Here is a 72,089-nt window from a genome sequence, read left to right on the forward strand (position 1 = left end):
ATCTTTTGCCCGACGCCCACCTACAGGCCAACTATTTGCCGAAACGCAGCTGGAATCACGACTGGCGCTCACCGCTTAGTCCGAACCAATACAGTTTGTTCATCCTCCGTGGCGCTCCCGTGATCTCTACTGAAAGTAATCGTGCACACACACACAACCATGGATAAACGAAAACGATATCCAGTAAAGAAAATTATAAACGTTGGGTAAGTTTGTTTTAATTTTTGTAATTATTCATTTAATGTAATTCTTTATTTTTATGTTTTAGAAAATATAAAGGGGACACTTGGTTTTTGGTAGAGTGGGAGGGTTACAAAGAAAAAGACTGGGTGTATGATGGTGATTGCGATGGCCGTCCCGATCTAATCAAGGAATTTTTGGATGGGTAAGTCAGCTCTAAAATAATGTATAAATTCGTTATTTTAATTTATAGTCTAATTTAACAGGTTTAAAGGGAAACCAGTGCCCCTTAAAGTAACGAAGCCATTTTCCGTGGAACAGAAACGAAGGGTGGAAAGGATAAGACGTGAACTGGGACTGGGAGGACATGAACTAGAAGTAGCACTTGAAGTAGTTCCAGTTCCCCCTCCCGAGGTAGAACCATCACGCGTTATTCCCCGTTCCTTGGGGAAACGACAACTGTAAATCGGCCGAATCAACCACCAAAAAAGCAGAAAACGAATGGCGACGGACTTCCCTATCACCATCCAAGAGAACGGCCTGGAAAAAAGCAGAAGCCATAAAAAAAGAGCGATCATCAAAAAAAAAAAAAACGTGGTCCTCCTTCATCAGCAGCCAGGACCCTAAAGACGGACAACAGACCACCTCGTCCTTCAAGAGAGCCATGATCGGTAATGGCACCCTTAACCCTTCCCTTTACCTCAAAATTTTCCACTTCAAAATTTGTAATGCCTCTGGTGCCCTCTGGTGCCCTCTGGTGGCGAAAGTGCAATTTTGTAGTAAAAAGTACAAATTTTGAAGTTGAAAACTTTGAGGTATAGGTAAGGGTTCTCTGAGTTGGTTTTATTGTAAACCATTCTTTAAATTCGTAAAAATTGAAGAATTCTGCATCTTTTGGCACTAAGAAAAAGATTTTAGCTTTATTTTTAGTATTTTTTGTATATTTTTGAAAACCCGTATTTAACACGGCGCATAAGAGGGAAAACGGGTGTACCTAATAAAGTGAACTATACTGTAGCACCATGGGGGTTAATCCTACAACAACTTTGTGTGTGTAAAAAATGTAGATCATCATTAGATCAACTCAGGAGAAAAAGGAAAAAATCTAGTCCAAGCCGTTCAGGTAGTATTTGCACTTTTTATAAGACGCGCAGAATGCACTGAAAAAAGGGGGGTGTACCTAATAGCTTGGTGGGTACTGTATGTATCTGCGAAAATAAAGATATATCTTTTGAACACTTGGCAACGCAGCAGCCAATGTCACATGAGACGCGAATCCACTCCCGCCTAACGGGTGTCTTTTGCCACTCTATCTGTCCCGCACTTTCAATCACCTTCATTGGCAGGCAGCTGCCAACTCAAGCTTTCGCGCTGTGAAATCGGTAGCTGCGTTTCCAAATGTCCAGAAAATGAAAAGACAAACTGCAAAGAAATATATCACTATCACTAGTCGAAGCCACCGCACCATGTTCAGGGTTGCAATCAGGGCAACAGGGATTACCTCAACTTTAGCTGCTTCCAATAGAGGCAACTTTGAAGCTAGAGCATTTGGTCCTCGATCAGACCTACCATTAAAATAGGTTGTTTGTGGTTCCGTTCCCTGGAAGTCGACTATATATCCCTGCAAAGGCCGATGTTTGAACCTTACGTCGCTAGACGTAAATGCAACTCCATCTGAAAATATGGAAATAAAAAAAAATTATTAGCTGTAATTATAAGGTTAAAATAAACACTTGCCAGCTGTAATTGGTTGTTTGTTGACGAGTCTGACGTTCAGATTTCCGTTGACAACAGAAGTGACGATTCTGTCGGGACTTAATGTAGTACTCTTGCATTTCAATTTAGTTGAAATCCTGGAGGTTCTTAATGGTAGAGTCTAACACAAAGATTGACTCTTGATTGGAGGCATTATCCGTTTCTAAATCTTTCATTCGCTCCAATAAAATCATCATCTTATTTTCCAAAGGTTCTGGGTCACCTTTATTTCGTTTCAAACCTCCCATGTCTAGGGCTCGCTTAGCTGTTAATAAAATTCAAAGAAAATAATTATGTTATGTACTAATCCTAATCTACAAAAAAACAACCTTGAGTTGATGCGACGGGAAGCCCAGACACCAGCGTAGAGATATGACCACCCAACCCTGTTGATTCCGTGGGACGTGAAATACAACTTTCGTTCTGGTGTCTCGTCAAATTTTTTTTGTTGAGAAATCTCGCCCCACATTCACACTTTTCATTAAATTTCAAATACAGATATATAAAGATATTAAAAAAAAAACTAAAATAGATATACGGATTGTGATTCTTCTGGTGTTCAGTAGCATCATATCTGCAAGATGACTCATGGCCACAGCCTTTTCCATCACAGAGGATTTTTTCTTCGTAATGGAGTTTCAAGTGCTCATCTAAATCACCTTTTCTATTAGATGCATAGCTACATTTTGGGCACTTGAATTGTTTAGGTGTTGTGCCGATAGCAGTTGTCATCTTTCGAAAAAGTAATTAAAAAAAAAAAATCTAAACAACAAACCAAAGATGTCAAATGAATGCTTTTGACTGACAAAGGAATTCAGCTTACAGGGTTTGTGTGTTTGCACTTTTGGAAACTAGAAACAGTAGGGCGATGAATTGGATGAATTTCGATGAATTGGAACGCATCTTCTTTTCCTGCGTTGAAAAGATTTTTGTAGATTGCCATGTAGGCAGCAGTCTTCGCTGCAGTCTTGTTCCGCTCCACAGCGGTAACTCTAAATTATTTTAGAAAAAAGGTAGGTAAGTAAGGTAAGTATATTTTTTTAAAAATTATCTCACTGATTTGTACAACGTTCACCGTCAGCTCTACTCCGTAGTCCTTCCCTAATTGAAACAAATTGGTTTCCTTATCCCATCTTTCTTTGTGGATTTTGGCATCCAGGAGTGGTTGTACGACGTGGGGGTGTACCCCATCCCCAGGAAGTAAGGCTTTTTTGACGTAACTTTGGTACCCTCCCAAATTGCGGCCAGGAAAAAAATCCTAACGTAAAAAAAAAATTAAATTAACTTAAAATAACTTATAATATTAATAATAAAAAAACTAATAAATTAATAAAATAATAAAAAAAAAATTAAGTAAAAGAAATAATAAAAATTGAAAAATTTAATTACCGTAGATATGGAGTTGAACACGAACTTTATCATATTCGTATGTACAGTAGTTTAACACATATATAAATACATATCTATATTTAGTCTATTTGATGCATTTATGCTATATATAGATGCAATAGAGAAAGTGTACCCCGATACGTATGGTGGGAGAGGAAAAAACGATCGCCGGAAAAGCATCGAAGATTTTCTCACCCAAAAATTCAACCACTGTGCAGAATCTAATAAAATTTGGCTTCGAAAATACAAGTTACTGAAATATAAGTTGGCACGTGCAACGGCCAAGGTATAAATATTCCTTGTCAAATTAGATAGATTAACTAAACCAAAGAATAACCCCAGTCTTTGCCAACATGATGTGCATTTTCAACTCTTATGGAGCGACCTAGTGGTAAGGTAATGGTAATAACACGGTGGTAATCACACCGGCCTCTTCATCAATAGCATTACTCTTCAAAAATTATCTAAAATTCTTCGAAGCAATAAATGGATTGAAAAACAAATTGAACATCAAAACAGCGTGCTGTCACTTGAAAACTATAAATCGATTTAAAGCGCCAAACTCAAAAACATCCGATCTTTTACTTCTCACTGCTCAATGGGATATCGGATATGAAACAGTTTCAAGAAATGGATCTGCAATTTCCGTTTAAAGAGTTCATCCCGATTTTTAAGAAGAATGGACTGTTGACAATGTCGAAGAGTAATGAATGTGACGTGTAAATTCAATTGAATTTATTGTATTAATTTAAAGTTCAGTATGCAAATATTGTGTGATAAAGAAAGAAGGTAAATTATTAGAGCGAGAGAAACATTGACGTTCTGACGTTTTGGAAGAAAGATAAAAAGGCAACCTGAACATGATGGACGTACAAATAGAAGAGCCCTTTTTACATAAAAAATAAAACCTCAGTAAAGCATTGAAGTAAGTTCAGAATCTGGATTCATGTTTACAAACTTATTGCTATTTCCTACATTTCTGCTTTTTTCCAGATTTTGGTTAGATAATTTTATTTCCTCTTTGTTCTTGTCAGGTTCTTGTAATCTCAAAAGATTTATATTTTACAGTTATGCAGCATGTCTAGTTTTTTAATGCAAAATAATACTTTAAGGTTTTTCAAGCAAATTTATATCTAACAGGTTGCTGCCCATGTTGTGTCCCCGTCCAATTTTTATTTTTGTTTACTTTCTATTTTCTACAGAGTGCTTTCGTGGTTTGTGGCTTCGTGATTTCTACAGTCGAGCTGGTTAAAAAAAGTGCAAACACTGCTTCCCAGTTCACAGTGGAAGTTTGTCTCCAGTACACATTGCTATTTTGTTATGTGTGCGGCACTCCTTGACTTTGTGAAAAGCTGGAAGTCTAAGCTTTTAAGGTTAAGATTGTTTGAAATTTTTTATTAGTTGTTTTTTGTTAGAGATGGGTGCACTGCTACCCAATTTAAAGTTACCCTTGCTTGTGAAAAATTGAGGGATGTTGGACAATGAAGTGAAATCAAACATTAGTGACAGCAAAACCTACTTATGTGAACTACCAGACACAATGTTTGTCTGATATAGGAAGAATTCCAATCTCCAATCTACACTTATTGAAGACTGGTACTGGCTTACTTGCTGAAGATTCAACGGAGAAAAAAAGTTGAGAAAACTTTTATCTTTATCATCTTTTACTAACAATCTCTTACAACTTAAACAACAAGATTATTATTAAGTAAGGCTTTGGCAACTAATTATTGTTTTTTTTAAGTTAAGAACAACTCTTCATGTGATGTGGGTGCTGCTGGCATGAAAAATTTAAGTGGCAATTAACACCGAGATCCACACAATAGCTTTCTATTGATGATGGAGTTTATCTAAACATTTCTATCACTTTGCTTGACGAGAGTTCTTTCATTCCTGTGTGAATCAGCTGCTCTGCTTTTGGTTTTCTTTTTAGGGCGAGGTCTACTTGTGTAAGGCCTGGTTCTGTTTCGCTCTTCTCTAGTTTGATTCATTAATTTATTCATTCATTGAATTCGCCCGAACAGATCAAGATTGCGTTTCGCTTGGCGTGGAGAATGTGCTTGCGCATGGTGCGCGGCCAAATTCAAGTTGTCCAAAAGCGTCCAGCGATTTGGTGCCGCTGTAAGTGGTGGAGATGTTTGCCATCGTCTTTTTTTATCCATGAGCTTTACGTTTAGTACAATGTTTGTTTTCCGTCATCAAAAATTTATTCCACGTAGTATTTGCTTTGTAGGCTAATGCAGGGTTAAAAATAGAAAAAGCTCTAGAAATGAAGGAACTGTTGGTTTGTCATCACACCTGCTGCTCATACGAATAATACCAAAAAACCTCTAAAAAAAGAAATATTTACCACTATACAGTTCTGGTTTAATTTTACAGATAAGACGTACTTGTAACCAGAGTTCAGTAAAAAATTTACTAAATCAATATGGTACTTTCAATCCATTCATCATTTTTGAGGAAAAAATGGTTCACACACTCCAGGAGATATCTAATTACGTTTAATCTGATGTTTCGGGTGGTCCTTTCAGGACCGGTCGAAATAGGCCCCGATAAAATAGGCCCGGCAAATAGAACCCTACGAAACAGGCCTACTTAATTTTTTTTAAGCGGTCCTATTACTCCGTCAAAGTGGGCTAAAATAAATTCTCAAAATTTCTAAAATAAATTCTGCGATACTTCCGCCGCCATTTATGTTTTTTGCCGTAGCTCAAACCGTGATGAGTGAAATTCACACATTGCCGTTTCGTTTTTCACATTTTAGGTAGCTGATTCCCGTCTTTATTTTTTCATGAACATATTCCACTTGATCGTAACTGTAAAATTCATTTGATGCTCTCATTAATGAGATTTTAGGTTATTCTCATGTATTTCTTTATGATTTTTAATGATACTTTTCTGTAAGGGATGGTTCTGGGCCAACCTCTCCAATCACGCCAGTGTACCCAGGTGCACTGGGTTCGCTTTCAGGTCCAACGGGGCCTTGACCGCCAGGGTAACCAGGAGTTCCGGCAGGGACAGGAAGATCATCTTTGCCCGGTCTGCCTTGTTCGGACAACGTTGCGGACAGAATTTTCTCCGTTTGTTAGTCAAACTTTTTCTTTTCTTCACTTTTCCAAACACGAAAATTGTCTTCCCCATCCAGTCTGCACTGGTATGCAAGTGGAGGCAGCTTCACGAATTCCTCTTCTATGATCTTGATTTATTCGACCTAGTAAAGTTGATTGTTTCGATAGTCGAAAAATTTAACGGGGGCAGCAGTAGAATTACCGATATGCCCGACTTCACCGCGGTACCAATTATCATCATCTAGATATTGAAAAACGCGAGCCCACCTTCGGGTCTACAATTTAAGGATTGTTGTCATCTCCTATTACAAAAAGAAATATTACTTTTAAATATAATTGTTGTTTGCCTTGTAAAATTGTAAAATTAATTTTTTACTTCAATATACTGTGCCGAGTTTTGATCTTAGTTGGAACAGCTTTTCGGTCCACAGTGAGAAGGTAGAAATGCGACGGATTGTCTACATACACAACTTCTACATCTTGATTTACCAGAATATCAATTTGTTTCGGATAACGCAACTGCTGTATGTTGGAGAAAAAAACTGACATTGAGTACTCTGGTACAACATTAACTTGCTCGCGTTTTGGAATGGATTATTGCAGACTCTCGGCCGTAAAGGATGTTACAATATAGCCTTGGAAGTCTTTGTTTCTCAAACGAACATCGGTATACGAGAAAACGGGTTCGTGGGCGTTTACTTTCTTTTGTTCTGGCGTGAAACGGTAGAGTTCAACTACTCCCGCGGCAAATAACTTCCTGTACATCAGCATACAGCACTCTAGCATAGCAATCGATTTCCGCTCGCTGGTCTCAAAGGCGTAAAACTCTATTAAATAAAAAAGGAATTAGCATTTAGAGTTCTGAATACTAATTTTTTTTGGTTACCTATATTGTCTACATTGACCTAAAGCACGTAGTAGTAATGCTTGCCAAGACGTAGCTTGCCTGATGGTCCTTTTCGGTGTATCATGTTTTTCAATTTGAGGTTCTCGTCCATTAGTTGCTTTACAACGTGTGGATAACGCCACCACCGAAGAAAAGCGCACAGCGGATTTTTTTCCTTATAAATGTGAAAATATCTACAGCATTCAAAATCACTAAATGAAAAAAAATATTGAAATTAAAATTTTATAATTTCAATAACTTAAAAATAAATATAAAGTATTTAACATGTGATGTACTCTGCCTCAACCAAATATAAGATTTAACGTTTGAAACAATTCTCTTTTGCTATTTCTATCTTATCTGCTTCTGAACTCATTACATGTTTTCCATCGCTTGTAATTTAAAAAAAAAATTACTATAACATTGTAATGATAGTAATAACACAATTACCGTATACATAAAGTCTTGCCACATAAATCTCCCCAAACTTGTGAGTCTTCATGATGTGGGATGAACCAACCTTGGAGGTGAGTAGACCTTGAAGTATCGTGTACGCATCACCGTGTTCCCCTTCAAATTACCCTAATTTGCATGAAGCTCTATAGAGTGTTTCCAAACTTAGGGATCAAGTTTGGATTTCGCGCTGTATAATTCCGGTTTTCTGCAAATTTCGAATTGCACTGGAAAGATTTGTTAGGCACACGCCAACCATCCATATCCGAGAACGACAACAAGCTTTGTCGCCGAAAAGAGTGAGTTTACTTACTGCTAATCCTATCACACCCATAAAGATTATATCTATTCCCTTTTTCAGAAATCTAACAAAACCCAGCGTGCCATTAGTTTGAAAAACATTTAAGTATCGTTGCTGGGTCGTTTTTTTTAAATTCTGCGTTTCTATTCTTGCCCATCTAACGGTAAAAAATGTAATTTTTTAATAATCAACGAGTTAAGAACATGTATGTTGGGAAACCCAATCAGTTGGGAACATCATTTCCATTTTATTTTATAACAGAACACTCGTAAGAACAGCCACGCTACGGAATCTTCTTGAAGCAATTGAAGACAAGTTTTCTGCGCCAACTCCAGTTGGAGCCTTTTTGGCAGTTTTGTACGACTGCTTTAAGAGAGTAATATTTTCCAGACGTCGACCTGATCCTGAAAAGCAATATACGATTGCAAATACTGTGAACGCTCCGCTTGCTCTTTTCTTGAAATTAAATAGCTTAAAATCTTTTTTTTCCTTGTTTGAATAATTAAACTTTTTTTATTAGCATTAACTACCCAAATACAAACAAAAATTGAATCTGAGATCCAAGGATCAATTCAAAAAGCAATGTAAGGATTTAGAGAAAGACAAAGTGGAATTGCAAAAGGAATTCAAATCATCAAGTGATTCCTTGGACGCCCCCCCCCCCCAAAAAAAAAAAATTAAACCAACAACTGCAACCGGATAACCCAGCATTTTGGTAAATTTGCTCAACTTTCGTAAAGCTTGTATAAAAATGAGATCAATCTCATTTTTTTATACGCTCAGTTTTGGACTCTCTTTTGACTGCGTTTTGTTCTTACGTATTACATAATACGTAGAGAGTTAAGTTTGAACACTTTCCCAGCTACATTACTCGTAGCGTAAAAACGTTATATGTAGTACTTAAAACGCTAAAAAACAGTGTTGTCTGAACGTACCTTAAAGCGCTAATTCTAATTTTAAATTTTATTAATTTTAGGAATCACATTGCTCTTTACAACAATGATTTTGCCAGTTCTTGGAGAGAATGTGTTCCAGAACTTCGGTCGCAAGCGGAGATTTTGACTCCTAACAACCTCCACATCAAAATTGAAGTATTGGAACACATAAAATTGGTCTCTCAGATGGTAAAAGACCATTTTTTTTAAATTTCGGCACGTTTTTTCGTCTTTTGTCTAAACGAAAAGCCTCTAGTGTTAACGTAACATACAATATACTACATTTCAAATTTGTCAATATTTTGGGTGCCGAGGTGAGCTTGTCCAATGTAGACGTTACATCTGACATGTCAGTCGATGAAGAGGAGTGCTCCTTCGATTTCGTTGTTAACAGCATCCACATCGACAATACCAGAAAAAGAAGAAGTTGCAATAAAAGTAAGGCTCGAAATTATTTTGGAAAATTTGAATTATTGCAATTTTCATTACTTCTCTGAAATAAATGGGGAAAGAAAATAAAGTGAAACACGTCTGGAAATGTCAAAGCCTCTGCCAAACGGTCACTGTCAGTCGCCAGGAAAATCAAAAGCAGCGGAACGTCTATTATCGCGTGGCGGAGCATCCGTCTTGGTGTTATCGTTTTTTCAGCCGAACCCGATGTAGTTTTTTTCACGAGTCGATACTACATTCCTGTCGAGTCGTCACAACATTCGTTAACGCAGGCCATATCCACTTCCCTAGCCACTAATAGCGAATCCGCTTCTGTGTTCCACAACGCTCCAGACGCTCCAGCCGTGTTCACACAATCCGACAATGACTTTTCAGCCATGTCAGATGCGTTTTCCGTCGTCACTAATGAGTTCACCCTCACGTCGAGTTAAACATTTGATGATCGAGTCCCGCGAAAAATGTCTCCTAAGTGAAGAGTAGTTGTCGGCGTCTTTGTAAATCATTAATTTTACACACAAATATGCAAATATGCACAAAATTTTGAATTTAATCTAGCGAGGATTAAACAAAATCATGATAAAGTCTCGATTATGTAACAGACAGTGACATCAATGTTTTGTTTTGTTGTTCTGCACATCAATCCATAGCCATCTATGGGTAGGGAACTGTACTTTGACAAATTATTGATCGACGGAAATATAAAAAGACGGTTGAATTGAATAATAATTGAGAAATGCATTACACTGAGTGTGAAAAAGATACAAATTTTATCAGGGGAATTTAACTTGTTTTGTTTCATGCAGCTGCTAGTCTTTGATGGTCCGCTTGGTGTCAAGTTGTTTTTCGTTAGGTTTTGGTTAGCATGATGAGTTGATGGCTGTATTAAATTGTGTAATCAGAATTTAAGATATTTTAAAATATTGAAAATGAATTGAAAATATTAAAAATGAATTTGAAAATTCATCTTTAATATTTTAAAATAGAATAAACACGTTTGATTTGTTTTTTTTGTGTGATTTCAAACAAATTTGAATTTCAATCACGAATTTAACATTTTAAAAATTGCCTAATCTAGATGAATTAGGTATTTAAGGATAGGAAATTAAATAAAGCTTAAACTAAATCAATTTATGGACACATTGATTCGTAATTTTATAGATTATGAACCAAAAAACCCTATTTTTACTATACCCCCGAGAGGCGATCAGCCCCCAACCCTGGCGAACCTGGCGGGGAATCTTGGGACCCTTCACTGAACACCCGCCGGTCTTGGGGAAAGCGCAAGAGTGTACCTTTCCCATTATATCGTGATAAAACCATCAATTTCAGACAGCAAAAATCCCAGATGTTAAGACGCCAATTTTTTAAGCGTGAGCGGCGCTTAAACTTCGTCGCTTATTTCTCCGCTAATTTCAGTGCGACACCTAGTGGTAAAAATAATTACTTTCTTATACGTTTGCTTTTTTTCATTCTAATTTTCAAACGTCAACTTAAACAAAATCAAATGTTCTGTCTGTTTTTTTTCTGTTTAAAAAGTTTAACAAGAATAGCATCATACTGTCATATTTTCAATAATCAATAGAATAGCGTATAATTGAAATGGTTTGTACGTTGAATGAACTGTAAATTATTAAGAAATAAAGTTTAAATTTAGAACTTGAATGTTCAGTTTAAGACATTTTGTTTTTATTTTTCAAGTTAATCAAGAGAAGAGGTAATCATAAGACAAATAGACAAAAGTGAAAAACAATTATGATTACTTAATTTTTCAGGGTGTCATTCATTGAATCACATTCTCACCAGTCTATTACCATCTTGTCACTTTCCACTTTTAAGAACAGTAACATCTCGAAGTGTATGTCAGTAAAATTCAAACGTCTTGGAGAGAAAATCAGACCTCCTTGGTTGAAAAGTCTTTCAACTGATGTAACATTGTAACGATGATGAATTCTAATAAAAATTCAAAATATATAAAAGATATTGAAAACATAAATGTTGTAGTTTATATATTTTTTTACCAATAGAAACGCAGTTATCAAAGTCTGAAAGTCTGAGGATTGTTTGAGAATATGCTGAACAGTTGGAGCACGCTGAATAATTCCAATGTTATCTTTACTAGTCATCTTGCTAACAGCAAATTTCCACTTCTCTTCATGTTTGAGTTCATTGTTGGGATCATGTACCTAGTGAAACAAAAACCAATATAATATTCACATGCTAAAATTTAAGTAACAATAGTTTACCAGATAATTACGCTTTCCATTGCCTCTTTAATCATTCTTGATTTTCAGATATTTTGGAGTCCAATCTTTGTTGGTTTTTTGCTTACAACCTTTGAAGAGGCATTTGTACAAACTAGCTTTTTTTTCGTTGATTCACCCATGTACTAAAAAAACTCTGGTGGAAGTCCAACTTTCCTCTCAGTCAGACTACGCGTTGATAGTTTCAATGTGCATAGTTGTCTAGCCACTGCCACTGTATACTAGAAATATTAAGAAATTCTTCACATTTTATAACAATGGTGCTTATCAGTAATTGTGGTAATTGTGTGTTTCACAAATCTAAAAGTTGACGCTCACTTCAACCTGAGCAGGAAACTGGAAACATATCCCGATTTTACACTTAAAATTGCGGATTACGTTTCCCAGCCTTCTCTTTTAGGTTTTTTGATTGCCGATATTCAGTTCTGTACTTAAATTGAAAAGAAACTCTCTAAATATATGTTTATACTAAGAAAGGTGAAGTGGCTAGATAACTGTAGTGCCTACTGTAGTTATATAGGTGCACCTGTGGAAATATGATAACTTTATTGCACCTTTATGGAAAACTCCGTTGTAGACACTGTTCATTTTTCTATATTTTTATCTATAGAATAAGTTAATAGCAGCAACAGTAAAAATGCAAATTATGTCAGTATATTTGCATTATTTATTTTGGCTACAGTGATGCTTTTCGCTAAATAATAAAGTTAGGCCATTTAACTGCACAACAATCAATCTCTATCTCAATTTGCTCATCCAGGCGGGAATAGGATTCGCTTCTGCACACGTCCATCTCTTCTCAAGCGCCGGTAGAATGCTTTGGTAAATGATAACCAAATTTTACTTGGGCGACGCTTGTTTGTCGCTTGTTTTAAAGATTCAAAATCTTCGAATCTTTCGAATCTTTCTTAGCCTACTTATCTCAATGCTTCCTTTATTCGTTCCAAGTCAATACATCAATTAATCTTTGTCCGAATCATCCGAATCATACAAATTACTACAACAGATTCGTAGAATATTTCAAGAAAGAGCACACTGTTTGGAAAGGGTAAAGAAACTAGAAAACTAAAGAAAACTGGAGAAAATGATACGACTGGAGCGAGTTCAGCCATATGACTAGTATATAAACGGCATGTTCGTGGATCGTGGATTCATTCCTCCCCCCTTCTTTTGGTTATTTTTTGGTCTCCCTCCCTCCCAACCGAGCAGCAGTAGTGGGATGAGTGAGAGAAGCTCGCAACACGGGAAAGTTGGCATATGTGATTTTGAAATGTTGTTTTAGACAATTCCGACTGGTGGCACCGTAAAAGAATCTTGTGTCATTGTCATTGTCATTTAGAAATGATACAAAAATGAACGGAAATCAAATTATTGGCGAGATACAATGGCTTTGACATTAAACACATATTCCCCTTCGATTCATCACCGTAAGAGCAAGGCAAGGAGCAACGATTCTCAGTACCGTGGTAAAATAAATGAATGGCCGAAATTAAATGGCGTTCTGTTACGTTCACTGGCGAGAAAAAAGTTGGAGGGTAGCCTACTTGTCGTCTGTTCCCACTTCCCTGCGAGGTTCTTTCACAGGGGGTGCAGCTTACAACTTTTAATGGTGGAGATTTTAGCATGAGGCAAGACTTTTTATGAGAACGCGTCTCACATTGCAGTGAATTAACGTAAATGGCAGAGCTTAATAATAAATCTCTACCAGAAAATATTATTAATAGAATGAATTCTCCCATAATAACACCATTTGGCGTATATCTTCGATGTAAAAAGTCTAAATTTGAGCGGGATACCGGGCAAAAATTTGAAAATTACATTACTAAAGATGTTGAGAAGTTAAGGTAATTTTCTTTCTTAGTTTAGTATCATTTTATATTCTATATTTTACAACAATGCAGGAACTTTCCGAAAAAGAACAAGAAGAATATATTGAGATCTCTAAAATGGCATCCGAAGTAGTTAAAAATGGATCGCATGGAAATAGATGAAACGGTCGTCGAACTTCGCCCGGGAAATCGATCATATAACGGCCATGTCATCGAGGTCGAGTTAACAGAAAACGAAAAGGACCAATTGGAGGAAATTTCCTTTAACCCAATATACTGGTAAGTGTCGCTCCCACAAACGTTTTTCGTTTAAAAGCCAATGAGAATCACTATGCGAGGCGATTTAGGAAAAGTTAGCGCGGACTGAAGCAAAAAAAAAGTTTCATTGATCAAGCTTGGAATCACTTCATGAACCAATCTTTTTCTAAAGTACGGTTGATCTGATAAAAATGAATATTTCACAACATAATTGCTATATGCGGCCAGTAGGGGAGACTGGGGCTAGTTGGTCCTAGGGGTAAGTCGCTCTTTTTCCTTTAAATTGGCGCCACTTGCAATCCATAAATTTTCAAAATAGTCAAATTGTTCAGTTTTATCAATAGATGGTGTGTACCAAATTTTTTTTCGTCTGCACTTAAACCGTGACGTTTTAATGCCCATAAACGTTTTTCGTAACCCGAATAATTTAATTAATTCCTTTTCATCAATTAGGTATTGAGGGTGCAAGCAAAAGTTTTGCTTTGTCAGAAAGGTAATTCATTAAGCCAACTGGTAATCAAATAGTTTTTTTTCAATTTATTGTTCATTTATTATCGGTGAATGCTCAATAAGCATTCATCCCCCCGTTTTCGTTATCTCTCTTTTTTCTCGGAATTGTCGAAATGTGCTGCCTTACTGTAAAAGGAGTCATAAACATAATGGATGCAAATGGTTTGTTTTATGGATTCTTTACATTCTGGATAGCCACACTGTTCCAGATCGGAATTTCGTATTTTTTTTGGCCGTGGATTCTGTGTACGTCAATAATAGAAGAGTATTTAAATGACAATGTCTTCTGACCACGTTTGCGTCGGCACTTTTTCTCTGTTTTGGAGCCGGGGTCAATAAATTGACACAGGATGGAAATTTTTATCCGAATTCTACTCGAGTTGGGCCAAATTGAGTGTCACTCCGCCGCCATCCGCAGCTGCCTGATCTGTCTGATCTCTGTCTGATCTGACGGGAGATTGTAAGGTAGCTTACAGCGTCTGTCCAGTTTTACTTGAATTCAACGTTGTGGACGTGAAATAAAGTAATCGCAAATAAAAAATATAAATAAATAAATAAAATCAATATCGTTAAATTTGATGTCGTATTGTCTCCCGACATATGGATGGAACAGAAGATAAAATTTTAATCCAAAAGAAAACATCTGTGGATAATCTTAGGGAAATTGTCATATTTTTAACCATTAATTCGCTGCATAAAAATTTATTATGTAGAAATATTTAGTTACACCTGTGAATATCCCCTCTAATGTTAAAAAATTCTTATTTTTTCATTATTCCTTCATAACTAACTATTGAGTGAGCTATCTACTGACGACGCTGTAGCCGCATCAAATGAGACGCAGGCTTAAAATACAGCAATGCCATCGCAAAATATAAATCTCAAAACATAACATTGATTATATTACCATTAGGCAACGTTGCCTATTTAAAATAAGACCTTTTTTAAGTTGCTAATAGACTACTCTACTAGACCATGGATATAGAGAGATGGTTCAATGGTTGGAATCAAATTCAATTGTGATGTCTAAATAATGATTGCTTACACTTTCAGCACTGGGGTTGAATTTTGTCACATTTGGCACTATATACAACCTATTCAGTACTGTCAACAGTTTCGAAGGACATACCGAAATGTACTGGGTATGCACATTCGGCACTGATGTCACACACTACAAATTCGGCACTGAAACTGGGTGTTAATAAAAGAAAAAAAGAGTCTGAGAACTCAAATTTTAATCAAAAGAAGTAGAATTCTATTTTAAAAATGAATGTAAATATTAATTATCAAGTTGACAGCAGCGATCATCATCAGGGAGGGCTCAAGAGTTCAATTTTGCAAGTGAGAACCTCAGACGAAATTTATTTTCTGATGATCATTCCACAATTCAAAAAGCTTCGCCAACTAATACGGTATACGTCTTGCGCACATTTCAAAAACCGATGCAAATTCCCAATTATTGGCTCTGTAGAATTGTAGAATTTTTAAAGGGTATACAGGCAACGTTGCCGGATTAGAAAATATAAAGTCGAATGTTTTGAGATTTATAGTTGGCATTGGCATTGCTGTGTATTCTGTCTACATCTCAGTTATGAGGCGACAGCGTCGTCGTCAGTAGTTAGCTCTGCCAATAAAAAATATGACATCTATTTAATGTACATAACAGTCTTAATATACTGATAGCTTTAATTTTTAAAAATACCAGCCACATGAGGCGGTCTGTTCTTGGCTACCTCAGACGGATGGACCGGCTTGAGTAGGATACGTGAATTTACATTACTAAAAGTTGTCGCGATGGAATTTGCTTGTGAAACCTTGGAAGATCATTGAGAGCTCTGTCAACAAAAAATATGACATCTAAAAGAGGCTGACTGGAAAATAAGTTACTTGTGATTTTCCTGAAACCTATTTGTAATAGAATTTTGGCTTTCTTCTGTTGGTGTGGGTAATGATGTAAAAACAAGCGGTTGGAGCAAAAAGGTTGGGGGGACGAGACTATACGATGCAGGTGTTGTTGAGATTTTGAAGACTTCAATAAAATTCTCAACGAGTCAACATGACATCCACAACCTCTAGAGAATAAGAGAATCTGCGAAAAGCAGCAGCATTGTCGTTCAGGTCAATGTTGACACATGCTATTATAAAGGAAACAATGATCTAGAGCGCCAAGCACACGGCGAAAGAAATGTTCACGTCGTAGGCTATATCCGTTAGTTCTGAGGCTACAAGGTCTTGAATCACCTTGATGAGCGCACCGTGATGACGTAAGCACAACTTGAGGAATTCTTTAAACACGGGTCGCATTTGCACGTAGAATATAAAACGAACCCTGCCTTATCATGCCTCCAGTTACGCAGGCAAAGAAAACGTCAACACAGGTAAAAAATGACAGAACGATGGAGATTGGTAAAAAGGGTTGGTAGTCCGAGGTAGTCTGCAGTAAATTTCCACCCGCCAGGAAGTTTACTTGTGTATTGTAGGCGACCGTATCTTGAATTACCGTATCTCGAATTATCCCGAATTAGAATAATTAAAGACACTGCTTTAATATAAATTTTTTTTGTAATTAAAGTTACCTGAATTATTGAACTTGGGAAATTTTTTTTACAAGATGTCCTCTTTTGTGGCAGTTATAGCAACCCCTTTAACCAGGCCTAATAGTTGTAGGGATTACGTCAGGCCAAGCGTGAAAGAAAAAGCGATCTCTTTGGACCTCTCAATCCAGTCCGATCCGTCTTCTGCAAGATTCTGCTTGTCGGGATGATAGTGCTGCAACGCTTTTTTGATTCAAGAATACATTAAAGGCTCAGTCGACTTGGTTGGGTTGGTTCCTCGCTTCGGCGGATTTTTTGTCGTAGATGATATTTAACAAATCCTGGGCCGATTTCTTGGATGCTTCTCTCAGTTCAGCTGAAGCCTTCACATAACATGGAGTTATATGTTGTTTATAATTAGATATACTCCCGTAACTAATCACCAAGTCTGCCGGACAATGTTTACACTTTGCTTTCTAGAATTAAAAATAAAGATACAGAAAAAGTAAGTAAGTAAAAAAAAGGAAGGAAAAATTATATTCAATACAAAAACTTACGACTTTCGATTTTCCTCCTGGCACTGACATATTCATGAAATATATATATAATGCAATTTAAATTATGAACATCTTACCATTCCAAGGATGAATCCTTCCTGATGCATCCATGATCCATCGCTTGACGGACCCCTAAACACTGCAGTTTTTAAAACTTGAAATAATAAGAATTTACTCTATTTTGAATTTTGAAAGATTTTTATTGAAAAAGAAAAAAAAAAGAAAACTGACGAAACCAGCAAAATAAACCGTAAACGAAGTGCCATCAGCCAACTCCAATTAAGGAGGTGACTGACTTTGCACCTTGTCAATTGCTTGAGACAAAAGCGTCATCCAAAGCCTCCGGTTAAGGCAACTTTAAACAATTCAATTGATCGGGCAATCGCCGTTTTTCCAGTTTCGTCCCGTCAGTTAAGTTAGGGTGAGTCTTGAGGTTGGATGTCTTTTAGTATATTTCTTTTCCCATAATTTCTGCATACGCCGATTGACTTCTGCTCAATCTTCCTGTTAGTGTAATGTTCCCGTTGTTATCGGAGGGTCGTTTATCCTTACAAAATACTTTCTGCCGATCTCGTCAAGCCTAAAGTTCTTGATCCGCTTGAGCAGCTTCGAGTTGGGAAACTCTGACGTCACCGTCAGTCCTCGCACGATGTCTTCCGTGGTAGCCTGTCTCACTTCTTCCGTATATCCGGTGATCAAGAAAGAAAAATTCCCATCGGGTGATGTGTTTAGCCGTGCAACTATTTGATATTGCGTTTCAATGCGGCGAATGTTGGAGCCACCACCACCGATGATTCTTCGTAGTCTCCACCAGGAACGTTCTTCAACATTAACCTGTTGCCGGTGAGTGAAATTCTTTCAATGGGGGTGGAAAAGACGATGAGGTCGTCGGTCTTGACCGGACCGTTATTGGTGGTGGGTTTTGGTTTCGGTTGTTCCAAGACGGGCGGCCCTGCAGCTTCCGTGTTGTTAGTTGGAATATATGTAGCTTTTCGGGTCAATGGGACCGCACCGCCATAAGTCACCTGCGTCCCCTCCAGATTTACCACATACCCGCTCATGGGCTTATTTTTATAACGTACGTCTCCGACGGGGAAGTGAACTTGTTGCGCTTTGGGAATTTTCAAGATTGAGTTGAGGTTTGGTTGAATAGTTTGCTTGTGAAAACTTTCGTGATTCCATGGGCTGAATAATTTTCTGTCCGCAATCAACTTTTGCCATTTTCAATTTGGGTTTTAATATTAATTTTACCTCAAAAAGTATTGAAATCTTTTTTAATTTCGAAGATATTATTTTAAAGAATGATGTTCAGTTACATTCAACTTAATTACATAAATTTTTAATTGATTAATTTGTACTAAAAGGAGCGGAGGATGATGCTCGTGATAAAGACGTGTTGCGCAATACAGAATTGCGCAATTTCGTTTCTTTCAAATTATCATGCCCGTTTAAGAATCTACCGCTAGATGGAATTGAAAAATTGTCTACGCACTGCATTTGAGTTATTCAGTTTTTTCTCTTGTTTTGTTTTTCGAAATGACTTAACAAATAAATTGAAGAAACATCGTCCTTCGTAGAACAAATTTTACACCCTCTCCCCCCCCCCGAAAGGGTATATTGGATTTGGTTCGCGATATTTAGTTTGCGATATCCGAGATTTTGGCTCATGAAAAATAGTAATATAGCAAAGCAAGCTTTTTCGTTCGCCGAATGGATATTCATAAGCTAGTTGAAAACTGTTGTAAATGACAAATCCATGGCCTATTATTAAGTCGGACTTTTTGCTAAATGCGTTCTTTGAGCAATCAGTCTTGAACATGAAAAACAATTTTTCTGTAACGTTGTTTCTGCTTAGGAGGTTACACTCGTTGGAGACAGAATTAACGCCAGTCTTCAATGTCAATAAAAAAATTGCACTCTTGTCTATTACCTACCTTGACAAATAGTGTCACTCTGTATGTACAGTATCTTTCAAAAAAATCCGAAAACGATTTTTTTCAAATAGCTTAATTTAATGTTAATAATTTTTTTTAACTTCCAAAATTTTACATAATAAGTAGAATGGATTACTTTACAAAGTTCATGTTTTAAAATTAAGCAAAAATTACCAAAATATTTTTAAAAATAAAAAAAGTGACGGAAGCATTCGGAATTTTATGAAAGATACTACACGGATCACGGTCCCCCCGCGGGGGCCAAGGCACAACGTTTCCGCCCTTTTTTCACCTGCATTGAGCTAGCACTGTTGGGGGTAAAAAAATACAATCTAGCTTGGCAAAGTTGCCTATGCTGCGTGGGCTCCGCTCTTTAGCCAACGTACTATGTTACAAAATTGATAATCAATAACGCAAGTACACAACCCAATAGATGGGAGAATAGAGAAACATTTTCCCTACCTTTCAGACTGGGGAATACAGCCAGGCATCCACAAGTGCTCCATCCACAGAAGTTGAATCCAGCAGGCGAGAAAGGGAAAAGGACCTCAGACTCGTGAACACACTCACACTCACATGGGCGTACACGAGATTTACAGAAAGAGGGGAGAAGAGATCCGTAGCTCGTCTGATATCGGTAGTTTCTCCAAGCAAACAGAGATGCTGTTTATCTAAATAAAAAATAAACAAATTTGGTTACGAAAAATATTCATATAGAAACAACAAATGAGGAAAAGTGAAGCAATGAATCTCTTGAGAATGAATCATACCCAAATTTTAACAAAAAGGAGAATTTAAGGTTTCCGTGTTATACACTGCATTTATGCAAGCAATGCTTCATTAAAATATCAAGTAGGTCACAGGTTAATAAAGTAATGAAAATCATTACCCAAGAGATGATACTGGGTGATGACAGTTCAATATCAGCAAAATCAAAAATAGCATATATTGGGGTTACTATGGGTGAAACTGCTGGCCTCTAATCTGCAGAAAAAATCTATAATCCATCTAAAAATCTAAGTGCAAAACCAACTACCATGCATTGGCAGGGGACTTACATGATAAAAGCTAACCAGGAACTAACATTTCGCTAATTTGGAGCAAGTTTAACTCTTTTATTTCAGCTCCCATAATCATTACATTTGCATTCTTAGTTTTTTTACCTGCTATAAACAGCAATTAGTATGTATTAGGCGATTCTTTAAAGAGACGCGACCAAATGAATGAAATTACTTTTGTCGACCAAATTTAAGAAATAAAAACAAATGTTATTTAGTAACTCGTAGGATGTCTCATTCGAGGAGAAGTCTCAAGTTTAATTGTTTCACACACACACCTAGGCACATATAAACTGACCAGAAAATGGCCAAGCCCAGGGTAGGGTGAAATGTTTAGGCTATAAACAATTCCTTGCACAATAACCATACAACTTGTTGGCATAATAGTTTAAACGTGCCACTATTCGGAATAGCAAACCGGAGAGCTCGAACCGGCGAATTATCGGATCTCGAAATCTTCCTGATTGAAAAGTGAAGAACACGATCTCATATTGAAGGTTAGTGACTTTAAAATGGAACTATCAGCAAGCAAAATGTTGCATTCCAGCGTGATTTTCGAAGGTGACTCGCTGTGTTGGTGATATCACCGGACTTGAGATGTCAACAGCTGAAGTCCTCCAAGTTGGCAATTACGGCATTGGTCGGCATTACGAACCTCATTTTGATTACGCCAGAGTAAGTGCTTTTATTATAACTATAATTATAATTCTTTAACACGGAAGCAGCAAATAAAATTGTATTGGTGTGTTTTAACTGTGTGACGATTTGTCTGCTGAATTCCTTGGAAAGCATTTCAATTCAATGACTCAGTACTGGCAATCGTATTTTGACAGACCTAATAGCTATTTCTTGAAGTGTAAGTTTTTATCAGTTGTTCTTAATTATTGATTGAATTTGTTTTATATGTTCCGTGCCCTTTTCCTCTCTGTCAATAGACAGAGACAACCGAAGCATTTAAAGAACTCGAATCGTATCGCTACTTGGTTGTTCTACGTGAGTAATTATTGAAAACATTTTTCTGCTTTGCACTGGTTTATACATCACATCAGCGCAGTTTATAAGAAATTTTTGAAATGTTATCGACAGATGAGTGATGTTGAGGCCGGTAGTGCGACTGTTTTCCCTACAACTGGCGCAGCTGTATGGCATAGGAAAGGAAGCGCTGCCTTTTGCTACAACTTGTATCCAAATGATAAAGGTAACGAGTTTACTCGTCATGCCACTTTTCCAGTAATTTTTTCATCTAAATGGGGTAAGAACTTTTTTAACTTACAAAATACAAATCCAAAACTAATTTTTACTTTTGTTATTCATTCATTTCAGTATCCAACAGATGGATTCATGAACATAGGAGGGAATTCCGTCGCCCTTGTGGTTTAACATTTGACGCCGAAATGTAAAATTGTCGTTGGTCATTAAATCTTTTCTTTCGCTAATCTAATAACATTTTATTGACTTTTGAAATGTTCTCTTCAATATTGAATTGACTAAAATTTTGCTTAATTTCTCTTGCCTCAAGTGCAATACAAATTGTTTATATTTGAACTACACTACGGTTCACACGTGTTGTTATTTTAACAGAAAATATTTTTATCGATCTAACCATCAGGAAAGTTACGGACATACCGCAGGTGCTGTCTATTGTTCACCTGACTTTAAAAATCTATAAACTAACCGCCGTTTCTACATCCGTTCCCTCCATTCTTCTACGCATATTTTATTCCATACAATCAATCTCGGCATATTTCATCAAGTGGTTGGAAGCAATCAACTTAGATAGGTCTTCTAAGGTCTGCGACCTTTCTTTGTTGGGTCAACTTGCCCAAGAAGAAACAACTTGATGAAAGCCAGAGATGCAAGACCACACATGACATCAAATTCGTTGATTGGCTCAGGTTAAATGGTTGGCCAATTAACCGGATTGAGCATGAAGAATTTCATTTTGTTGAGGAGGCCTGATGTTGTTTGAAATGACGAAAGCGATATTAGGAAGTTGTGGCTGGTCAAGAATGTCTTCTGGGGGAAAATTCCTTGTCATGGCTCCTTCGTCAGTGACAACCGAGTTATCGTGGTCGCTGTCCATCGTCGGAATATTTAACAAAATTACATCTTTGGGCAGCAAATCATGGCTAAAAGTGATGCGATGTGAAGCAAAGCCTGGATGGTGCTGAATGAGAAATCGGCCAACTTCTTCAACGCGTTTTTGGCAGACTTTGAATTCGGCACAGGTGTTGTCCATACCTCTCCTTCTAATGACGAGGCACGGAAGTTGCGCTGCTGTGAGAGCAATCTCTCTGATGAATCTGGCTACATCTTGCTTGAAATGTGCCACGTAGCCACGATAAACATTTCCACCACTTGGTAGCCGGAAGACCGACATGATGGAAATTACTGCATTTCTTCAATATTAGTAAGTTTCTAAATGAGCTGCTGAATTACTAGTGGAATAGATGAAAAATCGCGCACCATATGATTTTGAATGCCAAAAGAGTTGAATTCCGTTAGTTTCTTGCAAAAGCCGCAAATGTATGGATCGACTATTGTATCTCTCGTGGGCCACAATTCTCGACAGTGGAGGCAATGCTGCTGATGTAATTGCAATGATTCAAAGTGGAATGTCTGCATATGCTTGGCGACAAAACGTTGCGCATGAAGCGGTCCACGAAATAGTCTGCTTTGGAGATTTGACGGGTTTCCCTAGATCGTCGCTGACCACTTGCATTACTTTGTCGTCATCAGTAGCTTGATCTTGGGTATCGTTGGATATAGTGGCCGCAAATCGAGCAGCGGAAGCAGCAATTCTAGCAACAGTTTGTTGAGGACACTCGGCTTCTCTGGCGACTGCATGCCTTGTCGCATCAACAGCACGTCTAGCGGAAGCTTGAAGTTCTGATTCAACTTTTCTGGCAGATGCATGCCTCAGAGCATCTTCTACATGACGAGTGGCAGACTGTTTTTCAGACTCGGCTGCTCTTGCTGCAGCATGCCTAGCAGCATCTGCTACCAATCGAGTACTCCGCCGTACTTCAGATTCCGTTGCTCTGCGTTGGGCTTGGCGGGATGCCAGTTCATCGTTTGGTTTTCTTTTAGAAGTCATTCGTCCAATTCTAATCTTGGAACAGAAGAAAAATGTTGAAATTATTTATGATCTCTCTCATTTTTTTTAAATACTTACAATTTTTTAGTCTTGAATCTCCTACAAGGGTCCTGATGTTGGCTCCTGTGTGAGTCACAAAAACTTCCACAACTCTTCAGTGTGGTCAGTAGAATCAGATGGCTGCAACAAACTCAAATACCGTTCCAGTCACGAAGAAATAAACAGACCTGAAAGTAGATCTAATTGAAATGTTACGACATTTTGGGGCATTTACTCCAACTAGAATGAAGAATTGTTAGCAGGGACTTGTAATCTGATGTTGACCAAAATTATAAAGTTAACATTGATGAATACAATTGGTTACCGTTCTAAAATGTCGAACAAATGTTGGCAAGAAGTTGGCACAATGTGTGATACACAGTAATTTTCATAGCTCGTGGTCTTCAGCGTGGGCATTTAACATTGCATGACTCCATGCATGACACCGGCTAAGAATTCTTGAATTGCAATGAGGTTGCTGCAACAAAATTCAAACCCGTTCCAACCACAAAGTTATAAACACACCGGAAAGCAAATGAAATTGAAATGTTATAACATTTCAGGGCAATTACTGCAACTAATACGAATCATTGCTAGCAGGGGTCGAACGACAATCAATTGTTACCTTTCTAAAATTGTTAAACAAGTGTTGGGAAGAAATTGGCTCAATGTGTGAGTCACAATAATTTTCACTGTTCGTAGTCTTCAACTTCGACATTTAACATGGCATGACCTCATACATTGTTAAAGCTATAGGTTTCCGCAACTCAATGGTGACGGTTGCCAAAGCAAATTGGGAATCTGGATATCGTCTGCTGGTCAGTTCTTGAAGCTTTTGATTACTGATCTTACTTCGAAACTATCTCTGGTACGGTAACTATTATCTCCCGTCTTATATTCTATTGTCTATTCTATTGTCTCGTCTATTATAGTATGTTACTGTCTATCTATTGTAACTCACTCTAGTTACTCAACGTAATCCCTATGTTATATTATGCCGCTGTATATAACGTTTCAACATACATGACACCGGCTAGGAAGTCTTGAATTAGAATGAGGTTCCTACAAAAACAAATTCAAACCCGTTCCAACCATGAAATAATAAAAACACCTAAAAGTAAATGAAATGGAAATGTTATAACATTTAAGGGCAATTAATGCAACTACTGTGAATCATTGTTAGCAGGTGTTGAATGACAATTTTGTTACCTTTCTAAAATGTCGAACTATTGTTGGCAAGAAGTTGACTCTAATTGCAAGTCACCAAAATTTTCACACAAAATGTCCTCAGTGTGGGCATTAAACATGGCATGACTCCATACATGACCGGCAATGAAGTTTTGAATAAGATTGAGGCGTCTGCCACAAAATTAAATCAATAAATAAATGTCTGTTCTTTAATGTTCATGAGTATACGGGTACAGAAAAACGGAATTCCATATTTATTGCAGACATGATGGTTCTATAGCAGTTATTCATGTGAATAATTCTTCAAGTGATCATAAGATCAATGTCCTTAGTTTCGAGTACGGCGAGCACTTTTCAGACCTTTGAATAATCGAGATGTAAACGACGACTGAAATATTTTGTTTTTATTTTCCACCATAAATCTTCCCTCCACTGAGAAAATCAGAGAAATTGTAATAAAGTCATATGGTGATGCAGAAATGGACTTAAACTGATTCGGGGAAGCTGTGGACGATGATAAGTTTTTCTATTTGACAGCAAGCTAGTGAGAATAATTGTAGAAAGCAAGGAAGAAGAAATTGTTGGCGACTGTGAGGAATACAAGCCTTCACCCAATGAAAATGAAAATGAAGATGAGACTGACCAACGGAGACCCCCATGGTACACAATTTTGTGAATTTTCTAGGTTGCTATCAACATTATCAGAAGCTAGGAAATCTGACACTGCCTTTTAACCAACTGCTTTTTTTACCAATACCTTACTCTTCAGGTTAAATTCAGATTGTAAAAAGAAAAGTTCAATTGTGTGGTTTTTAGAGGAAGGGGTTCGCCACTTAAGAAATATCAAAATTTTCAAGTTCGAAAAAGTGTTTTATCATATTTTAAGCGAGCGTGGATGTAGTAATGCAAAAGCAATAAACAAAACCGTAATGTTTCAAAATTGAAATGATAAATGAGTGAAATATAATAAAACCTCCCTAACAATTACTTCAACTTACGTACACATTAAACATTACGTACATATAAAAAAATGTTCTTTAGTTGCCAAGTCTTATGGAAATAGGTGGTATAAAAACAGTTTGAGGAAAAATGAACGCATTGAAAACCGATAAAGAAACGCAGCTGATCATTACATTTACATCTGGATCATCGCACCTCATGATTATTTTCTAATAACAGAATTACAGAATTTTAAAAAATTGTATATTTTTTAGAATTTACACAGTGAATTCATCTTACTGTTGACGTTTCTCAATAAGTTACAATACCATTGCCCTCCAAATAGGACCTGGAGCACATGCATCCTATTTTTGTGCACATCTTGAGTCAAGCAGATAAACCGTGTTAATAGGGTACACACGTCAATTTTCTTTCGGTTTAGATTAATTTTGTCAGGATATAAGAAAACCGTAATTCAGCTCAACGATGTGAATGCACTTTGGCGAATAGATTTCAATTCAAATTCTTTAACTATCTGAAGAGCAACGACAGAAGATAATCGTGTAATGGATTTTTCATGATCCAAGTTCTTTAATTGACTTGGATTATCCAATTATATCTGGATTCGTAATTGAATCAATGCAAACCATGTAGGTCAGTGCGCTAAGAAGAAGACCCTGTACTTCGTCAAACATAAACAGGAAGGAAAAATAAGTACACTGGTCAAAGAGGAAAGAAGGGGTTCTAATCAGAAAACCAATGGATGAAAAACACTTACACCTGATAACAGGTAATAAACTATAATAGAAAATAACGGTTATAAATAACATAATAACAATTAACAAGGTCCTTGGGTATACGCCTTCGGGTTATTGTGGCTATTGGGATAACTATGTATTCGTTTTTTGTCATCCCCCCCCCCCCAAGATGGCAGTACAATAGCTGGAAATAATGGCAAATGTTGAGGTGAAAGAGGTGGCAGTAAAATCGGGGCAATATATAAACCATAATCGTTCATTTTGTAATGATGGGTGTGGTCGCTAGGGGAACCATATGTATAGGGTAGTGAGGGAATGGTATCGTTAAATTCGTTATGTGCAATCTTTATGCATGGCTGTGTTCTTAATAGAGTTTTTTATATCGGTGCATCATGTCGCACATTGCAGGTCCGTCGCCCAAAAAATTTAGGTCGTCTTTGGCGACTTCATTGAATGTTCCTGTGTCCAGCAATAACCAAATTTCCCATACAGCGATTAAAGATCTGTCTTTAGAGACACAATCGTAAGCACAACCGTGATGTATTTTCTATGTATATTTTTAAATAATCATTTGCGATTTAACGTAACCGTATGTCTGCGCTACAAAGGTCTAAAAATGTTTAGTGGATGTCATGTGATTTCTTATCGGCTTCCCATTGGTTTAAACGTTGTGTGAACGGTTTCCCATTGGTTCGGTAGTTTAGTCATGTTTAGGGAACAGTTGGCGTTCACACTTTGCGCTTTTCGGCATTATTTTCTTTATCAGCTGAATCTGCGTGAAAAACTACAGGGAAAGATGTAGTTTACATCGTGATTAGTTTAACATTTAAATTAGATATTTGTAATTTCAGAAACGCCACAGTCCTGGTATTGTGAGCAGCGTTCGTCATTTGTTTTATGTTTTGATTGTCATTTCTAAGGGATTCATTTATGTAGTTTACATGAAATTACAGGGAATAATATAGTTGAGTTTCGTTAGGCACTTCTAACGATTTCTTTTTATCGAAATAATTGTTTGAGCCCCAAAACACGGCTATTTTTTAAATGAATAATTAGGAGGTTGTCATTTTATTTCAAATTTAACGAATTATTTTGACGTGGATCGCAACACGTCGGGACCATCAAATCACAAATGTTGTTACTCGCCAGCAAATACTTTGTTTCCATGATCATGGAAAATGGAAAAACAATGGAAAAAATCTCGTAGACGGCATGCATCAAATGGCCATTTTTATATTTCTATTATTATTATTTATTTGTCAAAAGAGTGTCCATCAAGTGTCTCATTTATTAGAAAATGGAGTATTTCACTGATGATGTTTGGTTTACGGCACTTTAGCCAAACACCAGACACTTGATGGACACCCTATTGACAAATAAATAATAATAATAGAAATATAAAAATGGCCATTTGGTGCATGCCGCCTACGAGATTTTTTCCATTGATTTTCCATTTTCCATGATCATGAAAATGGAAAAACAATGGAAAAAATTTGGCATGATCATAGAAAATGGAAAATCAATGGAAAAAATCTCGTAGTCGGCATGCACCAAATGGCCATTTTTATATTTCTATTATTATTATTTATTTGTCAATAGGGTGTCCATCAAGTGTCTGGTGTTTGGCAAAAGTGCCGTAAACCAAACATCATCAGTGAAATACACCATTTTACTGAGTGATGGATCGGGAACAATAAAGGCTGAAGGCTGGGGTCAACCTGGTTTGGCCTTCTTCGAATCTGTTATTGTAAGTAATTAATTTTCATCAATCGTTTCCCGTTAATTTATTGTTATTTTATAAAAAAACTAGGTCGGCTTATGTTATAGCTTATCTAGCTTTGCCATTAGGGATCTCAAGGAGAGATTTTTTAAATTTTCCTGGTTAAAGAATCCCCTTTATATATCCGTGGGATCCTATTCCAAAGCCATTCCGGATGCGGATATTGATATAGAAGACTTCAACTGGGATTTCATTTCACTTAGGGCGTTAAGTAGAAATTTGTAGTATTGTACCATTATGGTATGCAATTTTCAACATGAAAAAATAAAAAGAATTAAAAAAAAAACCAACGCCATCTAGCGATCAACCTTTGATCTACATATGGTAAAAACGCCACTGCCATCTAGTGGTCAATTTTGGAACTACTTCCAATAACTTTTCTCCTTTTGATTTACAACTTTTAGTCTCGATTTAAGTCTTAGAAAAAATACTATACATATTCATATCTATCAGGGTCAATTATCAGTAGGCCTGCATGTTACTTATAATATCTTACTTATAAACAGTGATTTATTGATCAATTTCCCTTGATGTATAGTATTTTCTAAGACTTGAACCGTGACCAAAAGTAGTAATAATTATGTAGAAAAGTTTTGGGGTTTAGTTTCAAATGTGACCGCTAGATGGCAGTGGCGTCTTTTAACCTGATGTAGATCAAAATTTGATCGCTAGATGTCGGGATTTTTTTTTTGCATGTTGGAAACGGCGCGCCATATTTAATGCTTGTTTGGTCCAATGATAGTTGATGAACATAATTTCTTTTATTAGGGGAAACGTTCGCCATTGTAGGGGCCGTCATCGACGATTCGGGGGACATCGTTATCAATGTCAACAACAGAAACCTAACAAAGAGGGACATTACAATTACCGATCAGCTTAACGTAAAGGTATTGTTTAATTTTTTTGGACGTAACACCTGCCATCTATCGGACAAATTTGGAACTACACCCTAAACTTTTTTTTCTAAGACTTCAATGGAGACTAATAGTTGTAATTCAAATGTAGAAAAGTTTTGGGCGTAGTTTGAAATTTGACCGCTAGATGGCAGTGGCGTTTTAAACCTGATGTAGATCAAAATTTGATCGCTAGATGGCGGAATTTTTAATAGCAATCGTGATACCTAACCTAACCAAACTATTATTATCTTCCAGGTCATCGTTACCATGTGGGCCAGGGCCGCCCAACTTGTCCAAGCCCTACACGATAGCAATCAAGATTCCCCCGTGGTTGCCTTTTGTGGGGTGCGCCGGAACATGTTTCCGCAGAAGCATTCGTTGGTTGTCATCGATTGCTTCGATGACACCTTTATTGATGTAAGTATTTAAATGATTTATTAAAATCATTATTAGTTTTCCTGCTTTTGAATAATTGCGCTTAAATCAGAATTGTCATGACAATTCTTAATAGCTTAAATTAGAATTGTCATGACAATTCTAATTTAAGCGCAATTATTCACATAATATAATTGATATAATAATATAAATTATAATAATTGCGCTTCAATTAGAATTGTCAATTATTATAATTTATATTATTATACCATTTATTATTATTGTATCTTTTAAATAATAACGATTTTAGTCAAACATTTTTCATTTCTATTGCAGTTTTCACCGGTATGCCGCCAAGCGCAAGAAATTCAAGATTACTTGATCAGGACTAAAAAGGAGCAAGATACAGTTGCCATTCCTGAGAATTCAGAGGATAAATCAAGAAAATGAAAAAAGGAAAATTGTTAATGGCACACCAAGATACAATTTCATTTAATAAATCGAAGTCCTCATTCCACAATATGTCGAGCCAATTTACAGTAATAAAAGCGTCGCCGAAATCATTTCAAAAGAGATAAGACAACTCAAAAAGTTGTTACCCAACGAGCGCGCCATGCAAAATATATTTTGTATTTTTCTTTTTACCTTAGTCGGATAACGGGTCGACAGATGAATAGTCTATTTTGTGAGTGATGTTCGGTGATGTTGAACAAGTTGTCCACTTCAAAGATTTGAATACCTTGACCGTAAACCAGGATTTTGGGCAAAGAAGTTTTGGAGGCACCCACAGACACGTCCAGACCTTGAATGTCGGATATGTCGCAGCAAACGGGCGAGAGCCATCTAAGTCGAGTGTCTTCTCGTTTCCAGAGGATCAGTCGTTGGTCCAGTGACACGCTTAAACACAAATTGTTGGCCAGCAAGGCCACCCCTGTTAACGTATTTAAATTAAGGTGATGAAGCAGAACACAATTTTTTAAAAAAGGAATTCAAACATCAACGAATCTTCATAATAAAAATGTTTCTCGCAACATTGACCACATTGTTTTCATTGTTGTGATAGTGAAGTTGCCTTGTGTTCAATGACTCGGATGCAGTTGTTTGAAGAGCTTTTAAAATGTCTTCAAAGCTTAAGAACAGCACCTGCTTTTGAAACGAAAGACATGAGTTATGTATAATCACACCAAAGCAAGCCAACCATAATACCTTGATATTTGCAGCTGCTGGCCTGGATTCAAAGTCTTCCAGTACATTTCTGGACCTTGTTTTCCCATAAGGAAAGAAGGTGGACGATACAATCTGAAAAGCGGGCCGGCGTGCTGGTGAGATAATATGCATTAGATAATTTTCAGAACTTATAAATCACACGACCACAGCTCGAAGGGGGGAAAAAAGTACCAAGGGCTAAAAACTAGTGATGAAATCAAATGCGAATGATCTTACTCTATTATCATGAATTAGGTCTGAAACACTGTGTGGCGATGGACGCCTTCGCCATTTCGAAAACCTATATTTCGGCCGATATATCTGTATCACGAAATTCGTAACACCAAGTAACACCAAATTCTAGACTTAAAAACAACATCAAGAAGCAAACTCGAAACTTACACGCCATCTAGGAATGGTGATTCCATTCATATATTATGGATTTATCTGCTAGATGGCGTACCTCTGACACGGACTAATAAATTTGTTAGAAATTGAGGTAGGAATTTGTTTAGTTCCGCATGAGCATTACGAGCGAAATCATTCAAAATGCCGAAAAGAGGCAAGAAAAAAAGTACTTTCACACCAGACAGGCAGAAGATTATTAATAAGGCGCAGAAAAGGGCGGCAAGCGAGGAATGCAGCCGTTTAGATTTTGATTTAGTGGAAGAAAATCGAATATCGGTAACCAATTTGTGGTTTATTTTGAAAACGTACAATACTTAAATTCGCAATTAATGCAGTTGTTTTCTGCAAATGATTTGGCGCCATCTGAAGAACAATTGATTGATGTGGACATAGAAATTGAGGTAGGATTCCAAATATATTAGTCTGTTTGTTAGTATTCTGATGATAAGAAAGCAATAAAGTCCATTTTAATTGTGCTTGCAGTTTCAAAATGAATCCTCAGAAGTTCAAGACATGGACAGCAATGCTCTGGTGATTGAAATTATAACTGAAGTAGCAACAGGAGGAGAATTATCTCTATTGGAATCATCAGAGGAGTTTTTAACTGAAAATACGATTAGTCTGGACTTGAAAGAACCGCCAACAGCTAATCAACTAGCTGATTTTGAAAAAAACCCAATAACTGCACTTATGGCTTTGGCAACTAATTCTGGACTGGGAAGGTTTTCGGCAACTCGAAATCTTTACAGCAGTGGTATGGCACCTGTATATAATATTTCCTTTAGAATATGTCGTAATCTAAGCAACGTCGTTTCATGAGATTTTTTTTTCATTTAGCAAATGACTTACCGAAAGTCACTGAACAATTGCTTCATGAACTAAAGGATAATCTTAGAAATGAGGATAAAGGAGAAATAGTTGATAGATTTCAGCAGTTTTTTAACACCAATGCACTGTTGGTTGGTTGTGCAAGCTGTGGCATCAGGGAATTTGTAATGGGGAAAACAACGTACCACTACATTCCTGTAGAACAATTGTCAATTCTCCTTCTCACAAATGAACAAATCGCTTCCTATACCTCCGTTCCAGACCAATACAAACCGGTTATTAGTGTTTACAAATTTGAGAGAACAGGTATGATCTTACTTGAATCCCTATCGCCAAACACGTAAAAGCAAAGTTGAAGTTATTATGTGGTGTGTGGTGTAAATGCACAAAACAATCACTTTAGAATTACGATTTTACTTTTCTTGAAATTCCATATCACATAAGAGTATTTGCACAGAGCAAAGAGCAGAAGAATCTATCTATTGATTTGATTTGTGTCTCTGGCCATGGCGCATCTATCTATTGTTGTTAGAAAAGAAAAGTTGATTTCGTCTGCTTCCTAATATCTGGCTGGTCTGTGACAGCGGTGTCAGTCAAGCAAAATCACACTATTTGCGTAATATACGCTTCAACGTTTCTTGACGCTTGTTTGGCAATTAAAATATAATCTCTAACCAATTTTGCGAAATAAATAGGTCTTCTTTATCATTTGCATCGTGAGCTTGTCAAAAATGGAACTGCTGCTATTTGTTCAAAATGCCACAGCAACATTATGGTTGGTAAGCCATCAATACCGAAATTGGCCATTGCTGCTGGAATTGACTTTGGGAACTATGATCGCATTGGTTTAGAACCTCTAACAATCGTGGAAGAATTACTGATATCTAAAAGTAGACTTTATGTTTCCATTGTTAAGCTGATTGGCAGTAGAGCTCAAGAGAGACAGTCAGCCAAAAAAGGCCACGTAATTATATTTCCTCAGCCTGACGGACCATTAAAGTTAGCTGAGCTTCAAAGGATGAATTCATCCATTGGTAAATATAACTAATCAATAATTGATAGATGCAATAACTAACATCAAATATTAAAATAATTAGATGGTGAAGAATATCCAAGAATTGAAAATCTGGAAGATTATATTTTTGTGTGCATCGTTGGATCACGCTTTTTAAAACAACACACTCGTCCCTTCCACATTTCCTGACGTTTTGGAACTAAAAGTGAGTGTTGGCGTAATTTACCTATGGCTTAGTGCGTTAAAACATATCAACCCATTTTACCGCAACATCGAAATTATTGACACACCTGCGATGCGTTCACAGTTAGAACAGATTACTATAAATTTGATTACTAATGCCACAGTAGTCGAAAATGAAAGCGATATCACAATAGATAGGATTGCTACTCAAGAAGAAACAACGACATCTGTAGAAGAACGCGAAGAAGATACTGTTCGTCTGATGCCAACTATCCTTCTTAAACGTGATATCCCGATCACACAAGGTCAAACTGATTCGGTGCGCACTGCATTTGAGGGATTAATGGGTGAGGGGTGTTGAATAATGTACATTCTGTTTAGAAAATAATGTATTTTTCTAAATTCGCAATTTTTATTTTGAATTTTATAGAAACGATTCAATGTAAAAGATCAACAAGTGAACCAGAATACATCAACAACCAGGCTGTTGGTATTCACGAGCACCGAGAAAATATTAACCAGGTAAAAATATCTAAGATTTAAACTAAACTATTTACATACCTAAAATTGAAAATATCCAATTTAGATTCACGTCGATATGGAACATACCCCCTTCAACGAATTTGAGGATAACAACCTTCTTTTCTACACATCTTTCCCATTTTTATTTATGCTTGGAAACGGTTTGAAGAAAAAGGGCACACTCTCAACTGAAACAATTCGACATCTTATGTTGCAGTTCACAGCACGTTTTTCAAACTGTGAAAGACTTATATTCCTTCTATTCGATCAATTACAACGGCATTCGGCTGCACGCGTTGTTGCATCCCGTGTAAAATGTAATCAAAGCTCTTTTGATGCCTTTGCCAAATGGGTGAGTGACCCAACATTCTCCATAGAGCTCCAGGAAGCTGCGAAAAACCCTGCGGCTGAATCGTCATTGAAGCTTTTACAAAAACTAAACAAGCACATCAAATCTACTACAAGTATGGTCCCTTACACAGTCGCACAACGCAGTGCTTCAATTAAAAATCTTATGGCAATGCGATACATGTACGGGATGCCGAGCATATTTTTTACCTACGCGCCTGACTACGTTTATGGCAAATTAAATTTAAGAATGTCGATCGGCCAAAAAGAAAATGAGGGATTTCCTGCAAATGGATTTGGATTAACAGAAGCACTTCAGCAAGGTGATTCCATATTCCACGATGTTCCAATAGCGCCACACAACCTCGCGGTACTTAATGCTAAAGGACCCGTGGCTGCTGCAGAATACTTTAGACTTCTCACTGAATCTGTTTTCCATATTCTTTTGGGCACACCCGCCGAACATTGTTCCAAAAGAACAGAACCTCTACCAGCTAGAAAGCGTGGGGTATTTGGAGTACCTATTGCATCTTTTGGAACGGTTGAAGAACAGGGTCGGGGTTCTTTGCACCTGCACGTCGTGTGCTGGGGTGGACTGCCTGGGCATCTTCTTCAGTCGTCCGCAACCTTCCCTGTCTTAATTGATGCAGTCGCTGAAGCCCTAAATGGGATGGTGAAGGCCGAGGTTGATCCTTTAATTCAAGCTGGTCAACTGATCAATCAAATCAACAGGATAGCACCACCAAGACCATGCCTTATCACTGCTAGTAATCCGATTGCCAATCCAGAGAAATTTTATGAGGAAGTAAACTCTGCTGCCATAATGTGTAATTGCCATAGTCATACAGAGACATGTCATAAAGGAAAAATAGGAAAAATATGCTGCAGATGTCGCAGGCCGCAAGGTCTGGTATCTGAAACCAGCTGTGTTCAAATCGAGGCAGCTAATGGCATCAACAATCAAGCTTCTTATAACGTTCTCGAAAAAGTCCAACAACCGTTGCGTTCATCCTTAAAAAGCAGAAACATTTCAAAATTGCCGATTCCGGAGAGAGACAAAAGATTAGTAATGTGGGAACTAATGCGCCGATTAATGGAAAAAATTCGCGATGAGGACTCAAGTAATGTATTTTTCTTGGCTATTTATTGAAATTGTTCTGAAAATTTCTAACTTGTTAAGGTGATGGACTACAGTTGACGGATCATTTACAGAGCAAGTTTTTAGACCTTACTCAGGAACAGAAGGATCGAATAAATGCCATATTTCCAAAACGGAATGGACTCATCGTGGAATACAATGAAATCATAACTGCTTTACTTGGGTGTAATACCAATGTAAGTATATTGGGGAGTGACGAGCAAGCCAAATGCACTCTTTTGTATTTGCTTAAATATGTGACCAAGCCTAGTATTGAGATCACGCACAGCCTTAGTCTAATTAGTCACGCGCGACGTACTATAGAAAAACATCCTTCAGTTGCACAAGACACTAGAACTGAGCAACGTACAGCCATGCATTTCCTCAATCGAGTGGCAAATAAAATAAGCAGCACCGTTGAAGTATCTGCCCCATTTGCATCTCTTGCTATATTAGGTAAAACAATTGTGTTGCTCAAAGTGTAGAACTGTTGACCGAAATAATCCTTATGATTCCCTACCAAACACCTAAAATAACCGAATGAACAATGTTATCTTTATCAGGAGCACCAGCTGAATTTTCTTCGGTAACCTTCTTCAAGGTGTTTGTCAAAGAAGCTATTGAATTTGTCAAAAAACATCCTGACTACACTGCTTCTGATCTCTCTATCGAAAGCAATAGTGAGTTCCAAACGTTACCGGGTGATGAAGAAGAAGAAGATGACGCTGATACCGTAGTAAACAATCAATTCAAATTAATTAATTCACAACTTTCTTATGTTGGGAATTATTCAATCAATTTTTATTCCAACATTTCACAGAATGGTGGTGACAATAATCTCCCATCTGAAGGGATAGACATGGAAGAATTATCTGAATTGTTGAATGAAGAATTACAGCCAGAGATTTTGTGCCCTGAATATGATTCCAGTGAAGAAGGTGACAGCTCTTCTACGGTACCAATCTACACTGGAGCAACAGGAAAAATTGCGGTTCCACAACACATTCATTATAGCTACCGAGGGAACCACTTTCAGAACTACAGTCTCTATGAATTTGCGTCAATTGTTGATGTTGTTCCCAAAAAAAAAGAGAATAACCAAGAAGACACTGGCACTGTAACGAGTCAGGACACAATTAAGGAGAACAGCAATAAGGTAAGTAGGCCAGAAGTCCCAGTTTACTATATGAAATGTATAATTTCTTTTTTAACAATTAGAGAAAATGTGGTCGTCCTGAAAATGGATGTTTTAAATTTGCAAACTCCCATCCCTTGCACGAAACACACGTTATGCGATTAAGATCAAAACCAAAAGTCCCAGTCGTGAAATATGCACCAGGACCACCACCTTCCAAACCGACAATTCTAACAGATGCATGGAAGAAAAAAGCTAGAGAGTTTGCTACTTTCTTTCTAGTCCTATTCCGACCATGGGGGTAATGTTACACTTGTAGAAAGTTTTTCGGTACTAGGTATTAATTACGAGTTGTTTACATCTAAACAACAGCTATAAAACCAATGGAAACGGGACTCTTCCTGGAGATTTGTCATGGAATCAATTGTGCTCCTTTATCAGGAACCTTGAAGACGGGATAAATGGGAGAGGCGCTTCTTTTTTGGACACCGTAAGAATGGCATGGATAAAAAACTTGGCTCACAACCTAAGAACGAGCGGAAAAGATCGTGCTGCGGTTCAAAAATTTGGAAGAAGAGCTGCAACGATATGGGGTGTCCCAGATTCTTCAATGCCAATTTTACTTAACGGTTTAGATAATTTACCTCACAAAGACAGTGAAGAGACCGCTCAGGAAGAATTGGCCCAAATCGCTATTGACCTTATCCGAGCTGAAGCCGCTGCTGATGATCAACTGAATCATCCCAACTATAAATATCATCAATATCTTCAAGGAACAACTGCTGCACTATCAAAAATCATGGGAAGTATTGATAACATGCCAGCATCACTGACAGCGCCTAGGCCTTTAGGCTATGACAACGCAAGAGCATTACTTCATCTAGATGCAGATAATGAACCTTCAATAGAAGAAATATTATTAAAGCTGAAGAAAGATGACGTAAGTCCCAATGAAAAAATGAAGTTACCAACGTAAGACAATTTCGCTGCTTTATTTATGATAGGAAAGAGAAGAAGTTCAAAGGAATGATGAAATGGATGTTGTTCCTGGTGAAAGAGGACCACATATAGTCGATGAACCGGCCGTCGACACGAACCTACTAAATTCTTGCCAATCCGCAATACTAAAGCAATGCGAATCGTATTTCCAGGTAAAACAAGTCTTAATAAACATGTATAATAAATAAATAATGCTAACCTAACCTTCTTCGAATAGAAAAAGCAAGATTCGGAACTAAGGGGATCCTTATGCCCAGCCCCACTACAATTGCTCGTACATGGTGGCCCTGGAACAGGAAAATCTTTTCTGACCAGATGCATTTACAAAAAAGCAAAAGAACTAGGTTATATCGTTAGATGTGCAGCACCAACCGGAATAGCCGCAGGAAATTTGCCTGGTGGAAGGACGATCCACAATCTTTTTGGATTTTCAATCAAGGATTTGAAGTCTTCAACGGAACTGCCTGATTTATCTATTCAGGCTGTAAATGATTTAAAATACCGTCTAAAACCCGAAGAATTGATTATGATAATCATAGATGAGGTTTCTTACATATCACCTGAATTTCTGGGCCATATCGATAAACGTCTGAAGCAACTGACCGGAAAAAAAGATATTCCATATGGAGGTAACATGGTAGCAATCTTACTTAGTTTAGTTAATGGACATACTCATGATCATAACACAATTTTTTTTTAAGGTATCGCAGTTCTGTTAATGGGGGACTTTTATCAATTGCCACCGGTTGCAGCTACTTACACCCTCTATAGTGCTGTTGTAAAAATGTTTACGGAATCCAAGGAAATAGAACACAATCCCGCTGGACCACGATCCAGAGGAGCACAACTTTTCAGCATGTGCAATAAATTTGACCTAACGCAGCAGATGAGAGCAGCTGAAGATGAGAGTCACACTAATATGCTCGACAAAATGAGAAATCCCATTCAAGGAAGGAGTTACATCGATTCTGAATGTGTATCAAAGATTAAAACGCTACAAACATCAGACATCGTAAATGACCCACTCTGGTCATGGGCACCAATAATTGTCACAAGCAACAAAGAACGTCTTGTGATTAACGATTTCCAGTCGAAAAGGTGGAGTAGTCATTTTAATACGCCGCGGTTTGTATGGAAAATTCCGCTGGTTGGTAACTTGGCTACTGTAATACCAAATGAGCTACACTCAATTTTTTACGATAATTGCAAGGCTCTAATTGGATGTTTCGTCTGTGGTGCCCCAGGTAATCAAAACTAAGATTTTTTGAAATTCTTCATTAAGTCTTTTTTATATTGTAGGATATCTGACAAAAAACATCAACCCTTCCCGAGGTCTATCGAATGGGACCCGAATAATTTACGATTCCATTACTTTAGATGAGAAGGAGAACATGCATAGTGTGATGGAGCAGCTCCTACTAAAAAGTGGCAGAGATATTGAGTTACAATTCCCACCCAAGTATATTCATGTCGAAATTCCTGACGCTGAAGCAGTCATGTTTGAGGATATCACGATGACCCCAGGTAAGGTAGTAATCCCTATCGCTATGAACAATCCTGAAAATCATCAGGTACAAGTTCCATTTCGTAATGAAGCTGTAAGGGTTGATGCAAAATCGCATGGAGTCGAGCTGGGGTTTTCTTGTACTGTGCACAAAATGCAGGGGTTGACATGCGATCGTGTGATAATTGACGTCAACAAACGTCCATTTCAACCACAAATTTGTTATCACGGACTTTATGTTGCTTTTTCGCGTGTAAAACGAGGCGAACATATCCGTTTACTCCCTCTTCAACCCACGTCTTGCAACTTTAATCACCTTTACCAATTAAAACCACCCTCCACTCTAATGACATGGGCCCAAGGATATAATAAAGATGGTTTGTGGTCGTCCTTGAACGTGCCACCGCAAAGTAGAGTGTTGCAAAACAAGAAAAGAAAAAGAAATGACGGCAAGAAATAAAAATGCTTTTAAATCTCAATTCTTAATATGAAATGTCTTGAATACTGTGTTTCTACCCAACGAAGTTGTCTAATTTTCCCATCTGAAGCTCTGAATTTTCCCAATAAAGTTGTCTAATTTTCCCATAAAACTTGATGCTTGATGAACTTGATGTAAAATATTTATGCACAAAAATAAATTAAAGAAAATAATTATATTGGATGGCTCAAAAAAAAAATACAGCTAAGCAATAATAAACAAAAATATTTCCAAAAATATTCAATTCGTCGACGAGAGAGAACAAGTACCACGGGTGTCCAACACAAGTAAAACAGAAATCGAAACCAGCATTAAAGGTGTCCAGCTAAGTGTAGCGTCCACCGTCATACACGTTCACGATCTGGCTCGAGGAGTCCGCCCTTATCAGGTAACGGCCCCCCCGTGAACTAGACCCTTAAACACTAGATCCTCTTCCATGTAATACTATGTGAAGACTGTGGCAATGAAGACGTGACGGACCGTCTCTTCATTCTTCAGTACCATCAGCGTAGACTTGCCGACGCCCGGATGGACAAGGTGGGTGGACATACAATGCAATAAACAATACATACAAACATACAAAAAGTGACTCACCGTTGTGTTTAAATCCAAGCATGTATCCAATGAAATCCAGAACACATATATCCAATGAAACACCGAGTCACTGACCACACACAAAAGAAAATAAATGTAACTGTAGACGGCAATGTCAAGGCATGTATCCAATGAAATATTCATAGACTCGCACAATATGTGACTCAAGCCTCCAGCAAACACCACGTGGAAATAAAAAAAAAAAATCAAAGATTCAATCAATAATCGGTATTAAAAAAGTTACCAATAAATACAACTCACCAATGATTCCAATTCAATGTATCCAATGAAATATTCACAGACTCGCACAACATGTGACTCAAGCCTCCAGCAAACACCACGTGGAAATAAAAAAAAAATCAAAGATTCAATCAATAATCGGTATTAAAAAAGTTACCAATAAATACAACTCACCAATGATTCCAATTCAATGTATCCAATGAAATATTCACAGACTCGCACAATATGTGACTCAGGCCTCCAGCAAACACCACGTGGAAATAAAAAAAAATCAAAGATTCAATCAATAATCGGTATTAAAAAAGTTACCAATAAATACAACTCACCAATGATTCCAATTCAATGTATCCAATGAAATATTCACAGACTCGTACAATATGTGACTCAAGCCTCCAGCAAACACCACGTGGAAATTTAAACAAAAAAAAATTAAAGATCAGTAGCTCTGTTCTCTTACTACGCGACCACGCGACTAACAATGCAAGCGTCAGGACAGACAGTATAGTCAGTATAAGTCGCGTAGTGGTGGTGGCGCTGATTTCCGGCATTGATTTGGCAGCTAGCGCCACTAGTGGCCTGAAAAAGGTGTAAAATCAAATTTGACAGGCCTTAATGTCCAGTCATTCAGGCCAGTAAAAAATATTTTCAGGCCACTGGTCTGAATGTCCGGCACCCATAGACCCAATACAAAATATTTTTAAATAAATTAAAACTTTGAGAGTAATGAAAAGGTTTGTATCAATATCTTTCAACCATATCATGTGAGAAACATAACAGCCAAAACGGCACTTCCAATCGCCGAAATACCAGCTAGACATTTTAACTCCATAGATTGAGGCAAATCTAATATCAAGCTGCCATGAGCCAGCAAACAATAGAGAGCAAGTCAACCACATCAGGGATAATCAAATCATCTTTGGCGTACTGTGGTAACATAGAGAAATGGGAAATGGAGAGAAACCAGAAGGCAGTGAATGAGAAATAAGGACTAGCTATGGAAGCAGGCAACGTTACTAAAAGGATTGATTTCTCAAGGACGTGATAGGAGAATAGGAAAAATGCAAGAGACACGTTGATCAAAGAGATATGCAAATTACGCGAACTGTTCTTAAAATATAGATGAAGTCCACAAGGGAAACTGAAAAGAGCTGTTAGCAGTAAACAATATCTAGCGATAGCGGTGGGTTCCATTATTCGTCGGATTTTGACCAAAACATTTAATGTGCACCAGAAGTTGGCAACATAATCTTCAAAAATTCCGCGGTTGAAAGGAAAGACTCTGGAGAGAACTTGTTGCAAAAGCCCATTATGAAATTGTAAAAATAGATACCAAATAATGGTAAAAGTGGCCAATGTTACAATCCCAATACTTATCAAATTTCAAAGTTGATATTAAGGAGGAACCCCTACGGTGACAAGAAGCCAGCAAATAGAAGAACATGGGTATAGCGTGATAAAGCTCCATTTGCTTAAAGTTTAGTTCTGCTGAAAAAACAACTTGAATGAGGTGACCAGGAAAAAAGATTCTATCGTGCAAGCTCTTTCAATGAAGCCAAAGTGCTAATAGCCAGATTTAGAGGAATGCAACCTATGATAACAAATAAATTAGCTTGTGACACTTTAACGGTAGAACATATAATTGGATACCTTGTGGCAGGACAATATTCCCAAGACAATGAGTGAGACGAAGTTAGCACAAAGAACCATAGATGCTTCATTGTTTTGCACCGTCTTGAAATTTATAAGCCAATTCCAAGGCATCAGGAGCTGTCAGTGGATGATCTTTTGATAGACCAACGACTATAATATGGAGTAAAATGTATCCTACATGATGGAAATTAGTAGTCAAAGTCAGTAGTCACATGAATATTCCAACGAAATTTTTAAATACCTCCATAATTTGTTGAATCCATTTTTCAGAGAGTTTGGCTGCAACACGTCACGATTATGCACTAAGTTTTTTGTGCACTGATACAAATTTAAAACAAACAGAAAACATGACGTATCCTAGGATGCAATGGCTACGAGTCTTTCGACCACGCTTGACAAAAGTAAAGGGAATGAAAATTGCGGAAAGAAGTAGTGGAAAATGGATACGGGCGTTCACATGCAAAGGCTCACAAACATGCAGTTGCCCTAAGACTAGAAAAGCTACACATGGGGATTACGGAAAAAAATAAATAAAAAAAACTTAAACAGATACGAACGAAAATATCCAGTAATACTCAAAGAAATTAAGTTAAGAAGGTTACCGAAATTTGGAATAAATCGGTCAAGTAGAAAAAAAGAAGATAGCAAAAGACCAAACTGACAATAAACCTTTTGGAGCCCAACTCCAAGAAGGTATCGATTACTACGATACGATACGATACATGACATGATCAGAAACTTAAGAGCCTTCGGTATACTAGAAGTATAACCCTCAGGGATAAATTTTTGAATATAGATGACCTTGTGAATCTATGAAAAAAATTCCAGGGGAAAATAAGCAAAAACTTGAACTATTGATAAATAAGGGACTCACAACGTTTTTTAACAATTCTGGGAAGAAATGCAATTTGGAAAAAAAATAATGATTGTACTAAAAACGTTGCAATAAACTGACCTTTAATGGTAATAAAGTATGAATAGTTCAGCATTTGGGTATCGCGTTATTTATTCTTTGTATTTCAATGCTATTAAGATCCAAGTTTTTGTTAATAAAGTACATAAAAGTATAATATATAACACAGTATAACAAATTTGATTTATTTCATTATACAAATGTAAAAATAATATTTATAAAACTAATCAACATGCTAACACATTTTAATTTTTAACTTATATTATTCCCTTGATCATTTACTTTATTTTTTAAATAATATATGTATAGGTAATTATTTAGGAAACTTAACAATAACTGTTGACACTCATTGTCACTCACACGACATTTAATTTTACTAAAGAATGTCAAAACCAAAGGCTCACTGGTCGAAAGTATTGAAACAACATGTGATCCAAGTAGAAACGGAAAAGGAAAATCTGAAACTAGAACTAGTGCAACGAAACGAAAAAATAAATTTTATGACAGACCAATTAGATAAATTAGAAAAGGGAAAAATCAATTAAGATATAAGATTTAATACTACTTTTAATGAAAACTTAACAAATGTTCCTTTTACAGAAAACGTCTTTGGCTTTACAAATTTATTTTGAAGAAACAACAGATAATAACTTGATAAAATCTATTGAAAAACTGTCTGTATATACAGATGTGAGATATAACTATACATTTCCAATTAATCTAATAAAAATGTTAATCGGAATTAACAGAAAGTTTTATTTTTATTTAGGAATTAATAGGAAGAACCATTATCAATTCAACGGAGTTACAAGACTCAACTATAAAAGATAAACCTTATCAACAATATACATCAACACCAACAACAACCACAGTAACATTGTAGTATAATACATAGAGATTTCAAAAAATAATTAGATATGCAAATAATTTAGGAAATCGAATTTAATTTTTCGCTTGAACCACCGAATCTAAAAAATTCTACATTTTGCATTAATGAAACACCTTCCCCTAATCAAAATCGTGAAATTTTTTCAGATAACGAAAGATTTGGAATAATAAAGTAAACGTAGGTAACGTAATGTAACTTAAGAGAAAAACGTAGATAAATCTACAGAGGAAATCAACAAAGTAATGTTTTCTGTGAACACAAACTCGGACTCCAGCAATGAAGAGAATAACGAAGAAAGTAAGGACACTAACAATAACGGTAAGGAAGACAATCAATCCGAGAAAAATCATTCTCCTTAGAACCGTAACGCAGAATAAATTTCTGTTGGCCAAAGAAAGAATAAGTCAATTGAAATTTCATTTACTAGCAGAGTAAATAAATTTAGTTGCCAACTCATGAGAAACAATTATTTTTTAATTTTGTCCTTTATTGAAACGCCCAAATGATCAAGATCTTATTAGAACACTTTCAGTAGGAGTTTATTTTTATAGTTTATTTGTATTGCTAACTTTTTAAATGAATATTTTTTTTTTTACTTTTTTTTTTTAATTTCCTAATCCCGATGAAAACGATAAAAATTGGGAACGGAATAACGGCGGACGGTAACGTTTAAATGTCTCAATAAACTATGTAAATTTGGCACAAATAACCGACGATTGTAGAGATGTTTTACCCATGGTTTTGGATTACCGCAAGCAGCTTACTTTACTGGCTCAAATTCTGAACTGGTTCATTTTTCTACTTAGCATCCTGTACACTCGTCTCCATAAGTATCTGACCCTCCCAAACGGCGGAAAATATTGTAATACCGCTGCAATTATTCTTGTCACTGAATATCATTGCAGCGGCATGTCAAAATTCTTTTTTTTTGTATTCTCTGTCTTTTAAAATTGGGGTGGGGGGAGAAAACAGTCAAGCAAGAATACAAAAGAAAACCTGGCTCCATGTGAAAGAATGTCAGAGAACAGAAACTATACGTTGCTCATGCGAACCACGCTTCAGCAGACGACAAAATGGTGATGAGTCTGACAGCGAGAAGAAGAAGAAGGGAGGAGAGATAAAGAGAGGCGCAAAATACAATTAATATTGCCAGATTGGAGCAATTCCGGTTTTCGCCGATTCATTGCCAGATTTAGCTTGTATGATGGTAATTATACTAGCGACTAGTGATGTGTGAGGAATATGGAAGTTGGCAATTCATGAAGTGTTTTAAAACAAAACAACAATTGAAAAGACAATCATTTTGAACCGTGCATTCGTAACATTATCACAAAACTTGTAATTTTGCCCAGAAAAACGAAATCCCGCGACACACTGGTTTATAAACTTACCAAACAATTGTAGGACCATACTTTGAATATTGATCAAATAACAACAACCACATAAAAAAAATCCAACGGAATTGAAAACAATCTATGTATTGCATATCACTTCACTTATCAAATTAAAGCTGTTCTTGGAAATGCTGTTATTTTTTGCTACAAGAACCTTTTAGCCGTTAGATTTGGTTTTTCCTAAAAAAAAGACGTTACCTACAACTTGTCATTACTTGTTAAAAAATATCTTCAGAAATAGTCATGTATGGTTATTGTGCATACCATTACTCGAAAGACAGTTTTGGGCAGTTGCGGGCATAGTCACCTCGAACAGTGCACTAATTACACAGTGTTCTTCACATTTTTTATTGTTCTTTCTTCTGTTTCTCTTCTTCTTCTTGCCACCTGCTGCATTTCTTCCAGCCAAATATGCAATATTTTCATCTATATCCAAATTTTCCACACCAACTATATTTGCCGCCCTCACCCCCAACCAATACAATCCCATGGTTATTACCCTGTCAACAGCATCCTGAATTATGCAAACCATTCCCTCCTCAGAAGCAGTGCAGCAGGTGGCAATTTGGCCTTCAAAATCGGTTATTTTACGCCACACTTGTTCAATGCCTTCTGTTCTTATTCTAAGGGGAAGTAATCAATAGTTGAAAGCAATGTTTGCACAAATATAAGCAGGAATAACGGTATTACATACCTGGAATTGAATTCCGTAGTGGATTGCTTGAATTCCTTGCCCATATCAGAAACTTTCACCCATTCACGTTCTTCTATTCCTACCCCCTTCAAAAGATAGTGGAATTTTCCGTGAAAACTTCAGTGGAGAAAAAATGAAAGATATATTACTGCTAAGAACAGTACATTAATATTTAAAATTTAAAGTTTTCAAAATATTACTATTTCAAGTTTTGACAATAAGCAAAACAATCACGTTCTTTGAAAAACAGGCAGAATAAAAATGGTTTCCTTTACTTAGTTGGACTACAACACACACCATAAAATTTGTTATAATTGACGTATACTACATGTAACTTTTCAATGGCACAACAGTCATTCAAAACATATAAACTTTTTTTCAATTACTAACCCTTTTACGCAAATGTTTTGTAACTCGTTCACTGCAGGCAACATTTTCTTGGTTGTTTATACCAAATATGGTATAAACCATATCGGTCTCCAACACCGACTGCGTTATCTTACAGCAAATAAGACGAAAGGTAAAACCGATGTAACGTTTCATTCCTTTTATGTAATTTCTGCATTATTAGGCTAGAAAATGATCTCGCGAAAGAAAAGAAGAGAGCGACAAAAGGCAAAGAAAGTTGTCGAAAGGAATTTTTTTTCAAATAATGGTAACAAAAGGGGATCGATTTTGATGGTTGAAGGTGGAGAAGAGATTGTGAAATAAAAAGTAGTGTAAGAGGCAGGTTCGTTAGTGGTAGAGAAAGATGCAGTTAGTGGAGTAGAGGTAGGTTCGGATGAGGAAGGATTAGGTCCGACTGAGGAAAGAAGAGGAAGGTGTAGAAGAAGAAGGAAAAAATAGAAGTAGGGTTGAAGAGGAAGAATATATCTACCTTGTGGATGAAATCGTCCTCAAACTTGAAACCAAACCTTGGCTTTTCAGCAAGGGTCGAATGTTGATGCTAATTTGTACAGCGTGTTTTGTTCAAATGGGGCGAAATGATTCTTGATAGCTTCAAGCATTTTTTTTCACAGAAATTAAGATGGGATGATGTTCTTGCAGGTCATCATTTTTTCGCCATCTTTAAATGATGGTCCTCCAGCCCAAAAGGAAATTCGTTCATATCGTCAAAGTCCACGTCCATATCTCCCCTGATGTAGCTGGCCAGCTTCATGCATGCAATGGTGGGTAGAACACTGGGAAGCTCTGGAATGAGGTCCCTTTGCATCAGCTCTAAGTTTTCTTGGAAAGTTTTTAGGAATTCTAGTAGCTGCTGAAGAAGTTGTCATTCTGAGTAGGTGATTTTCAGGTCGGACTTGTGGAAGTCAAGCGGCTCGTTGGTGACACGAAAGTTCTCGAGAATGGACTGTACCTTTATTCACTGGATATTCTATTAGGCCTTGCAGTCCACTTCGCTGACAATTGTCAGGTAAGAACATTTTAAGTGAACTTTTAATTTCGTAATATTTTAACTGTTAACTTAAGAAATATTCTTTTCTCCATTTGGTGTAGATGAGACATCTACTCCTGAAGTGGATAATTACTTTGAGGAAGTTAAAGACTCAATTCTAGGTAGATTACATAGAATTTTAATATAGAAGCATTGATTTATCCTTTTTTGAAATTTATAGTTCATCGTCAAAGAGTTGAGTTGGACGGTGTAGACAAAAACTTGGCTTACGACGGGGATGCGGAAGAGTCGGGGGATGCGGAAGAGTATTGGGACGCGGAAGAAGACGGAAGCGCAGAGGAGGCGATAGACGGGACGAATGAAGGGGACTTGGGAGGGGGGGAGGATGGTGACAATACGACGGTATTTTAGATATTCAAAATGATTAATTCAAAATAAAAAATTTGAAAATGCTAAGGCTGTATTATTGTTACTGTATATACTCAAATTTGGGTTATGACGGTGATGTAGACGAGACTGAGGAAGAACAAATAAGAAAAAAAAATAGAAGAGGAGGCGGTCGGTAAATGGGATGGAGTCTAAATTTTTTAAATTTGTAATTTTAGAGGAATAAAATAAGCATGCACTTTACGGTTAGAAATTCATCCGACATGATATTTTTTCGACGGTTTTTTTATATATTAAAAATGATTTATTCAAAACAAACAGTTTATGAAAATGCTAAGGCTGTATTATTTTTTAAACAAATTTTGTAAAGTTAATAAATATAACGGGGAGAAATGGTGCTGGATAACATGGATTACGTTTTGTGCTTTAAAAGAACATTCAATAGCATTAAATATTTGTGAGCAAAAGTTGTAAAAATTATTTAATTGCTGAATCCCACGAAAATAACAGAAATACTACGAACTTTATATTTGAAATCTGTTACATTATTTGTCTGACGAAGTTAAGCTAATTGTACACACAAGTTCTTTCAGTCCAGTGGAGTGAATGTATATCGGAGGCCTTCGAAAACGATATCATCTGAGAAAATCCCGGTATCGAAGTCGTGTACCTCTACCTTTTCTTTCAAGTTGAAGGGGGCAGCGGGTTTAACAAAGTACGCTGAGAGGTTCCATGCGCCCTTAAAATGACTAGGCATGGTTCATCGACATACTTCAAATCCACGTCGTTCAAAACTTAATATGCAAAATTAACTTATTGCTTACGTCAAACAATTGCAATAACAAAGTTCCCTTTGATTTTAATTTCATTCTTTTGTTATCTGTTATAGAGGTTATTCCAACCCAAAAGTAGTAGTCGAGTAAAAATTCGTCTTGAGCGTCTTGAGCAGCAATCTTTTGAGGATGACTGGAATCAGCTTCAGCTTAGCAATGGTCTTGAAGACTACAATCGCTTTCTTCCACGTTTTCGGTTATGATATCCAACAGGGTCTTGAGCTCCTTTTGTTTCTTCGTCACCTCCACTGCTTTGTACCGAAAGAATTTGAAAATATCTTGAAGTTTTGAGGAGATGGTCACGAGTTCTGGAATCTAGGAGATGGTGTCAACCGTGATAGCCGAATCGATGTTGTACGCTACGCATGCTGATCTAGGACACTGCAAAATTTTGCCAGCACACTTCATGTTGGCTCCTTCGTCTGTCACGTATGTCGGCTTGTCCGATGCGATGTAAAACTCTTGCATAGTCATGTTTATGGCATCGACAAAGGATATGGCATCGACAATGTTTTTGTTAGTATGGCGGTCGTCAAGGTGCCTGTTGGACAGAACAAACCGGACGAATGTACAGTCTGACGTGATGAATTAGACGATGACTGAAAGGTAGCTGGTACCTGTAAAACATGTACACGGACTATACAAATTGTATTTGGCATTAATTGCCAGACGCTGGTGATGCGGCATGGAACAAACAGAAACGCAAACAAGAAGAATTAAGATAAAGGATAAATATGTCAAAAGTAATTGAAAACAAAAACACACACAAAAACACACATAACCGCAATTAAAAAAAGAAGGGTGATTGGAAAACAAGTTAATTATCAGCTTTAGAAAATTGTATTTTCCTTGAACACTGTCACCTCTAATTTTGCCCAAGTTTCCTGGTCAAGCAACCATGGACACCTTGCGACTTGTACGATGTCAAAGCGATTCCATACTTCAGCCTCTAGCATTTTCTCAATCAAAATAACGACCCAGTCGCTCACGGGAACTCCAAGACCGTCAACCAAGATGCTTTCTTCAAACCGCCACATCCAAAACTCGCAAAAAAAACATGTAAAACAATCAGCGTGTCGGTTTGTCAGAATGCAGTCCATCGACATTAATTACTTTTCCTGGACATTGAGTTCCCGAAATTAAGTTATCTGCACGACAGCAAGAGGGATGTCTCCCGAAAAGCATTAAATACAAGACGACGGCCAAACTACATACGTCCAATTTCGTTGTGTAGCAACATACGGAGCAGGTACCTTACGTACAATATTTCCCATGTCCCTTGTCCTCCTCTACCATTGCATGTCCATTTTCTAAATTAAATGATAATTTAAAAAAAATCGAATTTTTTATTTCAGTATTAACTCTTACTTCAAGTGTGCCTTGAACTGATGGAATAAATGATGGAGTTGTTGATGGAATAACTAGTAGGTACAGTATCTTGCAGAAAAAGCTGACAGATTCGTCAGCGTTGTAAGGTGACAAAATTGCCAGGTTTTCTTGCAGGATACTGTACATTGAATACACTGTGTTCACTTTCCATGGCTTGGGAATAGGGTCTGTGGGAATTCACACTACTAAATATTTCTGTAACCAATTATGTTATATTATAAATAAATGAATGAAAATAAAAGAATGAAAATAAATAAATGGTCATTACGCAATCTACGTTAGACATGTTTCAAAAGATATGAAATTTAAAACAGTAATTGACTGATTTATTTGCTTAATAGCCACAGTAAAGAAGGTGACAAATGTGTCAGCTATTCGATATAAACAGGAAACCAAAGAAAAAAATGTCCAATTGTAAGAAAAGAAAGGAGATTACAAAATTTAGAATGCAAATTTTTAAAATAAGTCTAGATCAAGTATGAATTTAAAAGGTGCGTATTGAATTGTAATAATTTGAGACGATGCTTTTGATAAGTGTTTTTTTTTTAAGTTTTAGGTGGAAAGTTTGCAACCCCCCTCCTGTTGTGGTCTATTAAGTCGAATTCATCACAGCTTTAAGATGTGATGTGACAACAGCTGTCATCATTTGTATTTTAAATCCCATCAGCGACCAATTTATTGTTGCATTTAAATTTTCAACCATCAATTGCCATTGAAAAAGCTCTAATCAATAATGATTACATTACATTGCCCAAGTATAATCATTAAATACTTGAGATAAGCGATAAGCGAACAGAAGACTGCAGAAATATATTGAAGACGCTCTATTCACTAAAAAAGCAAATGTGTACACAGTAACTATAAAAATCCGTTATAAATTAAAACGTGGTGATAGTAAAATCAGTTCAAAGCATCCAATCAAAAGGTATTCGTTCTTATAACTTATTTCATATTCTTAGTAAGGTGAATAGTTTAGTGTATTTTAAGCACAGTGTATTGACAAAAATAAACCATGCAATAATCTTTGAAACAAAATATTACTTAGACCCAGATTTCTCAGAGATGGTTTAAGTGAGATGGTTGAGTCGTCAAACGTTGGTTCGATCGTAGAAAAAAAACACTTTTTTGAAATTGTGATTGAGATGGAGAGTTGAGAAGATATATCGGGTGGTGAGAATAAGGTACACATAGTGATGTCTTGACTGAGTCCGCATACACATAGAAAATCAACGACAATCAATTGAGAATTCTTCTCAATGACCTAGTACTAAAAGAGAAGTCTAGGACATAACTGTTTGTGAAAGAGTTGTTGAATGAAGAATGGAAACCTGCCAGGGATTTTTGGATTACCGACAGGAACAGTTGACGTACTGGAATGATCATCGGCAAATGTGGCCCCATTGATAAAAGAACCCCGCGAAGTAGTAGTTGTGCAAATTGCTACAGTGGCAAATCCAAGTAATGTAGTGAGAAAGGAAAATATTTTAAACTTGAAAACATTATGAGAATTATCAAGATCTGTGCAAACCAGAAATGATGACAAAAAACTTGAGTAATCAAAAATAAGAAAAGCAAAATGGTTATCCCCAATCGTAATTCAGTCATTTTCCGTTCATGGATCTGAAAAAAATCCTAGGCATTACTTCAATGTATGAGAAAGAAAGAAGGAGAAAATTGAAAATTTACATTAAGATCTTTCAAACGTAACATATTTGAATTTCTTCCATCATAGAAATGGTAGTGCAATATTTTTAAAATTGAAGAAATAATATAGTTTTACCTCCGCGTCCGTTTACAGTGAGCAAAATCTCACATTTGTAGAACTCATATTTGGGTCACTTAATTTTCCTTTAGGTGTTTCACGACACTAAATTTGAGGATACTTTGTGTTCACCGCAGGTATTACAATTTGGGTGTGTGCGCCGCCATCAACATACAAATTTTTTCCTATTCTTTTTTGGTAGTCACTGAATCAATTTTCCTTGTAAAAAATTCCTAAGGATTATTCAAATAAAAATGTTAATTTTAATGATCTAAGTAATTAAAAAAAAAGTATTACATACCAAGTCATTTTTTTATATATACATAAAAGGGCGCGGGTCGCAGGTAGCGACTATAGCCTTGGTGTATTTCTGTTTTGAGTTTCTTTGAGTTTTCTGCCTGAGAAGCATATATACAATCTGTACAAAGGGGAGATTCAGAGGAGTGTTAGTACAGGATAGTTTAGTTCAGCTAGGTGGTTAATTGACTGTAGTGGATGAGAGGGGTGGTTGGGAGCAGATGAAAAAGGATCGGGTATTGATTTCTGACCGGCTTCTCCTCTTGTCCTCCCCACCGGCACGGAGTCGCATGTTTTGGTGCGACCGTCCGGACCTGCGGAAAAGACTTTTTAAAGCATACCACCGTTATGGGTGCAGGATTGAAAGTAGAGAAGAGGCGGGAGATGACAACACGACACACACCTCCCCTCTTGCCGTCCCCGCCGGCCCGGAGCCGCATATTTTGGTACGGCCGCCCGGAGAGGCGGGACACGACCCCTCAAGACATACCACCGTTTATGGGTGCAGAATCGAGGGTACAATGTTGTTGGTGTTAATGCAATTGAATACTCTGTTAAGCATTGCACCTTGCAAGTATTTGAATAACCAAGTCTGGAAGATCCGATAATTGGATCACCTACAATGAAAAAAATGGTAAAATCTATAAAAAAAAAAAAAATGCCGCATACATGAATGTAGCCTAAATGTTTTGTTGTTGTTTTTATCACGTATGACGTAGCAACATGTTCAGTTAGGAACCCAAAAATTTTTTGTAGAGGAACATATGCTCCAGTTTAATTCCATTTTTGGTAACGAGAATGAAGCGTATTCACACTAGGAACAAATGGGCGTTGTTAAAGATAAGTTGGAAGTTGTTGAATGGAAGGTTGAAGAATGTATATTTCCCATCATTTATTCATCTTTGTCCCTTAGAGGTGTCAAATGCAGTGATCATTTCTGTTGTTTATTTGTCGTTCGCTGGATGGCTTAAGCGGTGCAAAAGGGAACACCAAATTCAATTGCAGTCTACCACTTTCATATCCAATCCTAATTCAGTCATTTTCCTTACATAAAATATAAAAATCCTAGGCATTCATTACTTCAATGGCTGAGAAAGAAAGACGGAGAGAAGGGAAAAATTTTTACATCAAGATCTTTCAAACGTCAAATATTTTAACCTCTTCCATCATAGAAATAGTAGTGAAAATGATAGAACTCCAAGTAAAGTCATGAGAAATGAAAGTATTTTGAACTTCCACACATTGTGAGCATTCTCTTAATCAGTCCAAACCACAAAGTATACAAGAAAGACTTGAGTAAACAAATATAAGAGAAGCACAATGGTTATTCCTAACCCTGATCCAGCTATTAGTTTCCCACTCATGAAGTTGAAATACATCTGAGGCATTGTTTCAATGGCTTTGGCGATGACGTTGACGGTCAGGTTTATCGGTATTCCAGCTGAGATTTTGTAGATGGAAAAGAATAATCATTTTTATTCATTATTTGACTGCTACCTACTTTTTCTGTACAATTACTTAGTTAGATTTAAAAATAATGAGAGTAAGCTAGCTCAGGCGGGGGTGAGCTGTTAACACAATTTCAGTTAACCCCAAAACATGAGTTTCGGTCTTGAGTCGCATGGACCGCTCGGAATAGGTCCCGAAAGCCGAGCTCACTCCCGCATGTGCTAGCTCACTGTATCCCATATTTGGTGTCGTGGAAGTTTGGCAGTGGTTGTGCACCATCAACCCGATTTTTCGGATCTTTGGTGAAAAAGCAATATAACTTTCGGCGTCGTTTTGGGAAACCAAAATTCCATCTCAATAATATACTAACCACGAAGGGGCTAAGCTAAGGACAGGATTTCTAAAATAGAGACATTTTTTCTTTTGGAAGCAGAATCGCAACTCAAACAAGCGACCTACATTTGATTGATAAAATTAACTACGGCACAGTGGCTAGATTATGTCGTTCCGAAGTGAGAGAGGCTTTGACCGTGCATTTTCCTTGATAGGAAGCAATATGCCATTTTCTAAAACTTTTTTATCACATCACGTCGTCCTTCATAGAAAAAAAGCTTACTTCCCCTCAAAAGGGTATATTGGATTTGGTTCGCGGTATTTGGTTTGCGATATCCGAGATTTTGGCTCATGAAAAAGAATATTAAATTGGCCAACAATTTTATCTCGCTCATACCTCTGTGCAGATATAATTTACTGTTCTTTAATATTCATGATTATAAGACTAAAGAAAAACGGAACTCCACATTTATTGCAGATATTGCTCTATAGTAGTTAATCGTGTGAATAATTCTTCAAGTGATCATAAGATCAATGTCCTCAGTTGCGAGTACTTAATGCACGTTCTGGTAACAAATAGCACTTTTCAGACTTTGAATCGAGCTGCAAAGGTTATTCACTATCATATTTTGTTTTTATTTTCCACCACAGCTACATAAATCTCCCCTCCACTGAGAAAATCCAAGAAATTGTAATAAAGGCATGTGGTGATGCAGAAACGGACTTAAACTGATTCGGGAAAGCTGTGGACGATGATAAGTTTTTCTATTTTGACAGCAAGCTAGTGAGAAGAGTTGTAGAAAGAAAGGAAGAAGAAATTGTTGGCGACTGTGAGGAATACAAGCCTTTACCCAATGAAATTGAAAATGAAGATTAGACTGACAAATGGAGACCCCCCACGGTGCAGACTTTTGTGAATTTACTAGGTGGCTATAAAAAAGCCAGGAAGTCTGACACTGCCATTGAATCAACTGTTTTTTTCCAATAACCTATTCTTCAGGTTAAATTCAGATTGTAAAAAGAATAGTTTAATTGTGTGGTTTTTAGAGGAAAGGGTCTGCCACTTAAGAAATAGCGAAATTTCGACAAAGTGTATCATATTTTAAGCTTGCGCGAGATGTAGTAATGTACAAGAAAATAACAAAAACCGTTATGTTTCAAAATTGAAATGAAGAATATTCTAGTGTAGCCTAGGCTTATGGAAATAGGTGGTATAGAAACAGTTTTTGGGAAAATGAACGCATTGAAAACCGATAAAGAAACACAGCTGATCATTACATTTGTATCTGGATAATCACTCCTCTTGATTATTTTCGAATAACAGAATTACACAAAATAGTAATATGTTTTTTAGAATTTACACGGTGAGTAGAACAAAATTGATCTAGAAGAAATGTTTGACGTTTTGGACAAGGCGTATAACCGTTGACCATGTGGTCCGTAAACAAAAAGAGGTAGAGACTTTTCATCTTTAAACAAAAAAGTGATTGTTTACAACAACTTAATAGTGAATTCAGTGAACACAAAGCCTATTTTTTTGTATAGGACCCATTCATTTTCTTTCGATGGCATACCTTCAAATCGATTAATTATAAATATTGGTGCTCCGCTGATATTACTTGATGATATCAATTTGAAAGATGGACGCCGTAATGAAACTTGACTGAAATTTCAAGAAATTCGTTTTCAAACAAAAAAATTGGTAATAGCTGGACTTAATAGAGATGAAAACGTTGTATTCTTACCACATATCACATTTACTTTAAACGAATCGGAGGCATTTCCAGGATTAGAAGTGACGTCAATTTCCCATCATGACGGCATTTGCAATGACTGTAAACGAAAGAACAAGTCAGTCACTGGCAGCCTCAGATTTTCAAACACTGAAAATCTGGCAAAAAATCAAAAAAAAATCAGCAGCGTTATCGAATAATAAATAAAAAAGGAAAATTTCACCAGAAAGATTTACGAAATAAATTTAAGAATTTCCAGTTTGCGAATGGATTATATAGAATCCAAATTAATGCCCTCGCCACATGAAAGGCATTTGTGACATATAAACTTGTCACATACTGCCAGGATATCCATTAACATTCATTTCTTCACACTCAAGGTATAGGGTCATGGGGTGATCCTTTTTTAAATGTGGACTTCCACTACTCTATGTTTGCCACATGGAACGTTAATGGCATGCACTTCGAGTTCAGCTAATGTCAGCCAAGTCCTTAATGTTGCAAGCAGGTACAAAAAATGGATAGACGGGATAGCACCAATTTTCATGCAATAAAAAATAAACAATATAATACCGCAATATATATACCATTGCCCTCCAAATAGGCCCTGGAGCATATGCAACCTATATTTGTGTATATCTTGCGTAAAGCGAATGAACCGTATTAATAGGGTACACACGTTAAGTTTATTTAGGTTTAGATCAACTGTGTCAGGATATAAGAATAAACCCGTAATTCAGCTCAACGGCGCGAATGCACTTCGCCGAACAGATTTCAAATTCTTAAACTATTTGAAGAGCAACGACAGAAGATAATCGTGTAATTTACACGATACCAAAAGACAAATGTGAATGCTGCGACTCACTTCCAGTGATTAATCTATTTGAAGCTTGTACGTAGTCTAGAAGCCCACATTTATCCAAACAGATTAAAGACTATGGAGTGCGACAATATTTTTGGTCGAAGAGAAAAACCAATATAAATGGTTTCAGGGAAACTTTTATTTATTGAGTTACAGGTACAGAAATAGAAACATCCGGATTTGAAACACAAACACTTTGTGGGATAATTAAAGGCAGACAAGAATTCAAACAGACCATTCAATATACATACGGATAACATCAAAAATTGAATTAAGAGAGAACATCTAAAGGAAATTTCACTCATTAATTCCAGTCTAGTATTTAATTTAAAAAAAAGAATTTGGTCAAAAAGAAAATCTTTGTTGACGGTAACGATGCAAGTTTTTTAGACCGCCGAGATGCGCTGAAGTATGGTGAATACTTGGTTCCAAATCGGGCAAGTAATTTGGACGTGACATCAACTGATGAGGCATGAGACTCATAACAGAAGATATGGCTGCAAGTGATGGTACGTGATGGATTGACCTAGGACGACAAAATTCAAACTGCACAAACGCCAATCATCTGTTTGGGTTGTCTCCCTCATAACGTCACAAACGAATTTTTTCCAAAATTTCAACAAGAATATCGAGATACCCATCTATTTGTTTATTTTTACAACCACTTGCGATGATTTCCACAAAATCAAAAACCACAAAATGGTCTCTTTTTGAGTGGCGAATCGCTTGTTAAATGTCATGATTTATCACTTCGTAGAGAACTAACGACTCTGACTTCTATTCATTCCAAATAAATTGAAATTTTTCTAGAAGTGCAATGGCAGACGATGTGCCAGGAAAAAAACAGAAATCAAGAGCGAAAGAAAGAACGACCTGTTGAAACGAGGTAAAGGTGTGTAATTCCATTTTCTGGGACCAATATAGGGAGGGGGTGTAGAAATTAAGAGATGATAGAGGATTGAGAGATGAGGGGTGCAACATTGCACGATAGAAATAATTTTTAGGTCTTTAGGTTCAGTTCCTTCCGTTCTGTTTTTCGTTTCCTTCAATCTGGCAACCCGCAACTTCTACAATGCTGAACATAGGTCCAATTAATTTTTTTTATTTGGTCTGAAACTTGCTGCCTCTACATCTTGGCATGATTCGTTCCACCACGGGCGGGTTGGGTTTTTGATAACGTTCGCGTTCACGTTCGGGTTGGTTTTCTTTGAGTAGCGTGTGTTGCTTGTCTCGATGCACTCGGAGAAGGTAGCGATGGCGTCCTCCGGGTCTGTGATGTTCGTGAAGTTGCGTTGCCTCAGAATTTCTTCGATGTTTAGATTCCACTGCGTCCAGTTGTCCTCGTTTAGTTTCCACGCAACGGGTCGGTTTATTAGGCGGGTTGCTCTGGCGTTGAGTGTGATGATGAGGGGGAGGTGGTCGCTACCCATGTATGGTCCAGGTGTGACGGTAGCTGAGACGGCAATGGTGGGCGAGGTTATGGTTACGTCAATCGTTGAGGCTTTTCCGGATGCTGGGTCGATGCGCGTGCCGAGGTTCGGTGTAGTGATTAGGCAGGCATTGGGGTCGTTGATTAGGGCCTCGTGGATAGATTTTCCCGCCTTGTTGTCGATGGAGTTGGGCTCCCACAGCGAGTGGTGGCCATTGAAGTCTCCTCCTACGACGAAGGGGTTGGTTCTATTCAGGAGGTCTTCGATATCTTCGGTCTCGCAGTCGGCTTTCGGGACGTAGATTGAGAGGAAGTCGATGTGCTGGTTGTCTTTGCAGAGGATGCTGGCGCCGATTGCTTCAACGGTGCCGGGTGTGTTTAGATGGATTGGGGAGAACTGAAGAATTTAGCGGATTAGTAGGGCCACACCACCTCCCATTCTGTTGAGGCGGTCCTTCTTGAGAATGTGGTGGGTTTTGAACTTAGGGGCGACTCCACTGCTCCAGTGGGTTTCGCTTAGCAAAACTATTTCTGGGTTAACTAAAGAAAGAAAATGTCGGAACTCTTCTAGTTTGGCTTTCGTCAAGCCTCCTGCGTTCAATTGTAGGCACTTGAAATCGGATGTAGTTGTGTTAGTCATAGTGACTGGCAGATAGGTCCATGAGGTCTTGGTCGTTAAGATCAAAGTAGGGTGGATGTCCTTTGTAGGTGAGGGGGCCCCTTAGAATCTCGTCGTCGCTTCTGAGTAGCATTGCCCTGTCGGTGCTCTTGTAGCTTGTTCCTGTGGTTTGGCTAGGGCTTTGTGGTAAGAAGGCGGGAGTTTTCTTGCTTATCGACAGCGTATCCATCAAGGAGTTAATGACGTGGTCAAGTTTGTCGAACCTGCTGGTCTGGGATTTGGCGTTTTCCTCTTGTCGCCTTAGGACGTCGTTTAATCTTGCGTCGATGTGGTTGAGCTTCCCGTTCACAGTTGCCATGTCTACCATTAGGGTCTTTATCTCCTTGTTCATGCTGGGGATGACTGCGTCTCTTAGTTTCTTCAGTTCTGCTTGCACGGCCTGGAGATGTTCTTTTAACAGATCGATCTCAGGTGCTTGCTGGTTTTACTGGCGGGTGGGTGTCGTGAGTCGCTTTGCTGCCGATTTCTTGAGTAGGGCCATTCTTGTGCGGGCTTCTGAGGCCGTTATTCCTTCTACGTAGGCCATTTGAGGATCCCTTTCGCCTCTAGGTAGGCTGGGCAGTCAGCGTCGTGGTTGTGGTCTCCGAAGTTTATGCATCTCCCGATGCACTCTTGATCGCTGGGGTGTGGACTGCCGCAGTTCTTGCAGCTTCTATCCCAGTGGAAACCCTGTACGCGGAATCTGGTACCGAATCCTTCCCCTGGAGAACCAGCTGGCTCACCCGGAACTACTTGCTGAAACTAAGTCACAAACCACGGAACCCAATGTTCGAGCGGGCCAAACAGATTACATCTACCCCAAATCCTCTGGAAACCCAGATGCACACCAAGCCTAATCAAAAAGGCTATCTACCTAGCAAACCTGGATATAAAACTCTTCCCACCGCAACCGGCACTCCCATCATGCTACAAATACCCACCACCCAACAACCCACCAATCTGTAAAACGATCTGGTTTCTCCTAAACAAGAAACAGGCCTCAGAGTGTAGAGCCAGAACGGCCAACATCTTCAACTCGCTAATCCCTCTAATCTCAAACAACTCAATAAAGGCATTCACTGATGGTTCAAAAATACCCACCCCTAACAACACGGCCTTCGCAGTCTACATCCCCGAATTAGAATACGAGCTGACCGGAACATTGACTGAAGGTACAAGCATCTTCTCAGCGGAAGTATATGCCATATACCAAGCACTAAAATTCATCTACCAAATGGAAGTCCACCCCCCCCCCCCAGGAGTAACCGTCTTCAGCGATTCCAGCACTGCTATAAAAACCATCGCGTCGAACACCTACACAGACAACGATACAGTTGCAACCACCCGGGAACTAATAGCAAGCCTGAAATCCAGCAGGACCCTAACAACCTTGGCGTGGATCCCCAGCCACACAGAGATCGAAGGAAACGAAACGGCGGACCGACTAGCTTCGAACGAATGCGCCAACCCAAGCTGAAACCAAGCTACTATCCAGCTATCGCCAAGCGAAGAAATCTCAACTGTCAAACCCAACTGGGCCGGATGCCTACTCCAGAGCCTGAAATGCTGCCAGAAAAAGTGCGTCACAACAAAATCAAGAATCGGAATAATAAAGTAGCACCAACACCACAACAGACCGACAGCAATATGCCTCCACAGGCTGAGAACTAGCAACCACCACCTCAACTCCTTCCGACACAGGATCGACCAGGAGGTCGATCGGTCTTCACTAACGGCCTAATCCAGCGCCCAGTCAACTTCCTTCCACAATTCCGGCACAAATAACAGCAACAGGCTCAAGAAAAACCAACAACACCGCCATTAAACACGCTGTCAACACGACCCAAAGGCCATTTCTGCCCCCATCGAAAACAGACCAAACCAGAAAGTCCCGCCACCCAGCGCCACCGCCACCCCGCAAAACAGTTCGCCGGTGCTGAAGGTCTTCGATGCAGAAGACCATTTGCTGTCCGAAAGTGGCCAGCAGTGCACCTATCTCTAAAGAAAAAAAAAAAAAAAAAAAAAAAACTTGCTGCCTCGATTATTAAACATGCTAGTTAATATTTTTTTATGAACATTACAAAACCCATGCAATGCTTACTTTAGACGTAGAATTTCCGTGATAAAATACAAAAAGATCTACCTTCTCGTGCTTATTTTGTCATTTCAACCTAAGGTTTTTTATGATAAAATATTCTCAGCTGTACTTTGAAGTTGTTGGTGATTACTCATTTGTTTGCTCCATTAAGAAATATTTAGGAGTCTAGTACTTTTTAAATATTACCTGATTTAGTACCCTCATTCAATGGCCCTATAAATAGGATAGCTTGATACGATTAAAACTGTCAATAAAATTAATTTGTGATAACCTTTTTTTTTCTTAGTTTTATAGCGGGCGAAGACATTATATTTCTTAATCTAATGGAATAGGCATAAAGGTCATATCAGCATCAGAACTAAGAATTACTAAGACTTATACCTACTTTTAGAAAGTGTTTTCTACAAAAATAAACGGGAGAAAAGGGAGACAGGGGCAAAACAGCCTTAGTGGTTTCAACTGGATCCAGCTGGAAGTAACACAAAACTTCTAGAAAGGCAGAGTCTCATTTCTACAAAAAAACAAGGATAAGGAGAAGGAGGAGATAATCAGACAAATAGTTTAAACTACAAATAAGGAAGCAACCCACAACGAGCAATCACTTTAGTCCCTGCCTATTTCATATGTCTTCACTCACCGGAGATGGCTGGCGAGCCAGCAAAAATCCTCTTCGTATCCTTGACGATTGATGATGGAACACTTGAAAAGTTAGACAGGACGAGAAATAGGAGCGATGGGCATCTCCTCTTTAATAAATAGTAAAGGATCGATAATATTTGAAAAGTCTCTGAATTTCAGATAAAACACACATTTCCATAAGTGTTCAATTCAAAGAAGAATCACATATACCCTTAAGGTACACAACTAATATTTGTGTCAAATTTGTTCCCGAAGATCAAGAATGGACACTCCTTTAACACATCACCTGACTGGAGTATTGGAAGTTCTAGTTTGATTTCAGTGAATCGACTTGGAACATTAACATCGATTATGTACACGACGCAGTTATAGCATCGGGGAGATAATCAAGGCAAACTCGATGCACTGCTCATAAAAACAAAACAAAACAAGACGATTTAACTATTGAGGTAAGTTTAACCAAAAAATAGTTTTTTTACAATTTGATAACCCTTTAAGTCGAAAGTAGTGACTTTCAATCCTCCAATGCCGAGTTCTTCAACATATGTTATAAATACTAAATGGTTATTTACATTTATAAAATACTGTATGGTTCAGGAAAACTTACAAGATTGCAGTGTGGGCGTGTATAATCCAATGAATTAATCTTTCAAAACGTAAAGGAAACTGGTTCTAACGCTTTTGTTGCGACAACCGGCTTCACAAGGCCGTTACCTTGGGGTTTATTTTGGCGTCGAGTTTACCCAAACCCATCTCCCCATTTACGTAGTTTGGCTTGAAAGCTGTGGGCATTGACTTGTGGAACATTGTTTGAGTGCATCCTTGCCGGAACCCCTAAATAAAAAACATTCGATGATGGCATGGGTGATTCCAACCAGAAAAGACGTAGTTCCAACCAGGCGTAGACAAGGACGTGTAAAGATGCAACCTGGAAGATATCCACCAATAAGTCTTCGACCCGCTTTTGCAGGAGATCACGCAATAGGGGCTCATTTTTTTATGTGGAACCCGCTACTTGCATGACTGGTAGCTTTTAACGCAAGAGCAATGTCGTTGGTAATTCCGGGGGAAAATACCGTTCCGTCACGCCCGTCTCTTCATCTGGACGATTCCTTGATGGACCGCGTGAAGTTTGAGTTGCAAGTCTCGGTGGAGCGATGCTGGAATAATGATGTGGTGAACGAATAAGACGAGCCCATCGTCCACCGACAATTCTTCGTCAATGCACCAGTACTGGTGAATTTACTGATCTGTTCGAAGACGGGGGGGGGCAGAGAACCAACTGTGGCCGCCGTCATGAGTGCCATATATTCGGGATCCGATACAGTCGATACTCTCAACTCGTTCAAGGTGATGTCTGGTAGGTGGGTGTAGTCCGTATTAGCTTCGCATCCTTGGTCGGCTACTTCAATGTTGTGGACTTGGAAACCCGTGGAGGGAAAATAGTTGGTTGAAGGTAGCATTAATTACTCTAAAGGTTCCGTTGGCATGCCACCGGACGGCAGTTTTCAAAAGCGAAAGCTCCAGGTCATAAATATAAAGTGACGTTTAGAACCAGCAATAAGTTCCCCTCTATAGAACAAATCAGGCATAAATTCCATTTGAATAAAATAAAAACAGATCTGTTGGGTTTTTAGCAGTTCGTTTGGCTTTGACCCGATTTACAGACCTAGCTAGGGGTGGGATTAATGGAGTTCCAATTAGGATTATCATCGATGGTCTTAACGATTATTGGTTCAACAACTTTTAGGTCAGGTTCATTAAGATGAGTCAATGCAAACTATTTTTATTCAGCAGCTACAACCATGTTGACTTCATGGTGGGAGTTCGGGTTGCACGAATGGGGGTCATTCTCAACAAATTTATCCCCAACATGGGAGACTAGTCCGCGACAAATAATAAGCCGATAGTTGCACCGCAACATCATCGTTCCATTTTTTCGAGGGTAGTGAATCCCAAGACTTCAAACAGTGTCGTCGATCAGCATAAGGTGTAGTCTGGGCAGTGTAATGAATTTAACATAAGTAATGACTCACAAAAACTGTAATATTATATACCTCTTGCCTGCAGAATGCTCAATGTGCCATTTGCGTAAACCCTTGGTTGATCTACGAGATCGATCACCTGATCGTTCCTGAGGAGGCAAGGACGGCAAACTCGATTCGTGAGTAGGAACAGACCTGTCAAAGAAAATATTCTTTTCCATAGGAACGCTTGGTGCAAATCTTTGTGGATCGCCGTAATCTTTCAAAGTAGCAGAATTTATTTAATACTCATTCATATGCCAAAAATTTTAAAAATTAGAGACTCTTAATTTAATTTAACTTGCTTATTATTAATACCGGAAGCCCCTGCCATTGCATTGGATAATTCAATATCAGGCGTTGTTAGGGGACGGAAATTTCCATTACCTGGCGCAAATGGAATTAGGTCATTGGAATGGCTATAGTCGGTCGTGGATGAAGTTGCTGATTTGGGTTTGAATGTAATGGCCCTAAAGTTAGCTTGGCTGTTTCAGCAAGCGTAGCTCGCACATTTTCCGTCACTTGTGTAGCCTGTGCTACGGAGTTCCAGATGAGGCACTTCCACGGTCGGGCATTTTGTACACACACGACAGAAGCATGAAAATGGATGTAAGTCAATTTTATTCACTGTTCAAAATGCTTATGTATTGGTGGTCTAGTAGGGTAAAACAACGAATTCCGGACAGCATCTCGGATACGCGAATGCCGGACAAAAAAGTCGATTTTTTCAAATTACAATTATAAAAAAACGACGAAATATTAACGAAAACTAATGAATGAATTTCAAAATATGACAGGGGATACACAATTGAGCCAAAGGGCATCTAAAAATACGCTGTATTAATTGAGTTATCATGAATTGAAATTTCTCAATTTAGCTGACGGCTGGGCAATTTTGGCTCTGTGTTGTCACTTAGTAAAAAATTTTACGGGGTAAGGAATTTCTAAGGTTAAAACTGGAAAAATCCCTTAACTAATTATATCAATCGATAGAGAATTGAAAGATCTACAATATTATATAAGGTTTTGTCTTTATTTTGAAGAATTTTCTTAAATATCAATGAAAATAGAAAAAAGGCCGAAATGCGAATTTCGGACAGCTGACGCGAATTCCGGACAGAAAATTTTGAAAAAAATTTATTTTATTTGTTTTCATATGTCTGTACATCAATCGACGCAGAATTGTGAGGCGAATCGATTGATGTGCAATGTTTTTAAGTTTTTTTGCGTGGTTTTTGCATAATTTAAAAAAAAATATTTGAGTGACAGAGGATCGAATCTTAGCAGATCCAAAAAAGCTGTCGTCATAATTTTTCTTTCCCGTTCCACTTGTTTATCAATATTTTTAAAAGTTGTAATGAATCAGTAATTTTAGTGAAACATTTTTTGAAAAAAATCGAGCAGTTAGTTTTACAATGACTACCATTCCCCGAAATGGTGTATCTTTTGTCCGGAATGTTTGTTATTGTAAAATAATTGAAGTCTTTACTATTTTTAATTTGATTCGTATGCCCGTAACCCCCATTTCGCTTGAAATCCACCAAAAATATTCGAATGGCGTACAAAAAGTTTCAAAATCACTTATATGTAGTTTCAGTCTTGCTCCCATAAGGGGCCATGATGCGAATTCCGGACAGACTATAGACTGTCCGCTCACCAATCGATCATTATGGATTTGGCAAAGTGTCCCTATGGCAGTGTGGGTTAATGCAGGCTTATAAACGTGAAGGTTGATGGTTCAAATTTCATTACTGCTATGACTATTAATCGAAAGTTATAACTTTAATAATTATGTAACGTAATGCATATAATTAACACTATTTTATTTATTGCATCAATTGTTACAATTATGGATTATTGAAGATATTTAAGGTTTAAGATGCCCATTGTTACGTATGAAGATATCTATATCCATATTACCTTTTTTTTTATATGTCTGTGGCTTGCATAGCGTTGAGTGATCGACTAAAAGATTAAGCTATTTGTTCATAGAAAGGTTTACCTTTTCCTAGGACCGAACGTCAGTCCTTTTGATTAGTAGTCTGATGTCATACCGCTGAGCTAAATTCACATGTTAAACGAAAATGCAGCGTAAGACGTATTTTTTTTTCGTCTGCTGCGGTCTGCTGTCCAGAATTCGCATCAGGGCTTAAAGGGGAGAGAACCGTTATTAATTAGACGAATTATATAAACGTCATGTAACCATTATGCAGCTAGACATAAAGAGGACGTTATTCTACATTTATTCATACTAATTTTTCTTGAAAAAGCATAACTATAAAATTATTAGAAATTTTTCAAATTTTGGTGGTTTTCGGACATTCGCGTCACGTATGGCCGACTTTCAATATTAATTTCTTCAGAATTCCAAAACAGATTTCAATTTCGTTTTTTGTTTTAGAATTCTAGATCTATTTGTTCTAGTGAAATATAGGAAACGAAAGTGATTTGCAAAATATTAATTTTAGGTTGTTAAGTCGTTTTGATCCCAAGTCGAAAAGTCTGGGCAGACGAAAACAGTTTTTGACAGCTCAATGTTTTGATTTTTTAAATCAAAATATCTCAAAATACTTTCATTGCACTGTACTACATGTCTTAAGCAATTTTACTAAGAATAAAAAACTGCGTCGATTGATATAATTAGTTTTTAAAAGTATTTCTGTCCGGAATTCGAAAAAATGTCCGGGGCATTCGCGTTTTGTCCGGAAATTCGCATTTTGGGTTTACACACAAACGCCATAAGTCGAATCGCTGTCCGGGATTCGCTGTTTTACCCTATTAATATTAGGAGCTCTTTCAGCTTGTTTTGTTTATCAGTTCTTTTCTGTTTTTGAAATATTCTTAAGTGATATCCCCCTACTAAGTCTAGTGTTCGACCCACCTAGCTGAAAGAATAATCGCTTCTAAAGTTAACTTCTACAAACGACATGCAATTTTCTAAATTTTCGGAGAAAAAAATATATAGCTCTTGGTGTAGTGATTATATTCTCCGCACGAATCCAAAGGTTGTATTTTTGATTCTGTTAAATTTAATATCTTCTTTCCGTAGGAAAAAAGACTTTCTAGTATTTAAAAAATAAAATTTTCTATTCGTTTAATCATAGTAAAGAAACCATAATCTTTAATTTCTTTTTATTTATTTTTATTTCCAAATCCAAAACCGTGTGTAGTGGGGCTCGTAGAGTATTTTAGCTATTATAAACACAACACAGTTTTACACAGAAAAGGTGTTTTTCAAAGAGTAACTTACACTGCAGCAGCGGCGGACCAACCCCAAAGACAGGGAGTTTTACAGGGGGTTTATATACGAGTAGTGAGGGTAAATCAATCACACTCGATTATAAAAGTTTATGCTTAGCTTCGTGTATAAACTGTTAACAATAATTAAGACGTAATTCCTAACAAGCTTAGTGCAAATACGCGTATTTGATTTAATCCTTCTTGTGGAGGCGATCTTGGCGCAGTGAAGCGTGAAATATTGTGTCTTCTTTTGTGTCCTTTTGGTGGTGACATTCCTTTCTGATGCCGATGTCACCTGTTGTTGTTTGTCAAGCAACCTATTAGCTTGAGTTAGCATGTTGATGTTCTTCTCTGCTCATTTCACGTGTTCTTTTATGACGTCAGCTGTGCTATGAATTCTAACATCAGCACTATTTTTAAGCGTCCAAGATCTCAGAAACTTACAGTGATCCCAACGTCATGAAAAACAATTGGCGTTCTAAGAAAATGTCAAACCGAATATGAAATTAGCGACTTGGATGGAATGCATTCCTAAAATGTCCAATACAACTGGCCAATTTTGATGAAAGCTTACCGAGATCCGGAAACTAACAGCGTTCTTTACCTGGGGGGAGGGGGGGGGGCCCTACTTTCAAATTTTCTCTTCTGGGCAGTGGACAAGGGACCTCTACTGCCAGAATAACTTATTCCTTCCCCAAAAATTGCATTCAATTTTTTTTGTGAAGAAAATCTCTGTCCGTATGCCATCTTTCTGTCCGAAGATTCTGGCGCTGAAAAATAGTGTAACACGGTTAATTGTCGTCCTTTATACGATTTACTGTACGTGGAAGTTCTCCTTGTTTACCTTTACTATTCGTAGATATTCTCCTTGTTTCCCCTTGATCTTAAAAGAGACAATATATCAACAGGATCCTTACGCTTCCCGTACGAAAATGATAGCAAGTTACCAAGCAGTAACTTTCTTGCTGTCCACTGTCATGCTTGCTAGTTGCATGGAAGTTTTTTCCTAATAAGGGTTTTCTCTCAAACATACTAGTCCCTTACTGCTATGGGGTTATTAGTTTTAAACTGGCATGAACCTACTTCCGCCAGAGGAATATATAAAACAGATTACCGCGCGTACTTCCTAGCTCGATCTAGCAAGCTTCACTTGCTTTACCCCTCCTAGCTAGTAACTAGCAAGCTTCACTTGTTTATGTTAGCTAGTGTCACACTAATTAGTTATTTTGATGCACTGAATTTTTATATTATTGGGTCACCCATCCAAGTACTGTTGGCTGTTCCGATGACTGCTCTGCTGTTGTATTTGGATGCTGCTGCTGCTGATGTGGCACTCTAAATTAATTATTACTTAAATATTTCAAGACCTAAAATAATTGTAGTTTTTCTGTCATCTTTTGAGTTATAAACAGAAATTTCATCACCACAAGATGGAACAATTAAATGAAATAAAGCACCTTTAATAAAAGATACATTATTTACTGTATTGTATATATCTAAATAAAACAAAAAAAATTTTGCCGCTATTGGAATTTAACCAATTAGTTTGCTAAATTAATAGCTGATGAAATCTTTGTACAGAGTGTATTTTTTTTAAATACGCCTATGAATGAGCTAATGCATTAATACTAACTTGATTTAATTACAAAATAATAGTAGCCTTTATATGGTACATAGGGATTTATCTTCTTTTTTATATGGATTTATATTTTCAGCATATGCTATTTTAATTGAAAAAGAAAGTATCATATGAGGAGAGAGGGAGAGAGAAAATAGGTTTAATGCCGTATAACGCACTAGTTAAAAAAAAACTTGGTAAAACAAGTCAGTAGCATGTCTGTTTTTGCTTATCGGACCCCTTTTGTATAAATAAACGTATTAACCTTACAGATAATAACAAGCCGCATGCTTGTATTTTACATACAGGTCCGTGCAAACAAGTAAACAGCTAGCTCTAGATAGTATTAAACCCCGTCTCGTTCATATTCGTAACGCGCTAGTCAGTTGCTAGCGCGTTACGAATATGAACCCCCAAGTCAGTGAAAAACTAACTATCTACGGATATATTGCATAGTCGTTTTTTACTTGCTGGGACATTACTAGTAAGTGCTAGCTAGATCCCTACGCCAGCTGCTTAATTTTTCGTAAGGGTTGTCATGTTAGAGCGGCACAAACGTTCTGTTATAATGAGAAGAATATAAGGGGTAAGAAAAAGAGGGCTCAGAGCAGATAAAAAGGAGGATTGAGAGTGAACGGACAGAGATTCTGTCGAGTTTAGAGTAGCCAAGATTTTACACTGTTCATGTGGATTGTCACTTAACTACCGACCGTTTTAGTGTAGACTTAGTTTAGTGATGACTAGTGCGGCATTGTCGAGTTAAGTCGGCAGTGGAAGTGTTTTCGAGAGTCTTCGCTTCTTCGAATAGTGCGAGACAGCTTCAAAAAAATACATTTATTGAGACTGAAAACACCCTACGTGATTGCGCCCGTTTACAACGTGACAATAGTTTAAAATCTACCCGCACTTGTATCGACGAAATCTCCCAAAGTTATATAGTCGGCCTTGCCAAAACCGGTTCAAAAAATTAAGAATCCATCTTCCGTTCGGGGGGGGGGGGTTAAACCGGAAGTTTTCTTTTTGTATTGGAATTAACTGCTCCTGGAATCAAACTGCAAACACCGTAAAAAATTCTTTTTGCATACACCGACCACAAAATCTTTTTTAAGACCTTTAGATTTGCATTTCACTTTTTTATTTATTTTTATTTGGACAAAATACAAGATTGGTTGGAAACTATGCATTGTTTTGCATTTAATTAAAGTGGTTTTTACCACAGCTCCCGGAAGACTAGAAGAAGAAACCGCTTTGACACTTGATAAAGAACCCCCAGAAAAATATTCCCCCCCCCTAGTTACAATGATGCACTGGAGGGTAAGAGAAGCTATTCAAGATGAGTATTAATCAACTATTCAGAATATCTTTTCAACTGTTGTGCCGATTTTAGACAATCGAGCCACTACCAAATGCCGCTGGGTACTAAGTTTCAAACCACGATAAAAGGCAAGATTTGTAGCCAAAGGATACTCGCACTAGCTGTGAGGCATGAACTATTTGGATATGTACGCCATCGTCAACAAACAGAGCTCCACCCGCTTAGTGTTGGCAATGGCAGCGACCAGAAGCCTGGTCAATGTGCAGCTTGAAAAAAAAACCCCGCTTTCCATTACAGTGACCAAAAGGGGGAAATATAACTTGAGGAACCATAAGGCTACATCATCCTGGGAAAGGAAGAAGAAGCATATGCCGCCTTCATAAGGGTATTTATGGCCCCAAACAAGCATCCAGAGTCTGAAATCTTAAATTCGATAAATTTTTTATCAATTTTTAATTACAAATTTGCTACGACGACCAAGTACAGCGTGCTGTTTTTCATACCATATTGTATCTTCGAACAGTTCACCAGTTACCATATAATTTTTTTCATCTTTATAACTATCCTCGAGGTAAACCAAATTAATCTCTTATCCTTTTTCGGCCGTAGGGACTTCCGTGGCGAGATCCTCTGGATCTTTCTATTGCCTGTCGGGACAAAGCCCTATAGGGAATCCTGTCTTAATCATTGTTGACGTGACGTCTAGAAGTTAAAAACTTATATTGGCTCACGTTGACAAAGGCCGGTTATACAGTTCAAGTGCATGAAAATTCATGTTATACATTTTGGGAGCATTGCGAGAAAAAATCAGAACAGTGAGCTGATAGCAGAAATAGTTAGAAAGTCTAAAAAATTTTACTCGCAATAATGCAACATTAATAGAGTTGTTTTACTATATTCACACCCAGCAACATTTGAGGCTATATTTTCCTCGCTGTTGCTACTGCATTCGTGTTTTTTTGCTGGAACGGAAAGATTTCGATGACTCACAAAGTGACAAAACACGTGGGAGCTATATCTTCCTTGGCTAACAGCTCAACATGAGCTCGACATTGCAAAATATTTTCAGCTAATCGTTGGCTTTGTGTAGCTTTTACATCTCATCCAAAACATAAGAGTACCAATTGAAAAGACATCAAAATTTTTAAATCTCATCCTATAACCTATACAGACACAACTTATGAGAAGGTAATGTTCCAAATAATGAATCATTTTTCCACTCATTTTCAGAATCTCTTTTTCTTCAACATTCAAGATTAAGTGTGGCAGTTAAAGGGCAATGTGAGATTGAAACGAGCAAGTTTTTTGGAGCTAAATTAGCAACCAAACATTAGTTCATTACCTCAGTTGTATAATCCGCCGTTGTTGGTGCAAAGTCTAATGCTATAACAAGGACCTTTTGCATCCAACGCTAACATCATTCAGGTAAAATTATTTTTGATAATTTTTTTTCAATAGATTCTTTTATAACTTTTCTTCTCTGCTTTGTTTAGGAACATCCTGGTGGACCTTTCCAACTGCATATCTGCTGGATGTTACCGTGAAACAGCAGCCCGTTCAAGCTATCGTCATTAAGCAGAAGAAACCACCACATCTTACTTCACTGAAGTTCTGAAATACTAGAAATCTTCAAGCAATGAAGGATATATGAAAATTTTTGTCCTTATATGCTCGTGTAAACAATCAATCTTCTTCCATCTCTGTACTCTCTCCATCCCTGTACTCTCTCAATCCCTGAATTCTACTCTCTCTAAAAGCCCTGCATGGGGCAGTTTGCATTAGTTTTTTCTACTCAATCCAACCACTCAACTCCATTCCCCATACTCTACTCTCTCTCAAAAGCCCTGCATGGGGCATTTTGCATCTGCCCTCCAAAACAATTTCCAAATATTTTTGCAACGTATTCTTCACACATCAATGTCATCAAAATCTAACAATCTTCCTTATTTTTTATTTTATTTCATTTCATGTTTGACATATGGCGACGACAACAACGACGTTGAGCTTCTTCACGAAAATGATCCTGTGACCCGACGTGACATTCGTGTGGAAGTCTACAAACATCAACATGTCATAACAACAATGCCAGAAGATTTTTTGTATTATTATATTTCTTTTGTTTTCATGATAGTTTTTTACTTCATATCTGTTTTGTTTCTATTTGTTATGTTTGATTTCTTTTCGATGTCGTGTTTGATTTTTCGAGTTTTCTTTACTTACTTTTACTTTTAGATGTTGCTGAAAGTGGCGCTAGGAATCGCACGGGCTGTGAAGACGAAGGAAGGTAAGTTTGAGTAAGAGGAGGGCTTGTTTTTGTTATTTATTTTTTTTTGTTTTTTGTTGGCCAAATTTTTCAACGAGGTGAGGGCGGGAAAATTGGGAGGACGAGGAAGATAGAAAGCTAAATCGGAACTGAGCGGATGAAGGCCAAGGACAGCTAGGGACAACGGAATGCAAAAATTGGACGTGATATCTTTAGTTAATAAAAAAAAAGAAGAGCATGGGGAAAAGAGAAAAAAACACACGCACACAGAACACGCTTAATTGGACTTGAAAACATGAACTAAGAGAATGGAAGTACTAATAATGATAACAAGAAAGCCAAATTACATTTAAAATTGAATCTTCAACACTCTCGCGGGATAGGCCGACTCGTCCTCCATGTTTATCCAATTCTTAGCAAGTACCTTAATAGCACAGGAAACACATGGTATACCTAGGGAGATTTCGAACGACCATTGCTTGTTCTCGATCCATGCGTTCTTTGAACATGATCGTTTCTTCATAAAACAACTACTTCAATTTTTCTATTGGCTAATCATCCAATTCCATTTCAATTTTTCCATTCAAATGAATTCTTCGATAAGATAAGGTGTAACAGGATGAAGAAGCATTCTTTTTACCCCCTACTAGTTCAGTCGTTTCACCTTGGTACTTGGGTAAAGTTGCAGCTTGACTGGCATTTGTAGTGAAACTCGCGTTGACGTCATCGATTGGATCTCTTTTGGTAGTCGACGACCACGTGTTGAAAGCCGATAAATTTCCGTTGCTAGACGACG

At 37.5% G+C, this 72,089-nt stretch overlaps 1 protein-coding gene, 3 long non-coding RNA genes and 1 pseudogene across 7 annotated transcripts; 3 read left to right on the top strand and 2 right to left on the bottom strand.

The window, feature by feature from the left end:
* Nucleotides 1-20,655: 20,655 nt before the first annotated feature.
* On the top strand, nt 20,656-21,325 carry LOC124348601. Its single transcript, XR_006920058.1, has 4 exons — nt 20,656-20,677; nt 20,746-20,855; nt 20,920-21,033; nt 21,294-21,325. It is a non-coding gene; the product is annotated as an uncharacterized LOC124348601 (long non-coding RNA).
* Nucleotides 21,326-26,769: 5,444 nt separating this feature from the next.
* On the top strand, nt 26,770-28,384 carry LOC124348563. Its single transcript, XM_046798791.1, has 3 exons — nt 26,770-26,902; nt 27,979-28,126; nt 28,190-28,384. The coding sequence occupies exons 1-3, from the start codon at nt 26,772-26,774 to the stop codon at nt 28,382-28,384; spliced, it is 474 nt and encodes a 157-aa protein (XP_046654747.1). The 5' UTR covers nt 26,770-26,771.
* Nucleotides 28,385-29,344: 960 nt separating this feature from the next.
* On the top strand, nt 29,345-29,950 carry LOC124351174. Its single transcript, XR_006921425.1, has 2 exons — nt 29,345-29,472; nt 29,767-29,950. It is a non-coding gene; the product is annotated as an uncharacterized LOC124351174 (long non-coding RNA).
* An 85-nt stretch (nt 29,951-30,035) lies between these two features.
* Nucleotides 30,036-32,504, bottom strand: LOC124351173. 4 transcript variants are annotated; one of them, XR_006921424.1, is made up of 5 exons: nt 32,191-32,504; nt 31,894-32,122; nt 30,874-31,807; nt 30,637-30,749; nt 30,036-30,573 (listed from the first exon to the last, which is right to left on the bottom strand). It is a non-coding gene; the product is annotated as an uncharacterized LOC124351173 (long non-coding RNA). The 4 variants fall into 4 exon arrangements; XR_006921423.1 differs by having other exon boundaries at nt 30,637-31,807; nt 32,058-32,122; XR_006921421.1 differs by having other exon boundaries at nt 30,637-31,807.
* An 8,245-nt stretch (nt 32,505-40,749) lies between these two features.
* Nucleotides 40,750-45,612, bottom strand: LOC124348565 (annotated as a pseudogene).
* Nucleotides 45,613-72,089: the final 26,477 nt, after the last annotated feature.

The sequence above is a fragment of the Daphnia pulicaria genome, chromosome 7 (assembly GCF_021234035.1).
Source record: "Daphnia pulicaria isolate SC F1-1A chromosome 7, SC_F0-13Bv2, whole genome shotgun sequence".
Lineage (NCBI taxonomy): Eukaryota > Metazoa > Arthropoda > Branchiopoda > Diplostraca > Daphniidae > Daphnia > Daphnia pulicaria.

Coding starts and splice junctions, on each gene's coding strand:
- LOC124348563 (XM_046798791.1), top strand. CDS start 26,772: ATGTCGCACATTGCAGGTCCGTCGCCCAAAAAATTTAGGTCGTCTTTG. Junction 26,903..27,978: donor CTGTCTTTAGAGACACAATC/GTAAGCACAACC, acceptor ATTTGTCAATAG/GGTGTCCATCAAGTGTCTGG. Junction 28,127..28,189: donor CCTTCTTCGAATCTGTTATT/GTAAGTAATTAA, acceptor TAAAAAAACTAG/GTCGGCTTATGTTATAGCTT.